This window comes from Lampris incognitus, chromosome 18, assembly GCF_029633865.1.
Source record: "Lampris incognitus isolate fLamInc1 chromosome 18, fLamInc1.hap2, whole genome shotgun sequence".
In the NCBI taxonomy this organism is placed as follows: domain Eukaryota; kingdom Metazoa; phylum Chordata; class Actinopteri; order Lampriformes; family Lampridae; genus Lampris; species Lampris incognitus.
Window position 1 is genome coordinate 26,161,020 of NC_079228.1, and position 71,718 is coordinate 26,232,737.

The 71,718-nt window shown below is 47.2% G+C and overlaps 2 protein-coding genes across 2 annotated transcripts; both read left to right on the forward strand.

The window, feature by feature from the left end:
* The first annotated feature begins 5,479 nt into the window (after positions 1–5,479).
* On the forward strand, positions 5,480–57,765 carry hivep1 (HIVEP zinc finger 1). The gene is made up of 8 exons (XM_056298088.1): positions 5,480–5,526; positions 8,088–8,239; positions 45,159–50,977; positions 51,123–51,256; positions 51,423–51,598; positions 52,956–53,057; positions 55,199–55,731; positions 56,053–57,765. Exons 2-8 carry the CDS (start codon positions 8,200–8,202, stop codon positions 57,157–57,159), a joined length of 7,911 nt encoding a protein of 2,636 aa, XP_056154063.1. The 5' UTR covers positions 5,480–5,526; positions 8,088–8,199; the 3' UTR covers positions 57,160–57,765.
* Positions 57,766–67,339: 9,574 nt separating this feature from the next.
* edn1 (endothelin 1) lies at positions 67,340–70,051 on the forward strand. Its single transcript, XM_056298831.1, has 5 exons — positions 67,340–67,449; positions 67,740–67,878; positions 67,983–68,120; positions 68,360–68,467; positions 69,161–70,051. The coding sequence occupies exons 1-5, from the start codon at positions 67,386–67,388 to the stop codon at positions 69,297–69,299; spliced, it is 588 nt and encodes a 195-aa protein (XP_056154806.1). The 5' UTR covers positions 67,340–67,385; the 3' UTR covers positions 69,300–70,051.
* The last annotated feature ends 1,667 nt before the right edge of the window (positions 70,052–71,718 follow it).

Consider the following 71,718-nt stretch of genomic DNA (forward strand, 5'->3'; position numbering starts at 1 on the left):
TTGCAAGATGTAGTGCAGTCAGTTCCATGTTGACTGCATCATCTACTGACCTGTTTACCTGGTAGGCAAACTGCAGGGGGTCCAGCAAATGTCCTGTGATGTTCTTCAGGTGGGCCAACACCAGTCATTCGAAAGTCTTCATGACCACAGATATCAGAGCAACAGGCCTGTAGTCATTCAGGCCTGTTATGGAGGGTTTCTTTGGGACCAAGATGGTGGTAGAGCATTTGAAGCAGGAGGAAACTTGACACAGCTCCAGGAATCTGTTAAAGAGCTACGTGAAAATTGGAGCCAGTTGGTCAGCACAGGCTTTAAGGCAGGATGGGGTGACACTGTCTGGACCCAGTGCTTTCCTGGTCTTCTGTCTCTGGAAAAGCAGCTCACATCCTTTACATGTATCTTGAGTGCAGCCTGAGTATTGGGGCAGGGAGTAGGGCGATTGCCAGAGGTGTGCTGGGGGCTGTCGTCATTGAGCTGGAGTGGCTGAAGGGTGTGAATTTGTCTCTCTCAAACCTCCAATAGAAGATCCCAGTAAGCTGAATCAGTTCATGTGGACACAACATTCAGTGGGAGTAACATTTCATCATTCATCTAAGTGACTTCACCAGCCTCAGGTGACTGCAGATATCCCCACCCTTATGAACAGCACAGTTGCATAATGACCGAAAACAACCATCGGTTTCATATGCAAATTGCCATGACCATTAATTGGAGCTATAATGGCTATGTGTACTATTCACAGAGGATTGCCTTGAATTGTACATTGGGGAAACCAAACAGACGCTGGTGAAGAGGATGACACAACACAGAAGAGCTACTTCGTCAGGCCAGGACTCCGCAGTCTACATCCATCTACAGGCCAGTAGCCACTATTTCAAGGATGAGGATGTGTACATCCTTGATAGGGAGGAATGCTGGTTTGAACAGGGAGTCAAAGAGGCCATCTATGTGCAGAAGGAACACCCATCCCTGAACTGAGGGGGGTGGCTAAGAGTACATCTGTTGCCATCCAAAGGAGTTGAATCAAGTGCAACTGGACTTGGTATATATCCGTGAAGACGTTTTGCCTCTCATCCAAGAGGCTTCCTCAGTTCGTGCCTTTCTGACTAGACCAAGCTAGTCTGACTGGCTGGTGATGAGACTCAGATATTTAGCCTCTAGGAGTAACTGAGGAAGCCTCTTGGATGAGAGGCGAAACGTCTTCACGTATATATACCAAGTCCAGTTGCACTTGATTCAACTCCTTTGGATAACCATGACCTGGATGAATGAGAGCGTTCACAGACATCTGTTGCCATCTTACAATGCTGTGATTGCAACTATTCCCCAATCCTCTGTGAGTAGTACTCTAACTCTAATTAATGGTCACAGCAATTTGCATATTAAACCGATCGTCGGTTTCAGTCGTTATGCAACTGTGCTGTTTATAAGGCTGGGGACACCTGCAGTCAGCTGGGATTGATGGAGTCGCTTAAATGAGCAATGAAACGTTCTCCTGCAAAACAGTGTGTTCAGATGAACTGATTCAACTTTCTGGGATTTCCTTACCTGGATTATTGAGCACGCATCAAGACTGCAGTTGAAGACATTCAGGTCGTCAGCCAGGTCTTTGTTAGCCTCAGAATGGGGGGATGGTGTTCTGTAGTTTGTAATGTCTTGCGGGCCCTTCCACACTAACAAAATAATTTGCAATTTACAGCCGCACACAGCATGCATGAGTGAAAATGCTGAACTGTTGAATAGGATGGTTCCTCAATGGCTGTTTGCTCTCTGGATTCTGTAGGACACCATCCAAGTAGACAACTGTCTAATTTGATGAGCGCATGTGATAGGGCTTATCTCTGGAGGACAGCCAGGGATGCTAAAACCACTGGGTACATGTCGGTTGTGATTGGTCGGTTCCTCTCATAGCTACAGCAATAAGAAAAGTAAGGCGAAGCGAGATGAAAGCACCTCACTTTATAAATACTTCAACAACATCAATCCTTACCCAAACGCTTATACTTGCCAAGAGAAATAGGACATGGAGAAATTCCCCGGTGAATGCTGTCTTTCTTTGGAAGTTCGCATCCAATATGTCTATTTTTGATAGAACGGAAAACAAAGATGAAGATGGGTAGAAGTGCCCAGTGAACACTGCAAACAGAGGGCCGCGATCAGAAGGTCCTTCCCTTTAACCGAGTCACATAAGAGGCCATTGTTCTGCGGGACGGTTCTGGAGGGCAGCTGTGCTTATTTTCTGAAACCACTCCAGGATATTAATAGCCTTACTGCCATTCGGTAACACTGCTTCGGGGGCAGCTGAGGAAGTCCCCTTCTCCACTCCGACCAAATCAAGATTATACTGCAGCACTGAAAAATGTTTAACTGACATGGCAGAGGTCGGGAATGTAAAGGACCCTGAACAGAGCTGCTTTGTGGTCAAGAGGACCCATCCACTGCCTCACATTGTGTGCGTGTGTGTGTGTGTGGGTGGGTGCGTGTGTGTGAAGGAAACATCCATCTGTAAAATGACACTCACTAGTCGATCTGAAAGGGTGCGAGGCGGTGTTGGAGACATGCAGATTAGATCTCTCTCTCCCTGCTTTGAGACTCTGTCAGACTAAATCTATAAACGCCTCTGAAGCAAGGCCTCATTTAAATCAAATTGTAAAGGCGTAGTGAGTGCAATGGAACATCTTGTCACCCTCACACAGAGCAACCCCCCCCCCAAAAAAACAAACCCAAAAAAACAACGTGATTTGCTTGGTACTGGCATTGACCGCATCGACCATTGCTTGGTTAGTCAGCAAGTCGTCTAGTCTTGGCATTGAATTAGCTCAAACTAAACAAACCCAAACAGCACAAAACAATGTGGTTATGTAAAACCTTTGTTTCATGCACCATACACTGCTTATTCTCACTTTTCAGCATCCCGATCTTTCATCTTGAAAAAAACAAAAACAAACAACCTTAAAATATATCGTCTCGTATACAGACAGTGATGAATGCAAATTAGGGAATGCCTTCAAGAAAATACTGAGAATTGCATTACCATATTTTCCACTGCTGCTTACATTCGTTCTAGCAGCCTTGCAGTTATATATTTGACAGACAGATGAATTTCTCATGATTTCCATCACTATTAGAATATTTCAACGGCACGCCCTCTGAAGTCATCGGCATGTGTTCTCCGTGCATACTGCACCATTCAAGCAAAATCACTTCCCAAAATAAGTAGACCTATGTAGATGTAGAGGCAGTCACAATTCCCCCCCAAAAAAACACAACCTGGGAAAAAGTGCTTCATCCTGTTCTCAGGAAGAAAAACAAAAAAAAAAAAACGTTCCGTTATTCAAATGTGCCGTTTTAAGTTGTTTGATTTGAAACAAGTGAGTCATGGAGCTCAGCCGAGCCAGGAGTCCCACTCTGCAGGCTGCAGGACGGCTGTGATGTGATGGTGGGTGACTGTCACACAATCACTTATTAATAGGTAGATTTGCCTCACTGCAGCAAAGTTGTTCTTTTTCCCTTTGGGCTGACAGTATGTCTCTCTGTACCACTTTGCTGCAACTGCAGCTGCTGATTGAACCTGAGACTCTGCAAACCGGTCGGGTTCCTGTTCACGCCAGCGTATGAAGATATCTGCTATCACACGTTGTAGATTGGAAAAAAAACAAATTGGGATTTGGTGATATCTGTCGCTGCTGTTATACTTATCTCAGAACCAGTTTGCCCTTGTCACTACTGCGGCCTAATGATACGGCTTAAAATAGTTTATTAATGGCACTATGCACTGCTTTGTATCACAGTTTATCCTTTCATATTCTTGGCAACCCCTGCCTACGTATAATTGATCGGCAAGTGGAAAATGGCCATTTTTTCTGCATATCTTTCAGAGTTATATTTAGCCAATCTATATGAAAAAATGTAGTGACCTTTTTCATCAGGTGGTGTGTCATAGCTGAACCCTGTGGCAGTGGCCACGATTCAAGGAATACAGACTCAGGTTAAAAATAACATCATTATTTGGCACCAGACACAGCTCGCTGCTGCTTCGTTACGTGGCAGAGCTTCCTGATGTCGTGAAATTGCAGCTCATTATTTAGCAAGACTACATGCACGTTGAGTTTAAAGCAGGGACTGACTTGTGAACTGAACAGGATTTTTTTCAAGCATGCATTCTTCTACAGCCTTTCTCACCTATACATCTTGATTATGCTGATCTTTCTAAAAAGAATATTGAGACCAACTGAGCTTAAATAGGCCACCCTGCGGTCCTATATGTAGTAGTCGATTTGCAGAACATTTCAAATGGAGACAGTGGGGTCTGGTGGGGACAACTGTCCTGGTGGTCCTGGTGGTGGATGGCAGACGAGGCGGGCTGCTTCAAAGAACCACAGTCAACTTTCACACTGTAGTCACAGACCTACATATTCTCAACCATGAAAGATTTTCTTGCACCAAGTGTATATATATATATATATATATAACTATTTTAAGAGCTCAACCCCCCCCCAAAAAAACGAAAAAACAAAAAACAAAAAAAAACAAAACCAATGTCTCTGGTCTAATGGTCTAGGTTTATGATCAGACTCCATTTTTGTTGCATTATAAGACTACATAATAATTTTCTCAATTCTCTTCTCATTATCCCTGGACTGTGTTGAGAATTTATTTTATTACAATATCCATTCACTACAGTGTCCACAGAGCACGTGGTGTCCAAATCTCTAAAATTCATCTATTTAGATATTAATGATGTATAGTGGAATAGATAATATATTTCTTTATACGTACACACATTTCTTGATTAAGATATAGCACCATTAACCCCAAAAGGAAATAGAAAGGTGGGGCATTGCAGTTTTACAATTTTTTTTTTTTAATCAATTTGTTTAACGGGGGGGGGGGGGGCGCTGGCATCCATTTGCACCCCAGCCCCCAAAACGACCCCTGCATATATATAGCTGCTTGAGAAGTAATCTGTACATGCCTATTTATTTAGGAAATCATTTGCACCATCACTGCAAAAGGCCCAATTTAGGGTAGGTCTCTCAGTCCTGACGGAGAAAGATCCTTAATTATACCCCTACGGCTCGGATCTGCATGGGAAAGCCCAGTCGGTAGTGGTGGAGGGGCACAACGTGACCTGACAACAAGGAACCTCCGGGAAAACCGTCAGTCCTAAACTATGTGCAGGAGGAGGGGCTTAAAGGGGGTTCACGACAAACGACAACACCGCGGGCGCTTTACTGACGGAGGCGCAGCGCGACGGTTTCGCTGCGCGTCGACGGGCGCTGAGCGGGACTCGACGCGCAACAACTCTGCGTGTTTACTTGGGCGTCGGATGGGCGCGTTCATTTCGGTACGGTCGGGTCGCAACGTGCGCGACCGTCGAAAACCTCCCCGGAGTTGACATCCTGTAGCAGGGGGGCGGAGACGGGACCCCCGTTGACGTCAGTGGGCCTGTCTGTTTCCTGCAATAGAAAGTGAGAGAGAGAAGGTGAAGAGAGAAAATGCAGACCTTTCCCCCTAACCTCTGAGGTGCGTAACAGCAGAATTCCGTTGACTTATAGCGCAGATAAGCTGCATTTGTGAGTATTGAATAAATCCAGTTTCGCAGCGTTTTTGTCTCGTCGTGAATGCGCGCCGCCACGTTTGGGCTTGCCCCCCCCCCAAAAAAAATACGTACGTTCAACTCAGTGCACACGGATAGGGCGCTTGGCTCACAACGCCTGTCGGACATGAGAGTTAGCGTTTCTTTTCTTTTTTTTTAATCAGTTGCCCTCACTGCTGTCTTGATAGACGGCCCGGATTTGATCGTTGTGGGCTATGCATTGTACAAAACAACAACCAACCAAGCAAACAAACAAACAGAGAAAGAAACCCCCGCCGCGTTTCAGCTGTGGAAGGGTTGGTGGGCTCGCTGTTTTTAAAGCTCTGCTCGTTGTCTGACAGCACCGTTGTTTTGGTGGAGACTTCTGCAGCGGCGGCGTGCGGCGACTCACTACGCAACGCGTGCGCGAGACGCCGCGCTCTCTTTTGCCCCCGTAGGTAAGCCGGAGTCGGTCTCTTGTGTGTCTTATACGTTTCGACGTGGCCGGTGTACTGGAAAATTGTGCATGTGTAACGGGGGAGGGGGGGGGGATGAGGACGGTGCTGCGGATTTTCGTTGAATTGGGGAAGTGTCCCGTTTCGGGTGCTGTTGCGGAGAGCCGGAGAGGGGTTTTCCCTGGCTCCTCCCTCTGTTACAGGGCGTTCATGTGTTGCAACAGGCACAAAATACGCTATTCCCACGCATTGTTTTCGCTCTGTATTTCCGTGGAGTTGTTGGCACGAATCATTATTGTTTAGTCCGCTCAGTATTGTAACGTGCTGCGTCCGTTCACCCCTCGCTGCAAAGCGGGCAGCGTGTGGTCGCCTTTCACATCACAAGTTATTTCATCACTGCGAAATCGTTAATCTAGGACACGGCAGAAAACCTTTCGCGGTTTTCTAAACGCAGTGTGGTGACGCTTAACCCTCCTTTACGTGAATGTGTGAATCCTAATTCTCAGGTGTGGATGGAAGGCATGACTCAGTCACCTGCCAATGCGCTCCACGGTGACAGCTTTAGGACATTGCGTTACGGCTCAGCGTTTGCACGGGTCACTGTTGTGCTTCCTTGTGTCAGTATCAGGGTGTTTCCTCAAACATTCATCTGCTTGCAGACAGAAACACACACACACACGCACACGCACACGCACAACGCCAGAGAAAACGTGCACGCCTCTTCGCGCCACCTCGCTCGTGCCGTCGGACCTTTCGAGGTCATCCATCGTCGTGCGAGTCCGGGTGAGAAGCTTGTCATGTAAAAGCGTCTGACTGTCCGTCGTCTGTACGTGCTGTGTGTGTGACTCGGTGCATGCGCCGTGCGTATTCTACCGTGTTCCGCTGTGAGATGATGTCATTGCTGTAGCGCCACATGTACTTGTGTATGGTGAAAAATCACCATCCAGTTGTAGTAACTGTTATGTAATATTGGTGGGCGAAACAAAGACTCATCCCAAAGCACCCGCGCTCATTGCACGTGGTTGCATGGGCTTAGGTCTTGTGGATTTCATAAGAAGAATACGGACGATGTGTGGCCAAAGACTAGATGGGACATATCCTTAAACATGGCATTGCTTTTAGACTTGTGTGCTTGTCTCTACGGTGTGCTTATGCAGAGGGAGGCGAGCTTATTCTTCTGCTTGCTGCTCGCTGCTGCTGATGAAGACGATGCATATCAAGCAGCCCACAGAGGCATTCACAGAGCTGTGGGTTTGAAAGGTTGAGGTTTTGCTAACATTTAACTTGAGCGCCCCTGTTTCTCACCCGGTTTATGTTCTCCTCGGCTAAAATTTGCATGAAGCCGGTATTAAACCAGCGCAAAAGGGCATCGAAAAGTATCAACGGTCCCCCTGTCACAATGTGGCCATGCTGCCTTTTTGGTGTTTGCATAGCCATTATATATATATATATATATATATATATATATATATATATATATATATATATATATATATATATGTTGATCTGCAAGTGAGAACTTTCACAAGGAGATTGATCTGATAGCCCCGAGCGTTCATCCCCCCCCGATGCATAGAGGACCTCACTGTTTGCACCTTTCGTCACCCAAACTGGCATTTGTCAAAGTGAAAGGCAGGCAGCTCGAACCAGACTCTGACGCATCAATCAGACATTTCCCCAAAACAACAGCCATTGCTCTCTCTGTCTGTTTAGATTGGAATGGCAGATTAGCTGCTTCTGCATAGGTTACATTGATAGGGAGGAGAACGTAGTCATACCTCCTCCCACTGACGGCAGACAATAGCATGAGCCGCACTGCACATTGTTATGAAACCCCTCAGAGCAGAGGAGGCTTTCTGTTGGACCTGAAACAAGAAGTCAGGCTGGGGCACCTGTTTGAGGGACAAAGTCAATTAGCGCCTGTGTCATGTTCTCCGAAACATCTGCCAAGTGAGTGCGGGAGAGGCTGCACTCTTAATGGGAGCTGTGCAAGGCCCGCTTATTGATCTCAGATTGTGACTAGCCGGTGCTTAGTGTGTGTCTGTGTTCTGTAGATGTACCCAGCCAGAGTGTGTCCCTGACGGCACGGATCAGGAGTCGGAGTTTCTCGAGATCCAACATTAAGACGGCTTCCCCCAAGATGTGCCTGTGAACCGAGGCGAAAAGATGCCACGCACCAAGCAGAACAACCCGAAAAATTTAAAAGGTGAGTTGCACAATCTTAAGTTTTTCCAAATGGCGCTCTTGGTAATCGTGCACAATCCAGCTGCGTTTTCTTGCGAACACGGGGGGCAATCGAACCACCGAATGACTCCTAAAGGAGTGTAGTTACTTTTGCACGTGTCCACAAGTAAACATCAGAGCAAGAAAAGAACCATGAAAAGCAAACTGAGAAGGGGAACGTCTCGGGTTTTAGGTAAGAGTAAGACACTTCAGTGGACGCCAAGCCGTTGGCTGAACAAATGCCTGTTGAACCTGAAAAGGCATTGGTGGATCGTTGGTGTGTCCGTCCTGTTTCATCGTCAGACGTCACACATACATGTCCCATATCGGTACGCTGCTCTGTCGCCCATTCGAACCCCCATGCGTTTATTGAAATAGGCAATAATGGTTTTATTCATGTTTACAAATGAATGGTTATTAATTGCCGGGAGAGATTTTCTCAGGCTGCTGCGACTGTGTTTGATCTCCCTCCGTGGTTGCCATGTGTTAATTATTGTGTGAGTGCAATGGTACAGCAGAGAGGCTGTGGGCTGCACGCCTGGGGAGGAAAAAGGCTTTTGCAGAAATGATTTATTAGACTTCTTCCGGTATGTGGCATGTATGAGTGTATAAATTGCATGAAATGACCAGATGTCTTGCATGAGAAAAAAACCCCAACAACATTTATTTGAAATGAGAGATCTGAGATCGGGGCGGGGGGGGCGAATTCCTGCATTGAAAATAATGCAACAAACGGGGAGTACGGAAGCTACGGCGCCTGTGTCATGCTACTGCATAACTCCTACTGCTTTGGAAGAATTCCTGCCGTGTTGACTGTTTAACGGGCTAACAGATGTTTGCTGGTTACCGATCTACAAATTTATCGCCTATGTGCAGGGCGTGCAAATGTGCATCATCGGCACTACACACACACACACACACACACATTAGATATACAGAGCTGTTTTGCTCTTGTCTGCGAGCAGTGATTTAACTGCTTATTTGTCATAAAAACACTTCCCGGATGCTTATTTCACTGAGCCTATTGAGCCAAACAATATGAATAATTAAGTTTGATAGCAGCCCGTTTGCACAGGAGAGGAAGATGGAAAACCCAGTCAATTTAAACTATTTTATTCCTGATGGTGACTTCAGTGGGTTTTTCTCCAGAACAGGCGGCTGTTGCAGTGTTACGAATATAGATTTTTGTCATTTGAAAGGCAAAAGATCTGTGTTGGGAAAATAATTGGAGATACTTTGAGCTGATGGGATGTTGTTAATCAGCATTTGCTGTATGGCTGACATGTTGAAATGGAAGTGTGACTTGGTCGCTGAAAACGTGCACAGGGACAGGCCGTGATTGCGTATTGAAGTTGGTGAATGAGTGCCTGCATTTTTTTAAAATGTGCATTCAAAAGCTAGAAATAAACAGTCAGATATGTGATTGTGTAGCGGTGTGTGTGTGTGTGTGTGTGTGTGTGTGTGTGTGTGTGAATATGCATTCATATCAGTATACTTGTGTCTTCAAGTGTATGCCAATGTGTTGTTTTCTACCTGCCTAGCCTGCAAACCAGTCAGTTCCCATGTTCCTGCACTTCCAAATCAATGTTCTGCTACTTACGAATTTCCCTTCCCGGCACACTGTGATTTATAAATGTGTGGCACTGTTTGTGAAATGAAATGTGGCCTATTTCTTTGCACCAGGCAGGAAACCAACCAGAGGAAATGGTCAGATTTTTATCTTTCCATAAGCTTAAGCGCTCTCTCTGACCGTTTTCACACCAAACCAAAATCCAATCCATTTTACAAGGGTTGCCTTTGATTTGAAAGGGTCTGTGGCTCAAAAATCTGGGAAATCGGTCCTGGGAACACACAGCGCAGACATTTAGCTACTGGGCATCGGCGGAGTGTTTTGCTGTTATTTCGGGGGTGTGAAAGGGGCCGTTGTGTGGGAATGTGTTGCGAATTTGGGTCATTTTCGGAGGTTGTGCTGCAAGTCCGCAGATTCGGGCGCACACTTACAAATCTCACGACGCTACACATCTGCAGTTTCTCAATGCACATTTTATAAATACGCATTCACCAGTCTGAGGGTGCGTTCATTGATTTCCGTACCGCTGATTTAGTAATGGGCTAGTGCTAGAACAATTCTCAACGTCCCGTCCTCTCACATTTATCCTCAGGTTTTCCACCTTTTTCCTCTGCGTATCCTCTAGCCTACACCTCTCTGAAATTTCCCAATACCGGATCATTGCGCTTACACACTGCAGGAATTCCCTCATCTGCCAATAACTTGTTGAGACGTTGCTTTTGCCCCAGTTCATCGCTCCTGCAGGCCTTAACCGGCGGTGTTTCCTTTATGGGAGGAAATGCTAATTGCACGGCGTGCTATCACATGCTGGCTTTCTGCTGCAGAGAACGTCTTGTTTGGGGAAAATCAAAGCACGGTGCCCCAAGCCATCGCACACTGACGTTAGGGCTGCGGCCTACAATATAGCCTGGCTTTAGAGACGTATTTTATTTAAACTTTAACCTCAACTTTAACCTCAACCGTGAATATTACATTATAGCCATTGTCATTGCTGTTGTCATTGCCGGATTGTCTTGGAAGAAGAATTTCCTAAGGCGTAATCTGAGGCGCTCGTTTTTATGCTGTCTTGGAAAAAGGCCAAGAAAGGGGTGCAGATGAGGAGGATGGTGACGGTGGCGTGCGGGGGCTGAAGGTGGCGGTGTTGTAGTAAAACACCCACATCCCGGCTTCTCCCAAATATACCGCGTAGGCCCACGCCAACATGTTTTCATGTTTTCGGCTCAAAAAAAAAAGGGGGGGGGGGGAAGCAAGTTCGCCGAGAACAAACAGGCGCTGGGGCCGGCTCAGGTGGTGCAGTCTAATTCAGGACGTTGACTCTCAGCTGGTTGAAACTAATGCTGAACTTTCCGCTCGGCTCTGGAGTGCCATGGGCCCTGCCGCGAAGCCACGGCAATAAATAGTCCCATCAAAGGAAATGCCGTAACCACGGCGGCCACCCCCCCCCCCCGTCTTCTGAATGGTGGCTCGACACACTTTGCCCTGTCAAAACACACAAAGACCTGATTGTTTTATTGCCGTCCCAGCCCGACTGCACCGCTGACACTTGTCCAGGTGAACTCGAGGCAAGGTGACACACTTGCTGTTTGTGTGTGTGTGTGTGTGTGTGTGTGTGTGTGTGTGTGTGTGTGTGTGTGTGTGTGTGTGTGTGTGTGTGTGTGTGTGTGCAAGGCCAGATTAAGTAAACCTAGAAGCTGCTCTGTGCCTGTATACTACATGGTTCCCTTTATGTCTGTGTGTGTGTGTATATGTGTGTGTGTGTGTGCACGTGGGTGTGTGTGTGTGTGTATGTGTGTGTGGGTGTGTGTGTGTGTGTGTGTGTGCAAGGCCACGTTAAGCAAACCTAGAAGCTGCTCTGTGCCTGTATATTACATGGTTCCCACTGTGTGTCTGTGTGTGTGTGCGTGTGTGTGCGTGTGTGTGCATGTCGCATCATGAATGATCCTATGACGCAGTTTGCGGGTAATAAGGCAGGAAGTTTGGAACTCCTGCCCCCCTCCTCCTCCTCCTCCTCCTCCTCCTCCTCCGAGTCTCTTGTTTACTTTTCTCAAACAGCTGGTCTCTAAGCAGCTCTGGCGGGGTGTGCGGTAGTTTCCCTCGCCTCTGGTTCCCCTTCACAGAGACACACTCGCACTCCGAGGACCGGCGCATCCGCAGGGACACGCGGCTCCCAGGCAGACTTTGAAAACGATAAATCACTCGGGTTCCCTAAAGTAGTGCGAGGAGAGGAGGCCGTCACACGGTGTAATTTGCGAGGTCAAGTCACTCAGAAGGGAGAAGTTGCAAAAAATCCGCTCATAAAAAACAACAAAGTGCAATGGAAGCATGGCGGGTCTGAACTTATTCCCTGCCGAAGTGGGCTCTCGCTCTCTGTTTACGTTCTTTACTTGTGTCTTGTCGCCCGCAGGAGGCCCTTCGTTTCCTCGCCGGCTCCCGTGAGCGGCTGTCTGGCTTCATCACGCCGGTTCATTTTGTTGACCGCCACCGTGTTTGTCATTTGTTGTTATGCGGCGTCCGGATCTGGCAGCGTGTTCGCCGGAGCGCCCGTTAAAATGCCCAGAAATGTCAGTAATACCGGTGTTTATGGAGCCAGCTCGGCATTCCTCTCGTCTTATAAAAAGGGTTTTCTCACAGGGAGCCCAGGAGGTCTGCTCCCCTGTGTTAGTGGAGAGCAGGCGGTGTGATAAACGGTGAGCGGCCGCTGGGACTGGGGCGGCATTTAACAAGGTGGAAAATGTTGGTCCCATAAAAGCAAAATGCTGGGTGAAAAGGGGGGATTTCTTGTGGGGTTTTTTTTTTGGACCCCCCCCCCCTTTTTTTTCTTCTCCCCAATTGTATCTGGCCAATTAATTACCCCACTCTTTCAAGTCATCCTGGTCACTGCCCCAGCCCCTCTGCTGATACGGGGAGGGCTGCAGACTACCACATGCCCCCTCCGATACTTGTGGAGTCGCCAGTCGCTTCTTTTCACCTGACAGTGAGGAGTTTCGCCAGGAGGATGTAGCACGTGGGAGGATCACACTATTCCCCCCAGTTCCCCCCTAACCCCGAACAGGCGTCTCGACCGACCAGAGGAGGCGCTAGTGCAGCGATCAGGACACACACCCACATCCGGCTTCCCACCCACAGACACGGCCAATTGTGTCCGCAGGCAGTGTTGCCAGATTGGCCTACTTTTTATTTGGTTGGGCGGGTAAAAATGGCTCTGTTAACAGAATTATTATTACATACATACACCGGACGGACAGAGAAACCTTCTACTACACGGCAGTAAAAAAAAAGGGGGGGGGGCTATTTTTTGGCGGGTTCAGGGCTCTGCTATTCAAATCTGGCAGCAGTGTGACCACAGGGACACCCGCCCAAGCCGGAGGCAACACGGGGATTCGAACTGGCGATCCCCGTGTTGGTAGGCAACGGAATAGACCGCTATGCCACCCGGACACCCTGATTTCTTGTGCTTTGACATGAAAAAGGATAGAAATATCTGAGCGACTCAAGTTTTCTGCACGTTATTGCTTTCGCCTGGCTGATAGCGGTTCGCATCTCTAATTTACAAGGATGAAAACTTGCTCAAGTTGCAGAAAAGTGGCTCGGCTTCTTTTCTCGTTTGTCAAGTGCAAAACCGTTCTCGACTCTCTCTGCAAACAAAATGAAGAAATGTCAAATGCTTTTGTGCGAGTATGAATTGCTAGTGGGCTAAAGTGAGCTCATGGCGTGTTTCACCGCCCTCGGTTGTTGCCAGCAAACGGACACCAGTTATCTGGTAATCATCAACCATCGCTCTGACTTCATCACTGACTGTAGATAAGTGTCCAGGGGTCAGAATGAACCGCTCCCGTCCTCCTGTCTGATCAAAGTTACACGGTTATCTGAAAATGCCCTCATCGAGGATGTCGTCATCTGTTGTGTTTCCAAAGATACAGCACGGTTAGGGCTTCGCTGGCTTCGGCCAACCCTCTTATTTGCCTTGTTTCAGGGAAACAAACAGAGCTTTATTTAACCCTCACAAAGCCCATTCAGGGGACGTGGATGGGAGGCGACAGTGTTTCTGCCCTGCTTGTGCCATGTCACCAAGGTCACAGTTGAAGAAAGGGTTCGCAGTGCTTCCTCTGTCTCTTCCTCTGGTTTTGTGCCGTTTCTCTGACCTGCCCCCACCTCCCATTCAATCCCACTTAATCCCAGTCCCAGTCAAGGGTCAGGCCACAGTCAGGGTCTCCATCCAGACACTGTTTGGGTTCATACACCCTGCAGATGGCCGAGATCTGATTACCCATTATCAGGATTTCTATCGCTCTTGAGTTGCGTGCATGTAAAATTGTGCAAAATTGTGTGCATGTGGGATACTGTGTAATGTAATAAGTGCGCTTTATGGTAATTTATATGAGCAAAAATAACGATTTTAAGGTTTTGCATTGAACATTTAGAAGGTTGCAGATGAGGAGTTAACGCGCTGCTTCCAGGGAATGGATTTTTACATGTTGTGTCATGCTTAGGCAGCCAAGCCAGTATATCCGTACTGTACCTTCAAATTACAATGTGTGAATGCAGAGAGATTCACACAAAGGGAACTTCTCTCCCGGAGGCAGGAATAACCCTGGTTTTAGCAACAGTAACTACAACAGACAGGCCGAAACTAGCGCAGGGATGTCTGTTTAACTTAGTGGTAACCTCAGAGAAGCTTTCACGAGGGAGAAGCTTTCACGAGAGAGAGAGAGAGAGAGAGAGAGAGAGAGAGAGAGAGAGAGAGAGAGAGAGAGAGAGAGAGGGAGGGAGAGAGAGAGGCTTTCAAGAAAGAGAGTGAGAGAGAGGTAACCTCACAGAAGCTTTCACGAGAGAGAGAGAAGCTTAAAAGAGAGAGAGGTAACCTCAGAGAAGCTTTCACAGGAGAGAGAGAGAAAGAGAGAGAAACTTTCAAGAGAGAGAGAGAGAGAGAGAGAGAGAGAGAGAGAGAGAGAGAGAGAGAGAGAGAGAGAGAGAGACTGAGGGGGACCAGCGAGGAAGGAATTTTTATGACCATATTTTGTGTGAATGAAATTGAATATGCTTTAAAAATAAAGATGGCTGCTGCTCACTTGGCCCCACTGAAATGTGGGTTAATGTCTATTCCGTCGTCTTAATAGGGAGGGAAAAAGCATATATTTTAGTCCTTACTCACTCTCTGCTGGGTTTTATGGCAGGCAGACAGGCCAATAGTTCAGAAACTGCCGAATATTTTGTTGATGATGGAAAATATGATAACCCGGGACCGGCTTGTGCTCATAGCAATTTCAGTGCATCTCTTGCCATTTTCCACTTGGTGTGAACTGTAATTACTGGGTGTATCTTACAAATGGCTGTTTTTAGTTTTTTTTTAGTTTTTTTTTTAATCACCCCGGGGCCTTTCCTAAGAGGAAGGCGGTCGTTTGCTGACAAATCTGCCGACTCGCGGGGCGGCTCGACGGTGGTGGCAGAGAGGAGAACCTCCCCGACACCTTGAAACATCTGTTTTGGAGGAAACCAATTTGTCTGTCGGCTCATTTGTGAGGCTCTGGGATGGCTCTCGGGTAATGAGACGAATACCTGTTAGTGTTTTCCGTCACAACGTTTCTTGGGGTGATAAATACCCGCACGGGCCGGATTTTGACCCTCTTTTCAGGAAGATCTTTACCGTTTTTTCCACTTTTTGAGAAGGCCCGCTTTTAGTTTTCTTTCGGCCACCTCAGCACCAACCATTCGCTCGACTCAAGACTTTCAGTTTAAATGCCTGTCAAACTCTGACTGTTTATCATATGGTGGTGACTAATACCATAGCTAACACCACCCACCTGCCTGTGCAGAGAAGGTCGTGTGTGTGTGTGTGTGTGTCTGTGTGTGCATGTGTGTGCATGCATACGGGCATGCCTGAGAGGCTTGCGTCTCTATGTGGTAGCAGCGGTGTGTTTCCATGCAAAACAAAATGTTCTGCAAATGCCTTTGTCTGGCTGGTTTAGGAAGTGAATAATCTGCACATCATTTATTAGGGCCCTGCCGCAGGCGTTTACCTGTCAGCTGTCAGCCCTCCTGAGCTGAGGCAGATGCACATGTTCTCTCTCTCTCTCACCTCAAACTCCGATTCCCCCTCTTCCATTTACGCACCGCCCCCTGATGACAGACTGACTTGACTGTTTATAGTGTGTGTGTGTGTGTGTGTGTGTCTGTGTGTGTGCGCGCGTCTGTCAGTGCGCGTTGCTTTTTGAATTCTTGGCCCTCGGCTTTAGCGTGGGTCAGCAATAAGGACAACTGCCCAATCAGTCAAATTATTAGGCTTAATCTCCTCAAATGGAAAAATTAGTGAAGGGCTCAGGCATGCTGAGCTAAATTGGAGCTAACGAACACTGGGCGCCTTCTTTCTCGTTAGCCCGAGACACGCACGCACACACGCACGCACACACGCACACACACACACACACACACACACACACACACACACACACACACACACACACACACACACACACACACACACACACACACACACACACACAGACACACACAGACACACACATCCTAACATACAAGCACACCTCCACAGGTGTGCTTTACAGCCTGGGGTTCCCAGCGCCACTTCCTGGAATCTTAGTTTAGCGGGATCGATGGTGCCAACTTAAAAAGGTGAGCATTGGCATTGGACCGGGAGGGGGGTGAGAGGAAAAACAGGGCAGGGGCCGGCAGGATTTGCTTCTGCTCACGTCAGCGGAGGAACCTGGGACGATGGAAGGCAGTGGCCTGTGGTTTTGAAGGCCTCCAGTGACGGGGCTGGCTGTCACGTTATTTTCTGAGACATGCTCACGACACACGGAGGGGGGGGAGGTGGCGGTGGAGGCGGCGGTGCAGAGCTCCTCTCTCCTAGCCGCTCAGCGTATGTGTCATATGCAGAGAAATGCCCCAACAAAACCTGCCTGTGTTTCAAAATGACTGCTTATTCCTGGGGGCTCCTTTTATGATGGGGAGGGAAAATGTGACGTGAGCTAAGTCGTGGGAGTCGGAATGTTTAGAAAAAAAAAGCCTTTGGAAAAACTGCTGGAATTAAAAAAAGAAGCGGTAAAGCTGGTGTCTGCCAGCCGGAAACCCTTAAAAGGGTGGTTGTGTGGGGGCGCATTTATGTGTGTGTGTGTGTGTGTGTGTGTGTGCATGCAAGTATGTGTGCAGCTGTGTGTGTGTACAGCTGTGTGTGTTTGCATGCAAGTATGTGTGCAGTTGTGTTTGTGTGCAGCTGTGTGTGTTTGTGTGCAAGTATGTGTGCAGTTGTGTGTGTTTGTGTGTGTGTGTGTGTGTGTGTGTGTGTGTGTGTGTGTGTGTGTGTGTGTGTGTGCACAAGTATGTGTGGAGTTGCGTGTTTGTGTGCAGCTCTGTGTGTGTGTGTGTGTGTGTGTGTGTGTGTGTGTGTGTGTGTAAGCTGTGAGTACAGAGCTGGCACTGCTTAATGGTTTGCACAAGCAAAAGCTCAATGTAAGGGTTGCCAGGGAAACAGAGCAGCATGAGTCGAGGTCTGCAGGTGCTGTTCCTTGCGTCCTACTGCTGGAACCTCCCACAAAGAGCGAGGAAGGGGAGAGGGGGGGGGGTAAAATGAGAGACGCTGGCAGGCGAGGGGAGAAAAGAGTTTAGGGGAGAGGAAAAGGCTGGTCAGGGAGTGCTGGCAGGAATAAAACTGTAAGTGTAAGGGAAAGTTTATTATCACCATAACATACGAGAGAGAGAGGGGGAGAGAGAGAGGGAGAGAGTAAAAACAAGCCACAAGGAAAGAAGGAGGGAGGGTAGGGTAGTTTCACACCAAAAGAGTCTCCGACAACATTTCTGGACCTTGGCAGAGTCGTGCCATCGGGGACCGTAACCAAAGTCAAACTCCCCCTGTCGGAGGGGGGACAGCGGGAGAGAGAAAACAGCCGTGAAAGGCACGGAGGCAACAATGGATTCAACGAGAGCAGCTGGTTAAGAAGGGGTGGCGAGCTCTGGTTAGGGAGAGGGAAGGGGTCCCCGCCGTCGAGGGCGGTGGGTCTGAATGTGGAGGTCTCAAACTTGGTGAAGAAAGTTGAGTCGGTTCATCCGGACACAACTGTTATGGACAGAGTCGTGTCGTCACTCATCTGAGTGGCCTTTTCAGCCCCCACCGTGTGCATATGAAACCCATCGTTGGTTTCGGTCATTATGCACGGTCAGTTTAGACTGAAGAGGTCACTTAGTTGGGGGACGACACGTTTCTCCCAGTAAGCGTTGTGTCCAGATGAACTGACTCAACTCTCTGGGATTTTCTGACTTGGGATTATTGAGCGTGCATAAAGACAGTTTCTGTGGCTGGCGGCAGTAATGCGTCTCTCCTCCTCTTGTTTTCTCTCCCCGGCTCTGCTTGGGAGTGAGTAATATGGCTGGAGGAAAATTAAAACATTCCACGATAGTACAAAAGAAGTAGAAAACGAGGTCTCCGAGTCTACGAGTTCCCCTCAGCAAGGCTTTGAAAGCCCCTTTGCTCGTCATCCCAATTCCAGGCAGCGTTTGTCTGGTCCAGTAAGGCCCCTCTCAGATCTCGCATTGATTCATAAGGCGATTTGAGGGCTCGCTGCCTCCTGACCGTTGGTTATTTTCCATACATCTGTTAGTGAGCTGCCATCGGCAGTAATGGCAGCCGTTAGCTGCAGCGACCTAATGGCTTTGTGCATAATTAATTCAAAGTCAATGTCTTCATGGCGCTCTCGGCACACGCTAGATCATGCTGACGTGCTTCCGCCGCATGACGGCAACATGTACCGAGCATGCTGCAAACCTTTCTGTCTGGGCAGCTCGCTTATGATCACATATTTTATGGTTATGTGTTGTCGTAACTCATTTGAAAGCGTAACGGCCTCAGCTTGTCAATCTGACACATGGATACATAGCTTCACAGTTGGTGTCTTAAAGAGCTCCTGACCTTGAGTCAAGGAGACGGGTCTTGCGCCAGCGTCTCCAGGCCACAGTAGGTGGCGTTTGCCCGCCAGATGCTGGAGGGGGACGGGCGGGGTGGCAGGTAGGCAGATGGGCGATAAGGCGGAGGTTGTGGTTCGGCCTCCTTAAGGTCCGGCTGTAGGCTGTTTTTATCAGCACTGACTCTCGGTGTCTGGTTGCTGCTTCGGATGGCTGCCGCCGCCGTGGTTACGCCGCAGCCTATCAGGACGCAGCTGCGCGCGTGCTGGCGAAATGTCACGCGCGTCACAAACGGCGAGCGAGACGCTGTCACGCCCGGCGGGAGCGGACGCTGCTGCTTTGCACAGGCTGCGAAGGGCTCTCCCTCTCTCTCAAACATTCCCCGGTTCAAACCCCGTCTATTGACATGTCAGTTTATCTTTTGAATAAAACCTGCCCACAATTCTCCGCTCTTAAAAGAGCATCCCTGCGCCCGACTTCAACGGTTCTTTCCAACGTTAGCTTTTTTTTTTTCCTCTCTCTCTCTCTCTCTCTCTCTCTCTCGCCTCCTTAAACCCTCCGTGATCTGTGGAGAAGGAGGACGCTTGGAGGGCAGAGTTTTTTTGGAAGCTTTATTTTGGAGTGGCCTCTGTAATTAGTGGCACGAGAAGCAGTTTGATGTGATTGGAGGAAATTGCACTAAGCCTGTTGATTTTGGTCGCTGCGGATATTGTGCAGCGTGTGTTTGTTGGTCCACGGGGATGTTGAGACAATAGCAGCGTCTAGTTCTGCTACCGCTGCTGCAACATCCTTTCTGTTTTTCATTAAAGATGTTGTCACCCGACTAACCAGGTGGCTTTGCTCTCCGTGTCTGGGTTCGTACGGTGTGTGCTTTGCAACAAGGCAGGAATGAAGCGCACACCGAGCACAGGCTCCCCTGGTCGCTGGAGCAGGGCCAGCGAGGTCTGCATACAGTGGAAAGCGGCTTGCTGAAGAAGAAAAAAAAAAAACCCAACTGCTATATAACCCCAGCGTGGAGACCGTGGGCGTCTACGCTGGAAACAGTGGACCCTCCACAGGTCAGCAAACAAGTCTGCTCTCTGTGTGCTCCTCTTGAAAGGGAGGGAGGGCCCGCCTCTTAATGCGACGCCTCGCCTGCCCATTCATAAACACTGCCCTCAGCGTTGAGCTTTCTTCACTCCGCACCTTTGCAGGTGTGTAGGCTCGCTGCCGCCGGGGAACCCGTCCTGTGTGTGTCTGTGTGTGTGTGTGGACCATGTTTAACTATCCTAGTGGGGACCAAATGTCCCCATTAGGATAGAAAAACCAGAAACCACCTAACTTGTGGGGCCATTTTATGGGGCCCCACAAGTAAAAGGGTCGATTTTAGGGTTAGGACTTGGTTTTAGGGTTACGGTTAGAATTAGGGTTAGGTTAAGGTTAGGGTTAGGGTAAGGGTTAAGGTTAGGTTAATGTTAGGGTTAGGTTAAGGTTAGGGTAAGGGTTAGGTTGAGGTTAAGGTTAAGGTTAGGGTAAGGGTTAGGGTTAGGCATGTAGTTTGCGTGGTTAGGTTAGGGTTAAGGGCTAGGAAATGAATGTAGTCAATGAGGGGGCCCCCACAAGTATAGTTTTGCAAGTGTGTGTGTGTGTGTGTGTGTGTGTGTGTGTGTGTGTGTGTGTGCGCGCGCACACATCAAGGGTGTATTGACTTGAGTGTGGAAGTGGACGAATAGGGGGAAACGAACTTGAATATTCTCCGCGGTGTCTGTTTGTGTAAGAGAGAAGGCGTCCTTGGTCTGTCCAGACCCAGCGGATTGCAACGGGTTGATACGGAAAGATTGAGAAACCCTAACAGTGCATAGGGTCAGCAGGATCAGGTCAATATTTTAAGTATACACATGCAAAAAATCACACACACACACACACACACACACACACACACACACACACACACACACACACACACACACACACGTGCGCAGCTAAGCACGTACAGCAGCACGTCAGCAGAAGGTGAAAGGTCAAAGGGTCCCTGGCCTCTCAGCTGCTGTCATCTGCTGCAGAAGTGGAGTGGGCAGTGACAGGTGGCGGTCAGATGCGAGGATTCGCTGCTCTGTCTATCGGAGGTTTTTATGATGGGGCAAACTGATGCTTCGCTCACCCCCGGCAGGTTGAGCGATCACGTCAACAGCCCCGTCCGGCGGTTTCATCCAGTGGCCCATCGGTCACGGAGACCACAGAGACCGCTTGTTCAGACGGAGAGCCAGTCAGCCGCGTAGGGCAGCCGTGTCTCTGTGGGCATGCTTAAAGAGAAACACCCTCCACCTGCGTCAGCGCCGACTGAGAGACTCAGCCGGCCTGTGATGGACTCAGCCGGCCTGTGATAGACTCAGCCGGCCTGTGATGGACTCAGCCGGTCTGTGATAGACTCAGCCGGCATGTGATGGACTCAGCCGGTCTGTGATAGACTCAGCCGGCCTGTGATGGACTCAGCCGGTCTGTGATAGACTCAGCCGGCCTGTGATGGACTCAGCCGGTCTGTGATAGACTCAGCCGGCCTGTGATAGACTCAGCCGGCCTGTGATGGACAGCATGAGTGAAAAAGGAAACGAGCCATGCTGGGGACCAAGAGGAGTGGATGGAGGGAATGTAGGGGGTGAAAGAGAGGTGCGAAAAAGAGTATAAGAAAAGGTGTGTCTGATCAAGAGGGATGCAGAGAAATGCAACTAGGGTACATGACATAAGAACCCCCCCCCTCCAGAGGATGAACTGTTTTAAAGATTTTACTATTTTTTTTTACAATTTACAGAAAGAAGAAACCAGGGAATCAATAGATTTGAATACAACCATCTTCCATGTTGGGAGCCGTATGAAGAGGTTTGAATGCCAGATTAAGGTTGGGATGTTTGAACAGGGCCTACCTTTAAAACCGGGGAGAGCGTGAAAGGGGAGCCTAGGTGTAAATGTTAGGGCGAGGGAGGGGCAGGGCAGGAGGAGGAGGGGGGAGAAAGGAGAGGGGGGCTGACTGCCTGCTGGCAGAGCTTCATCCTCTTGCGTAACGTGGGCCGTCTCTCCCCTCCATCGCTGTTGCCATGGGGAGAGAGATGGTGGGGTGGTTTCTGCGCCCGCAGCGCCTCGCATGGGAGAGACTCTCCAGGGAATCTCTATAAGCCGCGACGACCCCCGACTTCCCTCCCCCACTCCCTCCTGTTTAAAAAAAAGAAAAAAGGAAGAGCGCCTGCTAAAGGAATGGCTGGAGGAAAGGTATTTTTGAAATTGCCTGAGTTCATAATGAGACTCCCCCACGAACCAAATCACCCGTGTGTGTGTGTGTGTGTGTGTGTGTGTGTGTGTGTGTGTGTGTGTGTGTGTGTGTGTGTGTGTGTGTGTGTGTGTGTGTGTGTGTGTGTGTGTGACAGAGAGAGATGGAGAGTGTGGGAACTCACAGGGCCGGTGTGTGACTCAGTGCTCATTCAGGTGTTCTGGGTGAGATAAAATCCAAGGCTTGCGCCTTAACCGTGTGAGTCTTTCCATGAAAGTGCCCGTAAACGGCATGACTAATGCTGAATCCCAGGAGTGTGCGAGTGCTCGCACCCGCGTTTGTTGACGCAGTCAGCCGCCGGGGGCCTTACGCTGTGTGTGTGTGTGTGTGTGTGTGTGTGTGTGTGTGTGTGTGTGTGTGTGTGTGTGTGTGTGTGTGTGTTTTCAATAGCATGGAGAGAGAGAGAGAAAAAACTCAGCTGCTCCCAACAGGTAGACAATGAACAGATGCCTACGAACAGCCGGAGCCCGCTGTGTTCAGGTCCTCGGCTCTTCCTCTTCTGTTTACAGCCCCTGCGTGTGTATGTGGGTCTGTGTGTGCAGTGGTGTGTGTGCATGAAACCACGCACTGTGTACGTACTGTACATATTTGTCCGTGGGGACGGGGCTCCGTGCAAGCCGATTTGTGTTTTCTTTTTTCAGCTGTGTGTGTGTGTCAACTAGCATGTCTTCATCTCTAATAAGCGGAGTAGCGTGTGTTACTACGCCTATTAACGCCTCCTATTAGTCCTACTGTGTGTCTTCTTATGGCCGTCCATGACGCCAGCACGCTTGCTGTACACAGATAGGATCAAGAGACGGACTGGATGGAGGAGTATTTATAGCTGCTGTGGGGGTGTGGGTGGTTGTGCACCACAAGTTGCTTAGTGGCTAATCTGATGTTGACAGTGTTGTACTGTGTGTGTGTGTGTGTGTGTTATGTTGTGTTTGCATGTTTGCATGTGTGTGTGTGTGTGTGTTATGTTGTGTTTGCATGTTTGCATTGTGTGTGTGTGTATGTTATGTTGTGTTTGCATGTTTGCATTTTGTGTGTGTGTGTGTGTGTTATGTTGTGTTTGCATGTTTGCATTGTGTGTGTGTGTGTGTGTGTGTTTGGATTTATTGCAGAATTAAAACCTGTGCTGTTTTTAGACCAGCTACTTTGTTTTCTTGGTTTTTGTTTGTTGTTTTGTTGTTGTTTTTAAGAGCGGCAGAGCAGCAGCTCAGCCCCGGGGAAATTGGCACACTAGCAGGCAGGGCTTTCCCTGATTTAGAGTAGGGATTAAAAAAAAAAGAAGGAGAAAAGGACGAGCAGGGAGAGGAGGTGGGAAAAGGAATGCGCAGGCAGGGAGGAGAAGCGTGGTTGCTGCGCTGACAGAGGAGAGACAGAAGTGAGAAGTGAAAGCTCGTCTCGGCACAGAGTAGACCGATACAGTTGTGTGTGTGTGTGTGTGTGTGTGTGTGTGTGTGTGTGTGTGTGTGTGTGTGTGTGTGAGGCTGAGTAAGCTTTGAGACAGACGGCGGCCAGACACTCAGCTTTCCGATCTACTGTGGCATTTCAGAGTTCGGGGGGCCAGGAATGTCAGCGGTTATTGCTCGGGAGTGTGTTAGTGTGTGTATGTGAAAGTGTGTGCGTGTGCGTACGCGTGAGAGTGTGTGAGAGAGCGCGCGCGAGCGCGAGAGCGAGTCAGGAATGTCAGGTGTTCCCCAGTAGGAGCGTCTGGTTGTGGGGAAGCCAGCCGCTCTTGAAAAAGTCTCGACGTGAAAACGCAGCAGACTTCTACAGGTATCGTGCAGCGCTGAATGAGAGCTTGTCTTTCTGGTGTGTGTGTCCGTTTGTCTTTTTGTCTTTTTGTTTTTTGTTCCGCTGTGTTTTGTTTCGGTGTGGTCTTTTTGGCGAACGCGTTTCCTTTTGTGTCCTGACTCGCTCTTTCCTTCCTTCTCTCTTCTCTCTTTGCCGCTCGTGCCTCTGCAGCGCCTTTTCTCCCTCGCTCCGCTCGGCTCGTGCCCTCGCTCTGTTTTGGATCTGCAGTTTGTGTTACTGCTCATGAAGTCACGGCGGATAAAGAATTAAAAAAAATGTAAAGGTTTCACTTTGCTGTCGTAATTTTCAATCTTGTTGTTGTTTTTTTTGTTTTGTTTTTTTCTCCCCAGTTTTAGAACTTGTCAACAGTTTTTAAAAAAGGCGTTGGAGTGCGGGAGGGGAGTGTTTCCATGCTGGGAATGACAGTGATAATTAGCTACGTTATAGTTGTTGTTTAAGTGCACTCCCGGCTAGTGGTGCCACTGTCTGTGCCCTTGCGTATTTTGCCTCGGTTTCGCAGTCGGCCGGGTAATGACTATGTCGGTCAAGGGGTTAACTGGCTCCAGCAGCTCACTAACCCCAGCCCCCCCCCCCGACCCCGCTCACCAACTCCTTGTGCTGCCTCAGGGGGAACACATGTCCGTGGCGTGTTCATCCCCGGCCGAGGAGCTGACGCGCGTCATGACGAGGAGAAGAAGGGCAAGATGAGCCCGCGTGCTGCCGCCGTGATGAGCGCGGAGGTGTTACGCAACAGCTCGGTCCAGAGATGGAGCAGAGAGAGCTAAGCTTAGGTACTCCTCTGACTTCTTCCACGCTCCATGATCTCATCGCGGCTGGTTCTCCTTCGCTCGCTGCTCCCCCGCTGGGTGGCTCCGTGTAAGAATAGACACCCCCTATCATATCGTAGGGGAGAAATATGGCGGGGTCAAGCCACGAATACCGCGCCCGTGCTGCTCTTGGGACGTCTATTTATTTGCAACGCCCTTTTTGATGTTGGCTTAGCGCGTTGTCCCTCTCCTGTAACCTCATCGTGGCCCGTTAATTGCGTAATGATCTCATTAGCTCCCCCCGGAAGCGTCCACCTCAGCGCCATCCATGGTTAATCCCCCGTTGTGCTGGATTTTCCCGCAGACGCAGAGCTGTCATGGGCATGGGTGTGAGTGTGGGCCGCGGTGGTTTCAGATGAGGTGGACAGGTGAACACGGGTGCAGTCTCTGCGGGATCATTTGGGGGATTTGTAAGAATGGGGGGGGGGCCTGTTTTCGTTACATTGTTTCTTTTTTCCCTGTCTGTTGTGATGTGATGTGATGTGATGGAGGCAGAGGAGAGAAGAGTGGGCAGCAGCTGAGGACTGTAAACAGAAGGAAAACGGAGTGAGAGAGAAAGTAGGGGCGGGGGTGTAAGGAGAGAGAGAGAGAGAGAGAGAGAGAGAGAGAGAGAGAGAGAGAGAGAGAGAGAGAGAGATGGGAAGATAGAAGGACTATTGAAAGACTATTGGAAAAAAAACCAGAGGAGGGGAGGAAAGTGAAATGAAAGGAGAGTGAGGGAACGCCACGTCTTTCCACTCCCATTCTCAGCGGTGTTCTGCTCAGCGTGGTTATGTAACCTTACCTCCTCCCTATTGGCGATGGCAGAGGAACGCACAGGGGAGCAACTGGGAATGCACGACATGGCAACAAGCGGGCAACGGCAGCAGATCTCATCCTTCCTGAGGTACCCATCAGGACTCCTCACCGTGGGTCAAAGGGGCTTTGGTCATCGCCCATTAACTACCGGTAAAGCGCAAACTTTAACTTGCACAGGATGAGATGGAGACGCAGTCTAATGTGCCGTTTGGTAGGATGCTTTTATCCCATCTGCTTTACAGTGCTGTAATTATATACAAGTTTTGCCCAGGTGGCCTCAATGGAAATTCATGCCCCCACCCCCAACCCAAACACGAGCCGAGGTTTGCACCGGGGCTACAGTCCTCCCCTTGAAGTGTCACAGGAATGTCTGTCACGGCCACCATCACGGCGTTGAAGCAGTGTTTATGCATCGGACCAGCCACCGATGTGTGAATGTATGCATGCGCTAAATGTGGTGTAAAAGCAGATGGCCGCCTGGCGGTATCCGGAGACCGAAATAAGAGAGCGAGGCGAGAAAGAGCCACGGAGCAGCTGCGGGAAAGCCCAGAGGGAGTCTACTGAGCCGGCCACCCGTCTCTCTGGGCATGCCCACTGCACACTGCAAAGCATGCTACACATGAGTAGAGGGACAAAATGGGTTTTATTGGGGGGGGGGGGGACTCTTGTTGTATTCTGACACTCAGTCTGTCCACGTTTTTGCGAGTTACGAGAGTTCGTCTTTTGCATGCCTGCAAAATGTAGTCTGTGAAAGTGTAATGAATATTTTGTCGAAAAACATGGAAAACAAAAACAACAGACTGCGCTGAACTGCATTACAACGTACCCCAACTGGTTTCAAGCCGTGGCCGTGTTGTTGATTATCAAATCGCTTTCGTGTACACGTACATGGAGCACACCAGTACTCGGTAACATCCCAGCTCCCCCCCTGTGGCTGTGCAGTGGGAGACACTCGGTGGAGGAGATCACAGCGGTTGAGGCAAGACTGTTGAGAGAGAGAGAGAGACTTGTTTTGTAATCTTACGAGTAGAAAGGAGGGATAGAGCTGAGTGTGTGTGTGTGTGAGAAGAAGAAGACAAGGTGAGAGAGAGAGAGAGACACGGTGCAGCAGCTAACACAGACAAGCACTTGATCAGCCCGTCCTCATGTAGTCTCAGATTGGCACTCTATTTAGGCTCTGCCTTTACTGTCCTTGGAGCCACTACCCAGAAGACCCAGATCTAATTAAGGGTTGTCTCTTTCGTCAAACGCCTGGCAGTTGTGATAGTCTCTCCTCCCTGGAGCGAGGATGCCAAAGACGTCCCACTATGATTAAATTCAGAAACACAAGAGCAACATCTGTCAGCCGGATGAAAGTTATTGGCCTGAACGGTGTTAAATTCCTCTGATTGGACATGCGTTGGCATCACTCGCCCCGAGTAAGGCTTGTTGTTGTTGTTGTTATTTGTGTTGAGGGTAGGCCGTAATAAACGCAGCCTTTTCTGCCCGAGAGTTTGTCAGAGCGCGCTGCTGTTAGCGAGAAGCGAAGGTTTTCTTTTAGACGGCTCTACTTTTAGATGGCGCTTCGCCGCTCCGGCCCAGAGAGAGAGAGCAGCAAAGCCAAGGAGGGAGCAGCTCATCTCAAATGCATTAAAGGAACAGTTCTCACCGCGGCTGTAGCTACGAAGGTGCTGAGAGGTTGCCGAGAGAAAAGGAGGTTGTGATGGGATATGTCTCTGTATAGAGACCGCGATAAACGAACTCCCGAGTCCCCGAATGAGCTGTGTAATCCACTGGTCCTTCTTACGTGGGTTTGGACCGGTTTCCGATCGGTATTTGGAGCGATTCCTCCAATGAGAGCTGTGTGTAAAGGGGTCAGAGTGGGCTGCAGAGTGTTTGCAGGCAGAGATGATGGGAGATGGTTGACATTCTGGCAACATTGATAAGTCATCGTTTCATACCTTTTGTAAGTGAGAGGGCTTATGTGTGTGTGTGTGTGTGTGTGTGTGTGTGTGTGTGTGTGTGTGTGTGTGTGTGTGTTAACCTGATTACGTGTGTTTGTCGACATCTTCAACCTAATGGATGTCCAGCACACATAAGGCAGGGTATTAGAGGTTACTAGCTGGATTAGTTCATTCAGGCTGCTGCATTATCACCAGCTCAGCTGTCATTAACTCAGATGTTCCCACCGGGATGAGGCGGTGGCCTCCTCTGCTCTGTCCATTTTCTGCTTTCACTTCACATGAAGACACACACACACACACACACACACACACACACACACACACACACACACACACACACACACACACACACACACAGACACAGCATGCCTGCTCCCACAGACAAAAGGGCACACACACACACACACACACATTGTACATACATAGGCACACAGACACACACACAGCGTACATTGTTTACGGAGTGAGACTTCCCTTAGCCAATATATTTTTAAGAGGAGAGGTTTTGCACAGGGCCATCAAACTTGAGTCAATGCTTATTTTTTTTCCTTAACATAGCCAAGACCAACTTTAGGCCTGTTGGTTTAGCTACTATAATCACAGGCCATAATGTTGATCCTGGACTTTTTGTGTTTATTTAAAGCACCCTGGCAGTGACATTGCAGAAAGTGCTTGGTCACCCTGTTTGTTGTCCCTGGCCTCTATAAATATTTATCTGATTTTGTGAACCCATTTTGTGGCCATACTGTAAACCCCCCCCCCTCACGTCGCTCTCGGTTCCTAATAATGACCAATCCAAAAATAAAGCCGAAGGAGCTCCCCCCCCCCTTTTGAGGTGGAGTCGGCGAGGCTGGATGTGCCAGTCGGTGTCATTTAGCGAGATGATCTCACCCTTTAAAGCTTCTGCTTCACAGCTCGGCTAACTGTGTTTATATAATGTAACAGGGTTGAGCTTTCCTCCGGCCACACCGCAGCGTTGTGATGTCCCTCTCGCGCACCCGTGTACTTGGACTACAATACCCCGCGTCTGCCGAGGGCATATAAAACGAGTCTACTGAGTGTGACTTTGCCAAGTGCTCATACTTGCTTGAACTCAGTAGCAATGCTTTGCATCTGTGACACTGTGCGTCCTCCTTGACTTTGCTCCTGGTTTTTGTATTCCACAGGCGACCTTGCGACTATCTCCTCTCCTGGCTGAAAACAGTTTATCCAATTAATCCAATTTATTGCCCTCCCGAAACACAAGATGAACAGCAACTATTTTTTTTGAACAAGAGGGAGAGAGAGAGAGGGGAAGGGGGGGGGGCAGAGCCAGAGAGAGAGCTTTATTTAACGAGAAAACAAACTTTAACGATGAACAATGACATCATCAACATGCACTAAGAGTTCAACTTCCATCATCGAGGAGAGAGACTGAGAGAGAGAGACGGGGGGGAGATGGAGAGAGGGGGGGGCAGAGGGGGGAGGGGAGAGAGAGAGAGAGAGAGAGAGAGAGAGAGCATACATACGCAACAGAAACGGGATTAAAAAAAAGAAAGAATTCCCTGAATGTAACGTGTAATGAATTTAAAAGCGACTCGTCTACCTTTACAACACTGTTCTTACTAATATCGTCTGTACTGATATTATTTTACCCAATCGTTGTTTTCATCGATGATTTTTAACTCCTTGTTATTCTTCTGTTAGCAGTTATGTATTGTATGTTGACCGTGCCTTGGTGACACAGGCATATCATTTTTGGCATGCCATTGAAGTGAATTGGATTGATTTAAGAGAGAGAGAGAGAGAGAGAGAGAGAGAGAGAGAGAGAGAGAGAGAGAGAGAGAGAGAGAGAGAGAGAGAGAGAGAGAGAGAGAGAGAGAGAGAGAGAGAGAGAGAGAGAGAGAGAGAGAGAGAGAGAGAGAGAGAGAGAGAGAAGGATCCCTGCAGGGCGCCGGAGCCTGTTTGGGTGACGTCATTCACCCAGTCCCGTTCAGGCAGGCTCGCCCCGCCCCTGTTCCTGTGCTTTACAGGAATTCCCCTCCTTGTCACATTATTCTGAGAAAACCGCTGGCAACGCCCCAAACACCGCTTGCCCACAGCTGATAGGACGGAAGCAGGGACTTCCATTGCGGCACTCAACTGCTAGTGTTGACAAACGAGTACTCTGCTGTTGGCTGTCGCAAGTCGTTCCTGAAAAAAACAAAAAGGGGGCTCGCTCGACTGTCTGTCTGTTCCATTAGAGATCACGATGATCCGGGGCGAGAAGTGAACAATCTGTTCTACACAAACTCTGTTGAGACACAGACACACACACACACACACAAACACACACACACGCAGTCCGATCTAGCTTCCTTTTGTCGATCCACGAGGAAGTTCAGAGTTTAAAGAGATAGCTGGATGTCAAAGGTCGGTTTTAGGTCAGTGTTGTGTACACACAGCATGCGGGTCCCCCTCAGGTCTAAAGGGACGGAGGGGCCAGGAGGACACAAAGATGACTATGGCTGCTGCTGCGCGCCACAATCCAAAGCAGTGCGTTTGACGAGACCTGAACTGACAGGAAACGGTCAATGTGCTGTCGCTCAGCCTCCACGCCACGGTTTAACAGGAGGGCAACAAGTCGGGGGTGGGGGGGGGGGGGAGCCGAGGGGGGGCCACCGTGTTTTTAAACGGTCTGGCCTCGTTGCTGTGAGTGGAGTTTCTGGCTTCCAGTTTTGATTTGACCGGGCCTGTGTGGAAGTAGGCTTGCCGTTTGGGGAACCGTGACGGACAGCTGTCATGTAACTCCTGATCGAGTTTTCCATTTTCTGATTTCTGTGGCAGCGTTTGATGAGTGGTTATGGTAGGGCACCCCGCGCTGTTCCCTCCCGGAGTCTACCGATGCAAATGGCAGACTTCGCCGCACTAATTGCCCTGGCTAATGACTGCATCGATGAAGCGCTTAGCTTTTGTGTGCAAAGGCATCGCAACCTCAGGCAGAGCATTTATAGTTAATTAACAAGATTACAGAATGCATTAAGGCTCTTATTTCTGTGTGAGCTGTGCATGACAACCCTCCGCCACCAGCCGACAACCACAAGCCCTCTTCCCCTTTTCCTTGGCTGGTGCAAAGAACTGTGTGTGTGTCTGTGTGTGTGTGTGTGTGTGTGTGTGTGTGTGTGTGTGTGTGTGTGTGTGTGTGTGTGTGTGTGTGCGCACGCACACACATGAAGTTTGTTTCATAGTGAAACTGATGAAACGCACATCCTGGGGGCCTGGCCCTCTTCGGATGACGCGCCGGCCTTCACTGGCTCGGCTCAGTTAAGTGGAAGTGCTGGTTCACGGTTCCCCTTGTGTCACGGCCCTCAGGACCCGGGGGAACTCGAGATGCTGACTCGATGTAGTGTGACATGCAGCCTGTTTCTAGTTTCCGGGGTGTTTTTTCTTTTTTTTCTTTCGTTTTGTTCTTGCCATCGCTTCACATCTTACGTGAATTAGTTATCCTCAAAGAGTGCCGAAAATCAAAATGGACAACTTCTATTAAATCTTCATCCTTGTTTTTTTATCTTTTGATTTTTATTTCACAGTTGCTGTCTGCAGAGTGTTGCATTCCTTTAAATGTAAATACGTTAATTTCTTTCTTAATTCTCGCAGACTACTTTCTTGTTATGAGCGGCATAATGCATCTTGTGATTTACTTTGCTGAAGGCTAAAACAGGCTTTACTGGCTTCACACTCTCTGTGATCTGTGACCGAAAGGGAGGTGCACGATTAGTCTGCCTGGGCCGTGTGCGTCTGTGCTGCCTTGGAAGTCGGCATTTTGCCGCAGGCCAAATTTCTGGGAGGGAGGGAAAATACGCCTGGTCTAACAAAGATGGAAGTGGTAATATTCACATTCACCTTCTCTCCCACCATTAAACCCCCTCGCACACAAACACACACAGACCCCCCCCACACACACACACACACTCTTCTACCCGCCCATTGGATTTCTCGTTATATCAATTTTTCACAAGGGTGCCCACGCAGTCCCAACAATCACTGGCCTCCCGTCTGCTGCTTCTTCCACCTACAGTTTCCTGCGGGGGAAGCAGCTCTGTACAGATACCACAGCCAACCACTGTCTGCGTCTGTATGGGAGAGAGAGCCTTTATGATCACTATGTAATACCGTGTGCATGCGGGTATACTGTATGTGTGTGTGTGTGTGTGTGTGTGTATATGTGTGTGTGTGTGTGTGTGTGTGTTTATATGTATATCAGAGATGTACAGTATACATACATACACACATATATGTAATGTTATTGGGCGGTCACGATTCACGATTTGCAGAACGAAGCAATAACGACGCCTCCTGAAGAGCATGTGTTCACTAATAATTGTGGGCGGTGGGATGAGGCAACTTGGAGCAGCTAAATCTCTGCCCTCTGCGTGACTTTTGTGCACGTGACTTGCGTCCAGAGGTGTACCGATGCTCGCATGGGACGCGCTTCCCTCTTTTCAACCATACATTGACTAACAAGGCCTGCCTGAAACGGCGGATTGTGCTGGTTTCATATCTGCCCTCATGGCAACACTTCACAGTGCCGCACCCTACTAGGGTTATGTATTGGCTAGAATTTGAATATTATTGGTATCACGTTACAAGTGTCATGAGTGAATATATATATCATGATACTACAAACTTTGTGATGTATTGCAATTTTTTCCAAAATGTTGGAATAAAATAAACAAAACAATATGCATGAAGTCAGAGAAATCAGAGCCGGAGCGAGTGTGGAACTGGCAACGCCTGCTGCTGCTGCTGCTGCTGCTGTTGCTGCTGTTCTGTGCAGCCTTGTGTTAATACTGCACCTGCCACCTAGTGGTCTGATATGGGAACAACACAATGAAGTCGTTGCAATGCCTTTGTCTCTTTTGTGTGTAAACTTGAGAATCCATGCAGTGTTTTTGAAAATCTACAAAATCTACAGTATGGTGAAAGATAGTGTCATAATACTCAAGCGGATAAATATTTTCTTATACTGCTACTCCCTACCCCAACGCAAGCAAGCGTTGCCCTCGGTCGAGGGTAAAAGCCAGCATGTCTCATTCAGATGGAGGGCTCCCTCCCTGTCCCTCTCCACCTCTGTTTACATCTTCTCTTTGCCAGTTATGGGATGCTTTGCAGTCAGAAGATGACCCCTGGGCAGTACAGGGAGAACAGGATCGGATAAAGTGTGTCGTTTACGTGGTGCCAAGCGAATATTTGCGAGCTCCGAACCCCGTCTGACACAGGTCACAACTTTTCCCTTGTCTTTGTCTTTCCCCCGTCTGTCTCATTTGTTCCTTCATTCTCTCTGACTCTGTCTCTCCACCTCCCGTCTCTCTGGTTCTTGCTCCATGTCTGCCCTGCCGTGTCTATTAGGTTTTCATAAAACACGAGTCACATCAGTGCTCAGGCCGGCTAATGGATGAAAGGGCAGAGTCACTTCGTGCTCCCCTCTCATCCTGCTGATGATGATAGATTGCAGGGTAATGGGACACTCTCTCCACGGCAGGGGAATCCTCCACTCCCATAGAACGCTCCTGACTGGCTCACCCTCTGCTCGCTGTAACACACCCCACTTCCTGTAGCTCCCCCCATCCTCTCCCTTGTATATGTATGCAAGTGCGTTTCGTAGGGCTGAACAGTGTGCAGTCTCAGAATAAATCCACCGTACACACACGGGCAATAGTCACGTTGCAAAGGATGCAGTGCAACATGGGGTAAAATGGGCCCATCAGCCATGTTAGGCTAAAACTTTTATTGCTTGATGGAAAACAAAATGAAGACTTATGAATAAAATATTCCAGTGCAGCTGACAAATAATATAATTAAGAGTGATTTAATGACCCCTCAGACAACTGCCTTATTTCCCCCTCTCATTGCTGGCGTGATAAATCATTTGAAAATGGAGTTTTGAAAGTCAAAAGCTGCACATATCGGGGGAAATTATATAACCAGTTTTAATTTTTTTTTATATTGCAATACGTATTGCAAAATGGTAAAAGTATCACAATGTTATTTTTTTTCCAATATCGTTCAGTCCTGGTGTTTTGGTTCTGTAGTATCTCTGCTCTGTGATTGGTTCATCATCTCTAAGACGTGTACAGGCGTGTTCATTAAAGATGATCTGTGTGTCAGATGAAGACAGTAGTCCTTATGGTCAGTTATTGTATGGATTACATGCTGAGTGCTGCAAAAATGCTACGTATCACTCACAGCCCTGGGGGAGGGGAGGGGGGGGGTCCGACATGATGGACGGGCTCTCCACAAGTCAGTGGGATTTGTTCAGTACTCGTGTTGCCTGTGTGCCAGCTTTTACCATCTCGACAGAAGGAAAAATCCACGTGTGACAACTTTGCATAAATAAACATGTGGCTCTGATATTTTGCGGAGTGAGGGATGCTAATATGGATTTCATTTTCTCCCTTTTCCTTGTGTGATACTTAAAACTGTTTGTGTATGAGTTGACATCATTTATGATGTCATTCATCAAAACTAGCATGAAGCGATGCCTGGTTGTGCAGCTGTGAACGCTACAGAAAATGACCGCTCCTCATGAAAGCCCGCAGTAAAACCAGCTGCAGGGATGCAAAGACTAACGGGTGTCTCTGCTTGTTTATTCACATAGGAAGCGAAGTTAAGACAATAACAGAAAACCTATAAAGAGCCACCCAGAGCTCTCGCTTTTAGCACCGGCGTTACCGTGTCTGTTGTGTGTTGGCTTTTTTTTCGAGTCCGACAGTCTTTCTTGTGTGTCACTGTTTTACATATGCATCGGTCTTATGTGAGGGTGCTGTCCTCCATGTGTGTGCGTGTGTGTCTGTACATGGGCGGGCGTGTACAGCAGGGCTGGTGGAGGTGCTCAAGTTACGTAATCTCCATCTCCCTCCCGCGCAGTGACGGGGAAGAGGGGGAAGGCTGCCGACTACTATCTCATCTCCAACCTGCTGGTGCATCTCTCCTCCTCATCGCTCCTTTCCTCTTCTCCCCTCTTATCTTTTCTCTCCTCTCCTCTCCTCTTCTCCCCTCTTCTCTTTTCTCTCCTCTCCTCTCCTCTTCTCTTCTCCCCTCTTCTCTTTTCTCTCCTCTCCTCTTTTGTCTTCTCTTCTCCTCTCTTCTCTCTTTGTGCTGGTGTGTATTGATGAAGCATAGCTATAGAATGCTTTGCTCACACACACACACACACACACACACACACACACACACACACACACACACACACACACACACACACACACACACACACACCATCACCCAGCAACCTTGACCATCCAAGCCTAATCTAGCGATTGCTTCTTTCTCTACTGTGTGTGTGTGTGTGTGTGTGTGTGTGTGTGTGTGTGTGAGTGAGGGGGGGGGGTGTCTGTTTGTGTGTATGCATTATTTCAAGCGACATCACAAGATAAGATACATATCATCATTTCATATCATTTCCCAGGGTGTCAGGGCTCACTACACACTATCATGCAAACGACTTTAACCTTGTGTGACCTGCAGCGCTGTTTGTCATAACACAATATAGGGCTACATTAACATGGCATGATTAAGTGACTCGAATCGGTAACGGGGGATCCTCTCAGCACCCCGCTGCAATGTGATTTACCGCAGTGCTTGACTTAATGTTGGTAGTAGATGCCCATCTGCCAGCAAGCTGTGGTCCGCTGGCATTGTGTTAGTTTGTTGTCGGTGCAATGTTGTTGTTGTGTCGACGCACACTGATCACGCTGTAACCTCACAGACGCTGGTTTTTTCTCGAACGCTCAACTCCGGTGTCAGGAGAGAAAAGCAGCCTGGCACTGGAGCCAAACCATCAGGGCCATTTGAAACACATGAGCACCCTGCATATGGACCATGTGCAGTGCCATAAGAAGCTGACACGCCGCCGCCGCCGCCGGACACCATTTGGCATGGGCTGGCTCAGCAGGGCGGGCTGTTGAGCAAAATGTGAGTGTGTTATGGGCTGGCTGTGAGGGTAGATGGCCGTGTGGAGCTTGGTGGTTATCTGATACAGCAGGCAGACGGGACCACTGGCTCTCTTATGGAGGAAGCGGTGCCAGGGCCATGCAGATATGACCCCATTCCAAGAGCTTTAGAGTCCCCACTTGACTGTGATATAATATTAGTACCATCATACAGGCGGGGGCCTTGTCTCATACAGGAAATTGACTAGATGAGGCCCATTTTCTAGAGGCGAGTCATCTGCGTGCTCCTCGTTTACAACGTGTTAAGTCCGCAGCTGTTGCCGCCACGCTTTCGGTGGCTATTGTCTGTCAAATGCCCAAATGGAGTTTAGATGGTTTTCCCACCTACCGGGAAACCCAGATTCATCGACAATGGATTGTAAATTTACATCAGGGGGCGTTGGAATTTGAAAGCGTGCACGTTTCCTGTGGGAAGATGCCGCTAAAACACCACTTTGACCTTATGGGGGCTCATGCTTACACCCCCCCCCCACACACACACAGAGATATAGAGTTGGAGGCCGTTGGGGTAGATTAAAGGTTCCTGGTTGTCATGACAGCACCTACAAGGGAGACTGACTGCCTGCCCACGAACCCCTGCCTAATTGACATGCACCCCACCCACAGCGGTCCCCTCCCACTCTGATCCCCGCATATCCGTAGGCGTCACATTGCACAGATCAAAGATAACACGAGCGCTACACGTTTGAGACCCAGGGCTTACACCGACCTCGGGTTTACCTTTCGCTCTCCTCCCGTTGGCTTTGTCTGCTCCACTTGCTGCGACTGCTGCACCGTTGTTCAGGAGGTGCAGAGAGGAAGTTAAGGAAAGGAGGCAAGGTGGGGGGGGCGGATCAGGTAGTGTAAGAGACAGAGCGAGAGAGCGAGAGAGAGAGAGAGAGAGAGAGAGAGAGAGAGAGAGAGAGACAGAGAGAGAGAGAGAGAGAGAGAGAGAGAGAGAGAGAGAGAGAGAGAGAGAGAGAGAGAGAGAGAGAGAGAGAGAGAGGTAAATAGAGAGAAAGATTACTGAAGACAAAAGAGGGATTGCTCCTGAGGAACCGCGGCCATCAATCACCCCTCTGCAGCTGGGTTGTCTCTCCTCAGCATCGCCCAGCGAGCACACCTGGTTTGGGGGAGAAACGGCACGTACGGGCGATGTCTGATAGCGAATGCTGCTGCTGCAGCATGGCTTTGTTTTATTGGCCACGTTTACGCGTGCTTATTGAAACCCCTGCGTGTAATCGTTACCACAATGCAGGTGCATTTCTGCCACTATCTGAAGCAAGTCTGTTGATGCAGTTCCTCTTCAGTTGGGGTATTTATGACACATTAGTAGAGTGTGTTGATTTGTAGTCTATCAAATCATTTATTTTTGGGCGTCCGGGTAGCGTAGCGGTCTATTCCGTTGGCTACCAACACAGGGCTCGCCAGTTCGAATCCCCGTGTTGCCTCCGGCTTGGTTGGGCATCCCTACAGACACAATTGGCCGTGTCTGCGGGTGGGAAGTCGGATGTGGGTATGTGTCCTAGTCGCTGCACCAGCGCCTCCTCTGGTCGGTCGGGGCGCCTGTTCGGGGGGGGGGATAGTGTGATCCTCCCGCGCGCTACGTCCCCCTGGTGAAACTCCTCACTGTCAGGTGAAAAGAAGCGGCTGGTGACTCCACATGTATCGGAGGAGGCTTGTGGTAGTCTGCAGCCCTCCCCGAATCAGCAGAGCGGGTGGAGCAGCGACCAGGACGGCTCGGAAAGAGTGGGGGGTAATTGGCCAGTTACAAATGAGGAGAAAATGGGGGGGGGGGGTCATTTATTGTCCTACTTAAAATCGGTCAGATACCCTTCTTCGCTTTTCCACAGCCAAACAGCCCATCTCAGCATTTCGAACAATTCAAGCGTTTTCTTTTCAGATGTGGTTCGTTTGGTGAAAAGCGGCTTTAGCCTCCGCGGTTATAAAGTGATCCGGTTCGGGCTTTCTTACGGGCCAGTGTGCTCCATGTGCAGTAAGAGCCCTTGACGTGTTATGATATCCGATGACGTCAGGGTTTTCTGTTGTGTTTAAGGCCGCGCCGGTGAGCGGTGGCGTTATTGGGAGCGGTTTAAGGAGTTCAGGAGTTCAGCGCTCTCAGGCATCGCGCTCCTCTCCCGGACCAGACTCACCCTCACGCTCTGCTCTGCTTTCCATCACCGGCGACGCGCATGGCTTGTTTACATTCCTCTTTATTGTTTCGCCGGGGCCGGCGACAATACCACGTCAATTTAGGCCGTGTGCGTGAAGTCTCCCTGAGCCCGTGGTGGAGTGTGTAGCTGTTGCCCTGACCACCTCCGACATCCCGGTATAATAAATAAATGCCCGAGCTAAACGCCGGCCAGGTCCCCTTCCATAATGGCGGTACAGTAATAACAACAACAGTACCACCAGCTGTAATGAGGGGAAACATGCATAACCCTGTAATCATTCCCGGCTGTCTTCAAGAGACACCGGCACCCTGACGGAATATTTTTTTGGACTTTGGCGATGCAAAGGACAACCCCCATCCTGCCCCCCCCCTCATCCCTCCCCCTCCTTTTCCAGTCAGTTGGTCTGATGGTTCCTGTTGTTCCATGTAGTTTTCCATGGTTCAGAGCTCGCTGTGCATCCAGTTCTGGGCGAGGCGCTCCTGACTCAGTGGTTGTCTTTCAGCGTGTGTGTGTGTGTGTGTGTGTGTGTGTGTGTGTGTGTGTATTGGGGGGGGGGGTTCTTGTTTGTGGTTGATTATGTAATAGGTGCAATCTGATCTATAGCTTGTACTTTGGTCTCCTACCATACACAACCGCTAATAAGATTTCTGTTGGGTGGTAATTACTTATGCCCAGGTTTGCCAGTGTGGTCTAGTATAAGATATTCGGACCGAGCTTTGCAAACAATAACGCACACACCAGCTACAATCTACTGCGAAATTTCTTAACCACTAAAGTAAGCGTTTATTTCTCCAAATTGGATTGCAATAACCATCTCCTTTGACTAGGGGAAGCCGTGGCGTTGGCTTGCAGAGAGAGAGAGAGAGAGAGAGAGAGAGAGAGAGAGAGAGATAGAGAGAGAGTGGTTGATATCACCCTCTGTTGAGAAGTGGAGCGAGAGGGCAGGGTGCCGGCTCTGATGTGCACTCTCTAAGGTTACTGATCGCTTCCCTTTTGGACACGGACCAAGCCATTCCCTCTGCCAGGAAAACACAGCCTGGCCCATACGTCTGTCAGAGGGCGAGAGCAAATCATATGGTCATTTATGTGCAAACACACATAACACCAGACACACTTATACACATGCACCGTCTTGATGACATGCAGCCAGAGGATGTCTGCAGATATGACTGTCTCCCTCCCTCCCTCCCTCCCTCCCTCTTTCTCTCTCTCTCTCTCTCTCTCTAGTCTCGCGGTGTGCCTTGCTTGATGTGCTTCTTCTGCTCGTACGGTGCCTTTGTTTTCCTCCATGACAGTGCAGGGGTGTGGACACATTATGTAATCTATGCCGTGCGCCAGGAATATAGAGAGGGCGATGAAGATTAGGGTGTGACTAGGCTATACATACACTCACAATGACATAATCCACTGACCTTGTCCGTGGCTTGACACCCCCCCCCCCACACCACCACCCTCACCAATTACACACACACACACACACACACACACTCGGAACACACCTCCCCCACCCCTCCTCAGAGTATTCCCGGCAGTACATTGCGATTTGGAAACCGCAGAGGAACATCCTCTTTCACCCCCAATTTGTATTTGTGCAATCCAGGGCAAAATTGTTACCATGGGTCCCCTTGGCTGTATTTTGTATTTTGCTATGATGTGCAGGGCACAGAATTTGGTTTGTTTTTCCATCTAGTTTCCATGGGCAGAGACACGTTACAATTCTGCCGTTCCTCTTTGGCAAACACTCTTATGCCTCTGTGCTTGTGCTTGTGTGTGTGTGTGTGTGTGTGTGTGTGTGTGTGTGTGTGTGTGTGTGTGTGTGTGTGTGTGTGTGTGTGTGTGTGTGTGTGTGTGTGTGTGTGTGTGAATGTGTGTGTGAATGTGAATGTGTGTGCATGCATGCATGTGTGTGCCTTTATGCATGCATGTGTGTTTGCATGTGTGTGTGTGTGTGTGTGTGTGTGTGTGTACGCAAACACACAAACGCATGTGCCCTCTCACTTCCTCTCATGGCCAGCCTGTGGCAGGAGCTCTGCAGGAGCAGGGAAACAGGCATTTATTCATCCACATCCCTCTGTATCGCCCTCACTCCTTCTCTTTTCTGTTCCACTGCGTGTGCCACATGCAGGCCGCATTATGCCTGCTTATATAATTAGAACTGATTACAGTCATATACACATCTTAGCGCTCATACGTCGCCGCCCATATGTCCATACGGCCCGTGGTGAAAACAGGTTCCTCACCTGCTGGATTGTAGGTGATGGTTGCGACGTACGGAAGGCCCCGGGTGAAATGAATCTGTGTTTCCCGAGGGGTGTAAACAGCATTTAAATATGTAAATTGATCTGTCAGTAAGTGCTGGATTGCTCGGTGATAATGAGAGTGAACCCATTATATTGCCTTGTTTGTGCAGTTGACCCGTGTGTTCATCATCCATATTCAAATTATGGTGTTACGGTGTGTGTGTGTGTGTGTGTGTGTGTGTGTGTGTGTGTTTGTACACGTGCACGCACGCGCTTGCACTATGAAATGCCCTGTTCGTGATTATGGTAGTTTCCATAGTACTCTGGTGAACTCCCTCTGCCATGGAAGAATGTCTGCTTTTCATTAGAAAGACCTTCATCCTGCTGCAGCCGTGTGGGAAGCATCCCCAGTATCATCGGTTACTTTCTGCACAGACTTCAGCGCAGCGTGTTGGTCTCCTCGCATCTGTAGTGCTCTGTGCGCTGAAAATGGTATCTATCCTTGTGTTGCAGATAAAATCGAAGAGGCACAGAAAGAGCTCAAAGACCCGAAAAGCTCAGAGAAAGGTAAGAGAACTCCTATCGGGGACGCTGTGTGAGAGTCGATGAGTAACATAAAAAAAAAAAAAAAAGGGAACGGCAACGACTTTGTTTTCAGTGAGACTGAAATATGTAAGGGAGTTTCTCTTCCTCCTCATCACCTAGTAGTTTGCAAGGAATGCACTGTGCTCCGTAACCCAAAATATCTCTTTTACGAAACGCACACAGGGAGACGATTTCAATTGTCCGAATTGGTGGAAAATGTGACACTTTTCCAGCAATCACGGAGAAAAGCCAGGTTAAAAATACCTGAGTGAGCTTGCCTTTGCGTCAGTGGTTGGTCCGAGTAGCTCAGGGAGCGTTTTGATTCCTTTATTTGGTTTCTTATCTCACATTTGCTCATTCAACCCCATCGTCTTGTTTGTTCGATTAATTGCAGTATCAAGGGTTTATGTATATTTGTGTGAAACGGTATTTAAAGGCAGGGGATTTAATCACCGGCTCCGCAAATAAATGACAGATCAATGATCTCATTGCTGTGTTGGGTTGAGATTTTCCTGGACCATCCCCCAGACTCAACCATCTGCACTGCTTCCTGTTTCAGCATCAACCACAGGCACAAATGCATGACAACTATTTCTGATATATTGGCTTCTATTCTGTCGCTGCAATCGTCGGTCGACATTTTACAATAGCAGGATTTTAGGTGTCTGATGCAACAGTCACCTACGTCTTGGCACAAGTGTTTCATCACACAATACTCAATATTCGCTTGTGTTTTACAGCTTTTTGGTGCAGCGACATCTGCTGTCACTGAAATTAGAAGGGTTGTTGTTGCATGATTGTCACATTACATGACATACCTTAATCTTAAATTAAATATCATATGCACCATGGAAGTTTTTGAAAAGTGAAACTTTGATTAGATTCGTTTTATACCGGGGCGCGGGATTCATTTTATTAGATTTATTATCTATCTATCTATCTATCTATCTATCTATCTATCTATCTATCTATCTATCTATCTATCTATCTATCTATCTATCTATCTATCTATCTATCTATCTATCTATCTATCTATCTATCTGACTAATCCAGTGAGTCAAGTAAATTCTTTATGAGACAGTACAAGCCTGTTTTGTGCCATAAGCAATCAGCATGAAACAGGTTTGTACTGTCTCATAAAGAATTTACTTGACTCACTGGATTATTTTGCTCCTTATTTGTTGAGCACTTTCCCTACCATTGAGTATTTCTTTAAACAAAGTTATATATCCATCCATTATCCAAGCCACTTATCTGAATTCGGGTCGCAGGATGCTGGCGCCTATCCCAGCAGTCATTGGGCAGCAGATGGGGAGACGCACTGGACAGGCCGCCAGTCCATCACAGGGCCTATGTAATATATATATATATATATATATATATATATATATATATATATATATATATATATATATATATGTGTGTGTGTGTGTGTGTGTGTGTATATATATATATATATATATATATATATATATATGTATGTGTGTGTGTGTGTGTGTGTGTGTGTATATATATATATATATCCATCCATCCATTATCCAAACTGCTTAGCCTGCTCTCAGGGTCATACATATATATATATAATTATTATAATTAATATTATAGTATATCATCATAATATATTATAATATAATAATATAATATAATATTATAATTATATAAAATACAATATATATTTATTTTGCCCTGTGATGGCCTGTCGGACTGTCCAGGGTGTCTCCCCGCCTGCCGCCTAATGACTGCTGGGATAGACTCCAGCATCCCCGCAACCCTGACAGCAGGATAAGCAGTTTTGATAATGGATGGATATATTTATTTTATTTTATTAATTTATTATTATCATTTAGTTATTCATGATTATTCTATTATTATTTTAGTAACAGATTAATTTTATTCCTGCATAAATTGAATACATTGCAAAAACACCAAAGGGACAGCATTGCTTTAAGATGGATGAAGCACAACTTGTTTCCTATGTAACTACAACGTCAAAATAGAAAATCAAGGTAGGCTGATCTAAGGTAGTTTTATGTTGCTGGTATAAACCGTGCATGAAAATGAACCAGCCAAGATAAGCTTATCTCATCTGTACAATGTTTGTCTCTAACAAAAACAACACCAAAAAAAAAAAGTATTTTTAGAACTTGCCAGCTTGTACCACATCCTTTTGAAATAACATTGGGTGTGGATGTGTGGAACAGAACGGATTCGAACCTAATGAACCTAAGAATACCTAAGTCCCCTTCTCAAAATACTGCATGAGGTGATGTCAAATCCAGCAAATCAGGGGTAATCTCTACTGGTTCATTCCATCAATAGATCTGCTGTTCTAGGCCACGATGACAGCATGTTTTTCTATCACAAAATGAAGGGTCCTTACAATTCATGGGGAAAACCCATAGGAGGTTTTGTTTTCCAGGCTTGCAAAGTGTATGGAAAATTAAAAACTATGTCATGATCAACTGTAGTTACAAAACAAAAGATAATTGTCATGCAGTGTTTGCAGATAACTTGAAAAGAGAAGTGAAATCCTAAATTAGCAAATTTCACAGTTAAATCGGTGTCTATCAAAATATGACATCGAACATCTATCGACGGCAGCCATACCAACATGTACCCTGGCTCTGCAGAAAGACAGAAGCTAAGCAGGTGCGGGCTTGACTAGTACTTGGGTGGGAGACCTCCCGGGAAAACTGAGTTGCTGCTAGAAGTGGTTTTGGTGAGCCAGTAGGGGCAGTCTTCCCTCTGGTCCCAATAAAAACAACAAGTATGCCCCAGTGCAGTGACATGGACACTGTGCTGTAGGAGATGCCGTTCTTCTGATGAGATGGTAAACCGAGGTCCTGACTCACTGTGGTCATTAAAGAGCCTATGGCACTTATCACAAAGAGTAGTGGGTTCCCCCGGTGTCCTGGCAAAATTCCCAACCTGGCTGTCTACATCTGGCCACCTAATCACCCCCCCCCCCCCGTGTATTTTGCTGAATGATTTCTCCCTCTCCACCTCAAGCTGATGTGTGGTGAGCTTTCTGGTGTAAAATGGCTGCCTTGCATCACCCAAGTGGGAGCTACACATTGGTGGTGGTTGAAGTGGGTTACCCCCTTCAATGTGAAGCACTTTGGGTGTCTAGATAAAGAACGAAAAAAAGTAATCCATTATTAACAGGAAAAAAGATCGAATTTGAACCTGTATATTCAATTGGATTTACACTGATAATGTTGTTCAATTATTTTAAGTATAACAGAATTGTCCTGTATAATCATGGGATTCCAACAACAGAAATTATGAGCTACCCCTAGAGTATTTCCTTCTCCTTTGTTGATACAAAAGTACATTCTTTGTAATGCATAACTTAGAAAAGTTTATTTCAGAGATCTCACTTCATGTTATTCTCATGTTATGGTGGTTGCATGCAGTTTTAAAAGACCTTTGGTTGCATGTTTGTTTGGAGAATGGCTCTACTTATGTAAAGGCTTAGGCTTTCCTCAATCTAATTATGCTGGAGACCAGAAGGAATCCTGACCTCATCTTGGGAAATACCCGCACAGGCCAGGAAACTGTGACAGAGCAATGCTAGACTTATGCAACAAGTCCTGAAAACCACATGATTAAACCACCATCGGAAGGCCAACTTGACAAATTTTGGGACACCCTGGTTTGGGTGTGCCGGTTTAAAAACTCAGAAGGGTTTCATTGCCAGACCGCTATTTTGACATTATTCAGATGTTTTTTTACTGATGTATGATGGGAGCAGAGACTAAAGGAAGGTTGATGTTTGAATTATATCTGTATAAAGAATGTATTCTCACCAGCTATTTGTGAACGTGAGTTCTTGATAAAACACCAATGTGGCGAAGTGGACAGACATTCATCCTGTAGGTGAAAGGATTTCAGATAACCGATGTAAGAAGGCACTCTTTATCCGAGTTATGGCACTTTAATTGATAAACACAGTACAGCTATATAGAAACTGCAGATATACCATATTTTTGTATTGCACGATTGTTAAACTGTGTTGTTATTGTGCATCCATGTATTTGAAAAATGTTTTCATGTGTAACAAAACAATTGGAGAGAAAATGGTACTCCAAATAGCAGCGTGGAAAAGGCTGTTTGATTTCATTTTGCAAAGATGGAGCTTCCATCCACGCTGTATTTTGTTGTATCTTAATCTAACTGAAGTGTAGGTAAACCAGAAAAACTGATGCATGCAGTGTTTTAATTAAAGTGTCAGAGAAGATGCAAATTGAGTCTACATTTAGAAATGCTAATTAACAAACTTTACTTTTGTTTGGTCAAAGGAATTATATTTGATGCAGTAGTCCATAGCTTGTGGGGTTGCCTCATTAAAATGAACTGAATGGCATGCAAGAAATGCATCTGAATAAATGAAATAACTAAAGTAAAACCTTACACCTTCCAAATGGGAACATGCTATAGAATGGTTGGGGAAAAATGTTTGGAAAAGTAAAATTTTTGTGGACCAATGTTTATTCAACAAATGAGAATGGAAACAAACACAAAGCGAATAAATTCTAAAATTATCCATGCAATGCAATTTTTCAGAGTAAATGGTTTTAGTTTCAATCGCTAACAAGGAGATTCCATCAATTCCTCATGGTAAATAGAATGCATTTTTTCTTTCTTCTGCTTTTCGCTCATTTAGTGTTTGATGCAGAGATTTGACAAAAAAATTTGAACTGTGGCAACACCACTTGTCTTTGTTTAAATGAAAGTAAGAGCTGAGAATTTTGTGTTTATTCAAAACAAATCCTTGCTAGATATGGCATCAAACACTCATATTTTTGTGTCTTCATCCACAGGGATATCTGAGGGCAGTCGAAGAAATGCAGACAACTTAAAAGGCCTGAAAAGGAAAAAGGTTGTAGCAGAGAACCAGCTTAAGAAAATTCCCAAATCTCCAGTGAAGAAACCCCTTCAAGCCAAAGTATCTGAAACTATTCTCCAAGAAGCATTGTCCAAGGAAACCACACCCTCTTGCTCGTCCTACCCTAACAGCCCTTCCCACAATACGCCAAGGTCATCCAGTGGGAATAGGGAACCTGAATATGCCCAAACATTTGCGGGATCCCCTGAGGAAGGGACTTCCTCCACTGACCATGGAAGGCTAAAGCAGGGACAAACATCTTCCTCATCACAGTTTAAAATTCCTGTTAGGAATGAAGACGTGTCTTTGACTGCCTTTAACGTGTCCCAGCTTAAAGACAGCAAGAGCAGTGACCCCAGCTTTAAAGGAGAATCTTACCACACTAGTGCTCCCCTTGAGGTGTTACTAAAGGCCATGGAGCCTGACTTTAGTACTTTGGCTGAGAAGAAAAATTCCTTCCAGGTCACAGCCATTAAGAAACCAGCTCCAGTTCTCACTGCTCAGTCCAGTAATGAAATAAACACAATACCGGCTGTCAATTTTAGTCTTCAAACTCAACCTGCACACATGCAAACTTATTATGTGGACAAACAAGGTAACGTCATAGGCATTGCAGCCCCTCTACATGGTAATATGCAGACCTCAACCCAGGCTACTCCACTACATTCGTCCCAGCATGCTATGCCACATTTTATACCTGTTGTTTCCAGTCAGGAAAAGCGGGGCTTGCACATGAACTTTAGTAGTAGCCCTTCCACCATAACACATGCCCCTGTTCCCTCCCCTGCCTTGCCACAAAGCCAGCCACCAGTGGTGCACACATGCCAGTCACTCTCAGCCAGTGTTCCCAGCACTATTCAAGTTCCTGTTACCCCTGGCTGCAACCAAGTCCAGATGGCGACAGTTATGAACTTTGGTCATGACCAGGCAGTCAAGGAACAGAAGCCAAAGAAGCAGGGCAAGCACGTTTGTGAATACTGCAATCGGGCATGTGCAAAACCTAGTGTGCTACTCAAACATATCAGGTCTCACACAGGAGAAAGACCATACCCATGTGTTACCTGTGGCTTCTCATTCAAGACCAAGAGCAACTTGTACAAGCACAAAAAGTCACATGCTCATGCCATAAAGCTGGGTCTTGTCGCACGCTCTGAATCTGGAAGTGGATCCCTCTCCCAAGAATCTGACAAAGCCACCGGAACACACTCAGAGGCAGAGGAGAGTGGGGATAGTGACGAGGAAAGTAGCACTGCAGACTTGGACCCTGACTCTTCACAAAGTAGTGTGGCAGCTTTGTCTGAAAGTAGTTTTCAGAGTGCAAGTATGGCCCAAGCAAGCCACAGGGATGGAGACTCCTTGGGTGTCTTGGAGTCCATGAAAGCAGCCTCTAGTCAGAGGGGCTATGAGCCCAAAGTGACAGCTGCTCTTCCAAAAGTGGTTGTTTATCCAGTTAACGTCTCTCCCCTGAGGGCAGACAGCCCAAGGGTTATAGATGCAGCACCTGAGCAAGCTGCTACACAGCAGCAACGAGAGTTCCAGACAGCCAACCTGAGGTCCAGCGTCACTGTCCTTTCATCTTTGAAGGAAGTGGACTGTACAAATCCCTCATTAGACACAGTGAGTGAAGATGAGGACCAGCAGTGTAAGTCTCCACTTCTGGGTGGACATGCTCAACTTCAGAGACAACAAGCAACAGACTTCTCTCAGCAACAGCAGGCTAAATGCTTGCTTAGTCCTCGCAGTTTGGGAAGCACAGATTCTGGCTACTTTTCACGCTCTGAAAGTGCTGATCAGGCCATGAGCCCCCCTAGTCCATTTGTAAAGATAACTCCACCAGCAGACATGGACATTTCCAAAAGCATTGTTCCTAGTGCCCCTCCAGTATGCCCCACCATAATGCATGTAACAGCTGAGGAAAAGCCAAGAATAACACAGGGACAGATGCATCCACCACTGGATACAAAAGAACTCTCTCTAGAAGAGCGAATCTCAAAGTTGATATCTGATAACGAGGCAGTGGTTGACAACAAGCAGTTGGATAGTGTCAAGCCAAGGAGAACATCTCTCTCTAGGAGAGGTAGCATTGACTCTCCTAAATCCTACATATTTAAAGACTCTTTTCAGTTTGACCTGAAACCAATGGTAAGAAGGTCAAGTTCCAGCTCAGATATACCCAAGTCCCCATTCACCCCCACAGATAAATCAAAGCCAGTATTCCTTCTCCCTGTACCTCCCCAATATCCACCAATGGATTGTTTGCCAATAACAAGGAGTAACTCTATGCCTACTACACCAGGACACTTGGCTCTTCCCCTCAGTGTTGCCCCTCAGCCCCACCCTTTGCGAATCTGTCAGTCATTTGATGAAAAAATTAGTTCTCTGAATGATGATGTTTTTTCATCAGCTCCATCCACCCCAAATCCAGCTTTCCATTCTCGTACCTTAGTGAGGCAAGTAGCAGTGGAGGACTTCTCCACAAACGAGGGCCATGGCCTCCCCTCAGTTCGTTCCATGGATGAGAGCTATCATGGTTCTAGTATTTCTACTGACATGATCCAGCGAAGTAGATCTTTTGAACACAGTCAGGACAGAAACAGGAAGTTGCAGCAGAGTAAAGGAACAATGTATGAGTGTGAAACATGCCGTAACCGGTACAGAAAACTAGAAAATTTTGAAAATCACAAGAAATTCTATTGTTCTGAGCTCCATGGGCCAAAAAACAAGCCAGCTGCTGCTAAAGAGGCTGAGCAAGATGTTTTTCAGGTTAACATACAGCCACCATTAGTCCCCAGGTCAACAAACATCTCAGGAATACTGGATCAACAGACATCAATTCGAAAGAGAAGGAAAATGAAAAGTGTTGGAGATGATGATGACCAGTCCCCAACAGACACGACCCCCCCCTGCTCAGTCAGTTTTGATTCATGTCAGCTACCAGCAGCTACGGGAGTGCGGACCTTTTCTCAGCATGCTGTCAGGGTGGACATACAGCCGAAAGGCAGCCAAACACAACTACCTCATATCCAGCTTGTAGCACGAGGTATCGATTCTTCAGATTCCAGACTGTCACCAATAAGGGAGGCCCAGATAAGCACCTCCTCTAAAGACAGAGGAGACCTACAGAGGCAAGGCAGTGGTACCTCAGTCATAAGGCACACCAACTCTCTCAGCAGACCCAGCTCATTCGAGACAACAGAATCTTTTGACAGGACCTCGCCTGTTGATAGTATGGAAAAAGATGCCCAGAGCAAGGCCAAACAGGATGCAATTGTGAATATTTCAACTGACAGCTACCATGAAAAAATGTCATTACCAAAAGGTGTTGACTATAGGAAACAAGGGGTTGAACATCGTGCTGATGGCAAATTAACATCAGTTGGGGAGATCACTTCCCCTATACATCAGTCTCGACTGGTCCGTCAAAACAATATCCAGGTCCCTGAAATTCTGGTAACGGAGGAGCCTGACAGAGAACATGAGACACAGACAACTGAACCAGCAGATAAGCCTGCAGATCCATTCAACTGGCCTCAGAGGAGTGAAAGTTTGTCAAAGCTGCCAGCTGAGAAACTCCCACCTAAAAAGAAAAGAATTCGCCTTGCTCAAATGGACCACTCCTCAGGAGAATCCAGTTTTGAGTCCAGCCTCTCACGGAGCCTCAGCAGGGACAGTAGTCTCTCTCGTTGCTCCAGTGTTTCAGCCTCTTTTGATAGAGATGAGCCATCTAGATCAGAGAGTCCTTCTAGAGGAGAGTGTCCCAACAAAATCCCAGAGCCTCAAGGGTTACCAACAGCTTTCAATACCCTTGGGGTGCCTGGTATGATGAGACGTGCAGCCTCCGAACAGATCAGTTATTCTCAGCCCTCTGTGGAGATTTCATGTGACTACCGTAGCAAGTCGTTTGACTGTGGTAATGTATCCCCCAGCAGGTCCTTATCTCCAGCAGGACAGTCAAAAAATGTACAGACCTCCCAAGCTGCCCAGGTACCACTCATTGAAAGGCGACGGGGACCATTAGTTCGCCAGATGTCTCTGAAGATAGGTCCAGAGAGTCAGCAACATGTCAGGAAACATAACATACCACCGGAGAAACTTTCCATCACAAATGTAAGCTCTTTAACTCAGCAGAGACCCCAACAGATTTATGTTGCCAACAAGTCCCCAATGGCTCAACCTTTTATTCTGCATTCTGGGGAACAACCCTTACAGAGGAATGAGCAAATGGTACAAAGCATTAATTTGGGCAGCCCAACTCAACAGCCTCAGGTCCATGGCCTTCCACACCCTTGGCATCAAAAATCAAGGGTTCAAATATGCCAAAATGTACAGCAACCTCCAAGCCAGGTCTTGTTGAGTCATGAAAAGACACAAAATAAGTTGGCTGACTCTGAGGAAAAGAATGTGTTTGTGCCCAAGTACCAACTACAGTGCCCAGCTATGAGAGCTAGCCAAACATTTTCATCCTCTAGTGTACATGGAACTCAGATAGCCATGCCAATTTTAACAATACCTATTGCCAATCAAATTTTGAATGTTTCAAAGTCCTCAGATGTGCTTCAAAATATCTTCATCACACATCAAGGTCATCAGACCTCTGAGATAAAGACACAACCCCTTGTTTTGCCTGGTGGAAAACCAAGGGACCCATTCAACCAGGGCCACGCAGATACTGCCCAATTGCCACAGATACTGATAACCCATGAGCAGATGAATGCTGCTCCCTCTGTATCCAATAAAACCAGCCTCTCATCCATTCACAGTGTAGATAGTGACATTCACACTGCACCAGTTGTATACAAGAACAGATCTCAAACTCACATGGTCATCACTCAGAGCCATACTGGCGAAAGAGCTCCTTCTCTTGGATCCTTACATTGCAAACAGAAACTGGCATCTGTGACCCTCTGCCCACAGCAGGAGCCCACTGCCTCCAGTAAACGAATGCTTTCCCCTGCCAATAGCTTGGACATCTACATGGAAAAACACCAAAAGCGGGCAAAGGATGAACATGGTGTTGCCTGTCTCACTGATGGTAGATCAGTCAACTATCTAAACTCCAAGATGGCAGAGGTAACACGCCAGCGGAAACTAACACTGGTCAGGCAGGTTTGTACCACTGAACCAGTGGACAGTCCCATTGAAACCGAGGCCCCACCTTTGACCAGGGACAAACCAGAAGAAAAGGACTCAGAGGCTGCTGATGACTGCAAGCCTATGTCTCCTGACAGTACTGGGCTGGAAAAAGATACAGCTACTACAGTTGCTCAGGAGCCAGGTGTTGCAGTGAACATCACTCCAGATATTCATAGAACATCCAGCCCAACTAATAACAATCTAAGGACTCAAGAGAAGGCTGAGGAACAGAGGTGGACACCAGCCAAATCTCCTATAAGGCCCTCCAGTTTCCTAAGCGGTCAGGTGAAACTGACTTCATCTGTGTCTGTGGTCAATACCAAAGACAGCCATCGCCTGTCTTTTCCCAGCCTGAAGACAGCCACCACCTTCACATGGTGTTTCTTAATGAAGAGGAAACCTCTCCATGTTGCACAGACTGACCTGAAGATCTCTGCATATGCTGCCTGGGCAGTCAACCCCAACAACCCTAACCCACTTGGCCTGCCAACAAAGGTGGTTATGTCTCTCTTTGACTCAAAGCAGAGCTCAAAGAAAATACACTACACTTCGGCTATAAGGACAAGTGGGAAATCTGACATCTTGTCATACTCGGGCAAGCTGAAGGACATAATGTCTAGGGTAAGAAAAAATATTTCCAAAAAGTTTTTACATCTTTGGATAGTTTTCATTGATGCAATTTTTGAATCAAATATATTGTTGACTGGTTGTTAGAGATTGGTGAATAAATGACATAACTAGAGTAGATCTTTTTTGCTCTTTACAGGTGCTAATAACTCAGAAATCTACAATGGCTGAAAGCAAGAGTAAAGTGCAACCAGAGACTCAGCCAATCAGTGAGTCAGACAAGGATCTGTCAGCCAAAACAGAGCCGAGGCGGGTCAAAATATTTGATGGAGGGTATGGAATTAAAGCAATACGTGTATATTATTAACGCTCAGGAGCTTATTTAGTTGTTCCCTTTCTTACCTATTAATTCCTGCACTATTGCTATTACAAATAGTTATTTTGTTTTGCTTATCTTTCCAAATGTTTGTCCCTAATGATTCTATCTCCAACCCTGTAGATATAAATCTAATGAGGAGTATGTGTATGTACGTGGGCGCGGGCGTGGTAAATACATCTGTGAGGAGTGTGGGATCCGATGCAAGAAACCCAGCATGTTGCGCAAACACATACGCACACATTCAGACGTCCGCCCATACCACTGCGTCCACTGCAACTTCTCCTTCAAGACAAAAGGTTAGAGCTCAATGTAGTACCGGTGTGTCTTCAGTGTCTAAGACGTCATTGTTCTTATACACTATATTTGGTTGGTTGACTCAGTGCTTTTACTGAGCAATCCATCATTTTTGGCACCTTCAGTAAAGATGAGCCAAAATGGCTTGAAAAGATAAGCAAGTGTGGCAGATGTGTTCTTTTGTAACTTGCATAGTTCATATAGGTAAAATATGACAGTGCAAGGGTTAGGGGCTTGATGCCACTCATTGCACAAATGTGGAAATGAATGCACCCATAGCACTGAGCATTATTTTGGATAAAAGCATCCCTTAAATGCCAAATGTTATATTAGCTATGTTCTGTGATCTGCAAATTAAAAATTTGAATTGCATTTGAATCTTTCTCAATGGGTTTTCTTGTATGGATCTTGTATGGATCCAGGTTGGCTTTTATTTCACCTTGGTTTAGTTAGGACTGCAATGTTAACACGAGAATCTGCTGGCTTCATTTTACTACACTATACCACACTATACTGTACTGTACTATACTACACCATACTGTACTACACTATACTGTACTATATTATACTATACTATACTACACCATACTATGCTATGCTATAATATACTATACTATACTATACTATACTATACTATAATGTTGCCATGCATAATTCAAGAGATGGCTTTTTGTACTGTAGCTGTCAACTGTTGACTTATTGAAAAAATTAGAAGCTTTCTGTTAATCAACTTTATTTACAGAGACCAAATATTTATTCTGACATTCACATTTGTTGATCATGGGCCACACTTTGCCACAATAAAACATGTTATATGTGGGTGCATAGCCCACTGTGATATAGTCAAATGCAAATAGGTAAATGAACATAAATGAAACATCTTGGTTAGAATAGCTGGACTTTTACAAGACAATAAACTTCATCAGAAAAATTAATTTTGAACAGAAGAAAACAAGAACCATGTGGTTTAATTAAGATGTATGATGACAGATGTCACACACACTGATTTCTCATTAGATCACATGGTTATTTAAATGGCCATCATTGCAAATTACATTTTCAGACCATTTTTTTTTTTAGAATACATAAAATGTTTTGGAAGATAGGAATAAAAGAATTTGTTTCTCCCTCTTAAACGAAGCCAGTATGATTCACCAGTCGTTCTCAAACTTGCCTACCCACGCGACACTGCACAACAGCACTCGGTGTCAGAGCATCCCACGTTCCTTTAAAAATGTCTTTATCAGTTACTCATTCTATACTGCCTGCCGAAAGACAGCAATGTCTTACATAAACTCCCTCTGTCCTTTTGTTCAAGCTCCACCCACCTATAAGACCTTGTTGCCTCTGTTGTTGCAGGAAATCTGACCAAGCACATGAAGTCCAAGGCCCACAGCAAAAAGTGCATGGAGATGGGGGTGCCTGAGGGTCTCATTGAGGATCAGGATGCAGAGGATTCGGGTACAGTGTTTCACTCCTTTACACTGACATACAGCAAAATACACAGGGCACATTGTGTGCTGTGAAGCTGTAGCCTGCCATTGAAGACAAAATTTGCTTAGGATGTTAAGCTATAGACTGAGGGCAAAAGAACAAGCGCTTTTTTTCCTTTTGGTTCAAGGGTTTAGCACCAGTAGATTGCTACATAGTATGTATAATTACATTCAAAGCAAACTGGTTCATTTACACTGTTTTCCTGTGGATTCCAACAACAGGATTGCCCTTCTTCAAATAGTTTTCCTCATAATGACTGCAGCTATGAAATGTGGATTGTCCCTGCCAGTGCTGTGTAGCTATGCTGATCAATAGCTGTACCATGGTCTAATTAGAAATTCTAAATGCAGCTTCTTCCCCTGTTAACTCGGAGCGCATGTGGGCGGCATGCATAGCGTTTACAGAGGAAATTGCTGCGTCTAATTTTAGAAAAAAAAAAGAGAGAGAGAAGCTGCCTGAAAACATTCTATGGTCCCCAGTCTCTAAGAGAGCATATTTGTTTTCTTTCCTATGCCTGTGATGAGACTTAGGAGCTCCTGGTGATCGAGGGTGTAAAACGCCAATGCCGCAGCAGCACAATATGTCACCTAATAGAATTCCTCTTTTCTCGCTGTATGAGAGACTTGGAGATAAGAATATTGGATATTTAATGAATGATAGTTGGTCTAAATGCTGCCTAATAGCTTATCTTTTGTGCATTAGCTCTGATGACTAATATCCATCCATTATCCAAGCCGCTTATCCCAACCGGGGTCACGGGTTGCTGGGGCCTATCCCAGCAGTCATTGTGCGGCGGGGAGACACCCTGTACAGGTCGCCAGTCCATCACAGGGCCAACACACACATACACACACACACACACACACACACACACACACACACACACACACACACACACACACACACACACACAGACACATTCACACCGAGGGACAATTTAGTATGGCCAATTCACCTGACCTACATGTCTTTGGACTGTGGGAGGAAACTGGAGCACCTGGAGGAAACCCACGCAGACATGGGGAGAACATCCAAACTCCACACAGAGGACGACCTGGGATGACCCCCAAGGTTGGACTACCCTGGGGTTCAAACCCAGGACCTTCTTGCTGTGAGGCGACCGTGCTAACCTACGGTGTAATTTATGGGGGGGTCAGGGGGGACATGTCCCCCTCAATATTTAGAAAAGGTGAATTTGTCCCCCCAAAAAATATATCAGGAATGATAATGTTAACTCCCTCGCCAAAAAAGGTAAAATAACAACACAGACAGTCGAACTACTTAAAATGTCATTCATACTTGTTTTCCAACGATTTCATACACCCCTATGCTTGGACCATACCATTTTAACCTTGCCACTGGGATTGCCAACCTCGTTGCTGTCTTGCGGTTGCTCCTGACAACCAGCTAGCCAGTTTGCTTGTCTAGCCCAGTACACCACCCTTTCTTACCTTTGGGGTTTCTGAGTTAGATTTTCTTACGTATTTCCGGATGAATTATAGCCTTATCTAGTTTATAACTTGTGTTTGGGGTTATCAGTTCAGACACCCTCACGAACTAGCTAGCTAGCTAGCTAGCGCTTGCTAACAGTAGCCTCTAGACGTTTATGTTAGCTTAAATGAACTTGAACTGATAATTTCGGGCACATGAGATAACATAAGGTACATCTACGAACCAATTTGTGCCAAGGGTATTGTATTAGTTCAAATGCATCTACTACTTTCATTCACAGAGTCAACATGAGCAAGAGGAGCAATAGTTGAAGGAGAATAAATATTTGAAATACATCATGACAGTCTACTTCATTATTTTCCTTTTTGTGTCACTATAGGCTAGCCTATCTGAAAGTTGTTTTTCTTTTACATAAATAAGACATTTCCACAATAAATTGATATAGAAAAAGAGCAAATTGGTGCATACAAATTCACCAGAATGCAGGAAATTAAATTTGTGATGCTGACCCCCACACTAAATGTGTCCCCCCCAATGTTCAACTGAAACTTACTTCCCTGGTGCTAACCACTGCTCCACCGTGCCATCCCTGATGACTAATATGCTCTAGAGAACACAAATATGACTTTTCCTCTCATTTATTCTCTCAACTGCAGGTGACCGCAGTCAGGTAGGCAGCACTGATCGTCCAGATTCAGAGGTCGAGGACTCTGAGGGTCCTGATGATGAGGAGAACGACGACAATGAGGAGGAAGAAGAGGACAGCCAGGCAGAATCTGGCCTGTCCACCAACCCTTCTGTGTCTGCAAGCCCCCAACACATCCCCTCCAACCAGGCTGAGGTCCCTCCTAGTGCCCTCCTAGCCCAGATGTCCATCAGTTCAGCACCCCAGCTCCCATCCCAGCTTCCGTCCTCTGACACACACATCTCAGACTCGGAGTCTATCTCCATGATGAGTCCTGTGTCCTTGTCCAAGCAGATGTCCATTTCTGGGTACTGTTCCAGCCCAGCTCCCTTCCCTAACTCTCTTCCTCCCCTTGCCTTGACCTCAGACTCCTACACTTCCGATACAGAGTCGGTACACATGATGAGCCCTGTGTCACCCTGCAGGCAGATGTCCATCGACTACCCTGACTTTGATGTGCCCCCTAGTCCCCCAGTGCCAGGCAAGGGCTCCAAGCTTGGCCAGGTGAGACCCACACATTACCATCGTGTCTCTCTCCACCCCTCCCTGCCCATCTACCTTCGCCTCTTTTCTTATCCATACCCTTACCTTGAACCCCGCATGCGAGACACTTCTGCAAAGCTCCTGTGAATGCTTGGAGAAGGTGAATAGTTTTCTTAACACTGATTGATTGGCCTTTTTTCAACCTTGTTGATTTGAATGCAGTGCTGATTCAGACAACATTGCATTTCACAAGGTCCTCATTCTCTTACATCTTCACCTTGCTTTTGCCACGACAGTCTACAAATGCGATTAAATTTATTCTCTCTGTCTATGTTTTCACAGGATGGCTCCTTTGCTCCTCGCTCTATATCATCAAGTGAGTCCGGCATCCCAGTGGACCGCAGCACTCAGACCTCTTCTGATGCCCCACAAGGGTCCCTGCACTTTCCCCCTCAGGGCCCTGCTCATGCATCAGGAGCAGGGACCCAGACCCACCTATTCAGCCATCTGCCCCTGCACTCCCAGCAGCCCTCTCGCTCCTCATATAGTATGGTCCCAGTTGGGGGGATTCAGCTGGTGCCAGCCGGCTTGGCAGCTTACTCCACCTTCGTTCCCATCCAGGCCGGCCCTGTGCAGCTCACTATCCCAGCAGTCAGTGTTATCCACCGGAACAGCAGCCCGTTGCCAGCCCCGAACACTTCACCTCAGTCAGAGGGTTCTCCCACTCAGCCCCTGGTGGTGCAGGAGCCCATCAGCAGTGTCTGCTTTCCCCTGGGCCAGGTCACCGGCCTACAGGCTCAGACTCTACAGCCGGTAAGTCTGGAAACTCTTAACCTGATGGGGTTGACCAACACGGGCCTGGCTTCCACCCAGCTGCTCCCCCAACAAGGGCTCACCCTTAATGCCACCCTCGGTCTGCAGGTTCTAGCTGCCAGCCCAACCTCGCAGCCCAGTTCTGGGCCCCCGACACAAATCCCTGGCTTGCAGATTGTAAACATCGCCCTGCCTGCCCTCATTCCCTCCCTGAGCCCTCTCTCCACCCTTAGTCCTCTTCCCGGGCCCCACGAGAGACAGGGGAGCCCAGAGGCTCCCAGGAACTGGCCATCTCAAATAGATCACGGACAAGGTCCTTTGAAGAGCTGCCTCTCTGCCTCACCGCCGGCCCCTCAAGTGCTCAACAGCACTCCAGAAGTGACCTCAGACAGCAGGAGCAGACAAGGAGCAGAGCCGGCACAGACTTTGGAGAAAGGGGAGAGGGGCAAATCACCACAGCAGCATCCATCACCAGCTCCTGAGATGGGAGCGGACAATACAAAGAAGTCGCCAGCTGGGGGAACCAGTGATTCAACATCTCGGCGGCCGCCGCTGGCACTTTCCCGGCAGAAGGTGACGAATGACTATGACGAGGCGTCCAGCGATGACGAAGGCAAGCTGGTCATTGCCACCTGAAAAGCCCCAATCGGAAAGTGCTTGTTATAGTCCTCTTTTTCGTAATGCTTGTCACTTTGTAAGACTGATAACACTTCTTCAGGGGTTTGTTTCTTTACAAATCGCCTTTCAAAGCACAGATTCTGACATTCATATTATACGTGCAATCATATGATGACCATGATTATAATGATGACCAATTGTTTTCTTTTTACTTTTCGTCAGCTCCAGACAATTTCTTTCTTCTTTTTTTTTGTACATGTTGTATAGACAATTGTGCCTTTTTGGAGTTTCTTGTTTAGGAACCTGTACATAATTCCTTATAAATTCTGTAGTTGCTCGTGTTGATTAAAAAAAATAGAAGTAGAGGCAAAGAACAATAGAGGTTATCAGTTTTATTTTCGAAAATTTGTTATTCGTAAATTTATGGAAATATAAATGTTGTATTGGTATATGTACATTTCTATGGATTTTGGGGCAATGTTTCTGTGTACAGATGTTGTGTTCAACTATTTATTATATTCCATCTAGTGCCCATTACAATTCATAAGTCCATAGGTATGTGCAATATGGTAGCTTTACATTGCGGTATCAATATTATCAACTGTATCAGTAAAACTTTGTTTACAAACACTCAAGCTGTGTCTGTGTATTTTGTGTTTCAAACACCTGAAATAAATGTTCACTGTTCATTCTTAAGGTAGACATTGGGCTCTGGTCCAGATCACGTCAAGATGACGGGTATTAATTTATACTTTGTAGCTTTGTAAACAATCAGTGAATGATTTATTTTTCAATTTTTTTTACACCCCCCCCCCCCGTTTTTCTCCCCAATTGTACTCCGCGAATTACCCCACTCTTCCGAGCTGTCCCGGTCGCTGCTCCACCCCCTCTGCCGATCCGGGGAGGGCTGCAAACTACCACATGCCTCCTCCGATACATGTGGAGTCGCCAGCCGCTTCTTTTCACCTGACAGTGAGAAGTTTCACCAGGGGGACGTAGCGCGTGGGAGGATCACACTATTCCCACCAGTTCCCCCTCCCCTCCGAACAGGCGTCCCGACCGACCAGAGGAGGCGCTAGTGCAGCGACCAGGACACATGCCCACTTCCGACTTCCCACCCGCAGACACGGCCAATTGCAGTCACGTGATTCTGATGACGCGCGAGATTCAGATGGAGGGCAGGAAGTGAAAAGCAGAATGGACGAGGTGGAGCTAGTTTAGCCCGAACTGTGCTAGTTTAGACGATATTCTGAGAGAAAGTAAGATATCTCGGGCAGGAAGTGATTTTCTACATAGGAAGCACTATCAAAACTTTCGAAATGCCTATGTTTGGCGTCATTAACTGGGAAACCACAAGGAATTTTTATTGCGTACCAAAAGTTGTTGTTCATGGGGTGTGTGTGCAAGAAACTGACCGAAAACGCCGGAAGAAATGACTTGCGAACCGTCGTCTGCGGTCGGGAGGAGCGGAGTCGGATAACGCGCGTGTGTGCAGTGACCACTTCGTCAAAAAAAAAAATCACTCTTCATAACATAAGGATCATGTCCAACATATCTTACTTTGTGTTTATACTGTAGCGAATTCGGAGGGGCAACCACTGGAACTGCCGCGGCCGAGACGCGAACCCGTATCTTCAACTCCGCAAGCTACATCGTTAATCTCTCGACTAAAGGATCAGACCTGTCAGCCAGCGGCCAACGTGTCTACTTATCCATGCACGTTACGATACCGTTACCGCCGGCCGGAGATGGTGTCCTGAATAAACAGCAGCCTGCCTTCCTGGCCAACGCTCAGGGCGACTACTGTTTTTTCCCGCCCTGCTGAGTCCTGCTGCCGACGGGAAACTGCTGCCGCGGCGGCGCCCGCAGCCTCAACAGGCGGTGGTGCAAGAGTGTGGGCAGGCAGCAGAGCGGCCGCAAACTGCTGTCGGCTGGCGAGAAAAATCCCGTCAGCCTCCGCGGCCAACTCCCGAAAGTTGCTGGTGGTGGACAACTTGGAGCTGGCCAAGGCAGCACGGACGTGCGAGGGGAGCTGACGGAGGAACAGCTGGCCGAAAAGGAAGGCGGGGTCGCACGAACCCAGCATACTCAGCATCTTGCCCATTAGCTCCGATGGCTTGCCGTCTCCCAAGCCTCGCAGCAAAAACAACCAGTCCGCCCGCTCCTCCTCTGCTAGCTCAGAAGCCTGCAGCAAGTGTCCCTTAATCGTACCGTACTTATCCACGGGCGGCGGAGCTTGCAGCAGGCCCAATATCCGTGACGCCGTACATGTTCCGAGAGCCGCCACGACGTAGTGGTACTTGATCTCATCCACGGTGATGTTCCGAATCGCGAACTGGGCTTCGATGGGAGCGAGCCATGCTGCCGCAGCCGTTTTCCAGAAGTCGGGCAGTTTGAGCGTGACAGCGTTAACCACTGCCGCTGCACTGCTAGCTTCGTTCTCCATGGCTCACGTCGGGGTCACCAATGTGGAGGATGAAAGAAAGGAGACGAGATCACTTCTCCTTTTGACCACACAGCCGTGAGGTCGTTTATTTCCTCCAACAAACTCTTAAGTCAGCAGTTCATTCTGCTAAAAACCTCAGCCTCGTGTCTACCCATAATGCCCTTTGCTAACCCCCGCCCACTGTCTTAAAGGGACCGTCTCTGGCCCGCATGGTGACTATTTAACCTGCAAGTAGGCCACTACACAATGTTGTAGCGAATTGGGGGGGGGGGGCAACCGAGGACCGCCACAGCCGGGATGCGAACCTGTATTTTCTGCACCGCGGGCGACAACGTTAACCAGTCGACTAAAGGGTCCGACCCGTTAGCCAAGGGCCAACGTGTCTACTTTTCCATGCACGTTACAATATATATTGTAGCGAATTCGGGGGACAGGGCAACCACAGGAACTGCCGCGGCCGGGACGCGAACCCGTATCGGCCGCACCGCAGGAGACATCGCTAACCGCTAGACTAAAGGGTCAGACCCGAGAGCCAGCGGCCTGACTGTCAGTGTGTCAGGCCCATTTGACACGCTGTCTTATGTCCAAATACATTAGACCTGCTGTTGCCTGCTTACTTGTCGCAGTTAAATAGTTCATTTCTAGACAGTTATATCCCAGAATGCACCGTTATACAATTTCTACACCCATTTTGACAAGGGAACTGAAAGAATAAAGGTAGCTATAAAGGAACTGAAAGAATAAAGGTAGCTATTGATGGATAGCGGATAAATAAGTCCTACATAGACAGAATAACACAAACTGGGTCAAGTATACTTTAGATACATATTCTAATTTATTTCTGGTCATTTTGTTTTCCTTTTCAAAAGTGATACATTTCAGAACAGAACTTGCTGAAATTGCTTCTAAGTAAATCCTCATTGTTTAACGTTCCTGCAGCATACACATCAACCAGTATCCTCTCAGCCGCGCCTCAGACGGAGGTCCTTATGTAACGCTGAATCTCATTATGTTCTCAGCTGAGCAGGATATGTCACTTAATGGATGACTCCTTATAATAGTATGCTGAACAATAGCCCTGGCGAAGATTACGCAGCATCATACTTAAGAATGCGATTTTCCTGGCAATGTTTTGCATTTGCTGAGTTCAATGAGAATATTACCTTGGGAAGCAATAATCGAGATGACTGACTGGAACAGATGTAATTTTATTAATTGAAAAATAATGATAATAGAAACTCGGGTCTGTAAGCACAGTAGAAGCCTGCTCTATTTTCAAGGGGGGCTGCATAGCTTTGTGAAGTTTAGTTTTCCTTTAACAAGATATATGGGTTCAACACCCGGGTGGCTGACATGCCTACCAGTCCAAGTGCCATTGAGCAAGGCACTTAAGTTCTCCCTGTTCCAGGGTTGCCATTCTTGCAACTCCTGCACAACAAGTAGTAGGTAAAGAGGTGAACGTCTCTTGTGTGTGTGTGTGTGTGTGGGGGGGGGGGCGTGATTAAGCATATCCAAATGCAATACAGTTTTATAATTACAATCAAATCTGAAAAAACCAAAATGCAGAATTTTCGATCGTCCACTTACTTCCTTTTTTCTCTTGTGGCCAGATTGAACATTTCAAACAATACATAAAAGATGCAGTTTCAAATTCATTCTTTTCATATTCACCTCTGTTTACGTCACTTCTCAGCGGCCAGTCAGTACTGTATATTATCTCCACATGACGATCATGTAGTTTCTTTTCCAGTCAAATGAATGATGCTTACTTGACCGGAAAAGGTTTTGTTTGCTCGGCATTTCATTCTATGGTGAGTGGAGGAGTCATGATGGAGAGCTCTCAGTGGACTGTGACCAAATATAGCCATTCGCCCCTGTACGAGGGAAACTCTGCTCTCTTCTCAATGAGGGAATTGAACTCTCGTCTCCAGAGGCTTACAGTGAAAACCTCCTCATTCTACAGGAGGGTGAGTCATCCATCTGTTAGAGTACAGCGGTGTCTTCCCCATCGGCGCCGAGAGCTGTTGGAGAGGCTATGCTGAACTAACAGCGACACCTAGAGGTCACTACTCACCACTGCTGAAAATGGGACGCCGAGCCAGCAGTGGATTAGAAGAAGGAAGGTTAACTAGTTTACAGCACGGAGAGGTGCTGATGAATTGTAGCGTTCGCACAAAGAAAATAACCGTCATGAAAAACCACATCTGCTGGTTGTATCGCCGAATGAACGTTTCTGATTAGGATATAGATTTCAAGCACCACAGTCGAGAGATCACGTAGGGTCCAAATTTCACTTTCCTTCCGACTCTTTTGTGACACCTAGACCAACTCTTTTTGTGTAACCACGATGTCGCCGCATGTTTTTTTTTTAACCAAGCTGCAGAGATAGATCCTCTATCTAGTGTGTGATGGGAAGTTGCCACGAATCTTCCTTCAAGAGGTCTCTGGGCCACACCAGTTGGTTCCCGCTGTGCTGAAAGAGAGGGCGGGTTGAGTCTCTCGGCAGCAGCGCACCCTGTTCTCTACCCAGTGGAAATGCTTAACACCGGCCTGGGATTAGGGACCTCACAGCTATGTCAGGATACTTCACCCAACATGTTTCCTCTTAAAACTTGCAGGAATGAGCATACACACCCACCGGCATGTGTGCATACAGAAAACACAAACACACATTCACAGTAAATGCATGCTTTAAAGCCATGATCTCCCGGTACCCTTCCGCGGTTTATGATTGACAGTCTGTGCCTACCATGATCAGAAGCAGAATCACTATGTGCCGGTAGCCATGCCAACATGTACCCTAGCTCTGCAAGAATGACAGAAGCTAAGCAGGAGTGGGCTTGGCTAGTACTCGGATGGGAGACCTCCCAGGAAAATGGGTCGCTGCTAGAAGTGACGTTGGTGGGCCCGTAGGGGGCAGTCTTCCCTCTGGTCCTAATAAAAACAACAAAATATCAAACTTGATATAGAGCTTTTCTAGCTGCAATCCCAATGCCCTAGAGCAGTGACGGGGACACTGTGCTGTGGGAGATGCCGTCCTTCGGATGAGATGTTAAACCGAGGTTCTGACTCACTGTGGTCATTAAAGATCCCATGGCACTTATCACAAAGAGTAGGGGGTTCCCCGGTGTCCTGGCAAAATTCCCAACCTACTCTCTCCATCTGGCCACCTAATCACCCCCCCCCCATGTAATTGGCTCAATGATTCCTCCCTCTCCACCTCAAGCTGATGTGTGATGAGCGTTCTGGTGCAAAATGGTTCCCTTGCGTCACTCCGGTGGGTGTTGCACATTGCTGGTGGTTAAGTGAGTTACCCCCTTCAATGTGTAATGCTTTGGCTGTCTAGAAAAGCGCTATATAAATTGAATTATTATTATTATTATTATTATTATTATTATTATTTGACTGGGACACAACAAATGTACAGGTGTTTTCTGGGTGACATTGGTGCAGAGACATATCAGCAGCTCATAGAGTAGCACAATGCAAGCTCAAATGAAAAAAGGTGCTAAAGGAGCTCAGATCCAGTGCAAGGCAATATGTGTTATCAGGCAGATTTTAAATTTTATCCCACCAATAGGTGATCACTATTCATTATATGCATTCAGGTTGCTGTAACAATATGTACCCTGCAAATATGACTCTGAGATGATCATTAATTAACTGTTGCCAAGATTAGCCTGCAGATAACATTGTTTGTCCTTGTTATTTAATATGGGTGCAGAGACCAGTTTACATTTCAACACTATTCTACATATTAAGAGGATGCAAATAAAGTGCATCAGAGTCTGAACTTGTTCTGATCCATGTTGCTGGATGGGTTGGTGCAAACTATAAACTACCCACTACACTTGACCCTTAGAATAAAGAAGTTAGCTTCAGTATACATCCGGAGGGCCTCCTTTTAACTAAACATAAAAAATGTGTTGTACTTACAAAAGGTAAACTTGTGAGTAATATACTAACATTTTATTTGTACTTTTAGACTTACCTTGAGAAAGATCATTTCACCGTCCTTGTTTTTTCTTCTTCTTCTTCATATTTACTTACTATTACTTAACATCGAATAACAACACTACAACACAACAATCTTCCGATATATACACAAGGATTGACTTTACACAGGTGAAATAAGAGGTGACAAAGTGCAGTGGTGCAGAGAATATATCAGAGATGCTGAAATAGACGTTAGCAGGTTACATACATGCCTGAGGTAGATGGACATGACAGAGCGTTCCAGTATATGTACAGTACAGTACAGTATATACAAGATGGTTGGATGTATTTGTCAGTGTTATGTGTTCAGTTGAATGACAGCCAACAGAAAGAAACCATATCTGGTTGCTTTTGGGTACAGTGCTCTGTAGCGCCTGCCAGAGGGGAGGAGTTGGAACAGGTTGTGACCAGGGTGTGATGGGTCTGCAGTGATGTTGCCTGCCCCTTTCCTGAGTCTGGAGGTGTACAAGTCCTGAATAGAGGGCAGGTTGGCGCCAATGATTTTCTCTGCAGACTGAACTGTCCATTGTAGTCTGTCCCTGTCCTGTTTGGTGGCCGAACCAAAGCGGACAGTGATGGATGTGCAGAGGACAGACTGGATTATTGCAGTGTAGAAGTGAATCAGCAGCTCCGGAGGCAGGTTGAACTTCTTGAGCTGCTGGAGAAAGTACATCTTCTGCTAGGAACTTTTGCACCATGTATCTGTAATTCTATTCAGTTACATGTTTGTGCTTAACTGAAGTACATGAAGTGTAATTAATGTTAGGATTTAAATCTACTGAGCAGTACACAGAGCTCCAAAGAGTTGCAGAATGCTTTAAGAAATATTCAATACACTTTTTATATTTTTGGGTCAACTTCAAGTATACTGAAAGTATAACTACGCGCTGCATACAATAAGTACACATAACAGTCTACTTCAAAGTGTCTTTTTATAAACTGTTGTACAACGTTTGTGTAAATCTACTGAAAGTATACAGTGCCCGTCAAAAGTTTGGCTTTCCTTTTGTTGTTTTCCTTTTGTTTTGCTAAATTTCAAGTACAAAATGAAACGGGTGGGTGGGGGGGGGGCATTTCAAAATGTGCATCTTTTGAATTGAGACATTCAAGAAATACAGAGATGAGCAAGGATTTCAAGATTTTGAAAACCAAACATTCAATCCTGTACATTTCAGTCCCAGCAGCTTCACTAGCCGTGTACTTCAAGCTAGCTTTAGTATACTTATAAGTGTACTTTTATCAAGTCAAAAGTGAACCAATTTAGTCCCAAAAGAGTAACGTAAGGGTTGTCTCGAGCAGTTCGTTTACTGAAATACAGGAAATATCATCGGGGTGATCATATGGGAGTTTACGTGATATTGATAAATATCACGAGAACTGAGGGATTGAATTGAAATCGTCGATTTGAACTGTATGGTAATATAAAGTACGTTTTTTTAAATTTATTAATAGATTGACATTATCATCGATCTAGGCACCAAAATTGTGTATCACAATATGATAACATCCAAATTTCATCCAGAAACAATATTGTAACGAATTCGGGGGGCAACCCGGGATACCGTCGCCACAGCCAGGACGCGACCCCGGATCTCCTGCACCGCAAGCGACAACGTTAACCAGTCGACTAAAGGGTCCGACCCGTTAGTTAAGGACCAACGTGTCTACTTATCCATGCACGTTACAATATCATGGAAAGATGACAAATGAAGATGTTGAATTACTGCTCAGGCTTAACTGAAAGGGCTGATCCGGATCCTCTGACAGTGAACAGAAAAACGAGACTGGAACAGTTCTCTGAACAGACCGCCCATGTTGCCCAAGATGTACGGCCTCGTCTGTTCCTTCTGCAATCCATTTGCTAAACACAAAATGATCATTTCGCAAAATGCTGGTGATTTACGATGTGTACTTGGTTCGTAACATGTGCTCAGGTTTTATGTTTTATGTTGTGCATTTAGATTTGTTGTTTATGTGTCTGTGGTTGTTGTCTATGGTTGTAGTTTCCCAGCAGGGACAATAAATATTGACTGATTGATTGACTGTGAGGAATCTGGGTGTGATCCTGGACAACCAACTGTCGTTTGCTGAAAACGTTGCATCGGTTGCTCGCTCCCGCAGATTTCTCCTCTAGGAGGATTCGCCCATTCCTCACCGACGAGACGGCACAGGTGCTCATCCAGGCTCTGGTCATCTCCCGGCTGGACTACGGCAACTTCCTCCTTGCTGGCGCCCCGGCGTCGGCCATCAGACCTCTGGAGCTTGTTCAGAAAGCTGCAGCTCGTCTGGTGTTCAACCGCCCTAAGTTCTCCCACACAACTTCCCTTCTCATGTCCCTACACTGGCTCCCAGTAGCTGCTCGCATCCAGTTTAAGACTCCGGTGCTAGCCTACAGGGCAGTGAAAGGAACAGCTCCTTCCTATCTCCAGGCCATCGTCAAGCCCTACACCCCCGCCCGACCACTTCACTCTGCTGCCTTGGGACGCCTGGTTGCCCCGTCGCTCAGAAGCCCCTGCTGCAGGTCGACCCGGTCACGGCTCTTTTCTGTCCTGGCCCCCCAGTGGTGGAATGAACTCCCCACTGATGTCAGGACAGCGGAGTCGCTGCCCATCTTTCGGCGCAGGTTGAAAACTCACCTCTTCAAGAACTACTACCCTGTTACTTGCTCTTAGCACTTATTGTATTCACTCATTTAAAAAAAACCTCTTTCTTTCACTTTTACTTTAGCACTGGTTTTGCTCTTGGATTCTTGTTTAGATGCACTTATGACCTCTGATGACTAGTAGTTCTCCTGATTTCCTATATTAAATGCACTTATTGGAAGTCGCTCTGGATAAAAGCGTCGGCTAAATGACTGTATTGTAATGTACTGTGATGTACTTTATTGTAATGTAAAGTGAAGTAATGTAATGTAATGTAATGTCATTGACAGTTGGTTGCCCAGTGATGATCAAACAAAACAAAAAACATCGTAGTTTTTCCACCTTTTTAGTTACCACCACATCACCGCTGGAAGCCGAAAGACTTGATGTAACCAAACCACCTTTGGACAAAAATGTTGTTCATAGACATGCCATGCAAAAGTTATGCCAATTTTTCAAGAAAGTACGAGCCCCCCCCCCCCACCACCACCACCAAGACCATTAGAAATGTCCACAATCCGCTGAATGAAATCAAAACGAGGCCATCCAGAACAGTCCACGTATCCCTCTCGCCGCTACTGTCTCTCGCTGAAAGTGTCGTTTGACTGCCACCTGCTGTATCAGCAGTGCAACTGCGCGGTCCGCGGAGCCCGTTTCCAAAGCTGGCACACGGTCACAGCAAGTCCCCCGGCGTCTCCTTCTCTATTGGAAACCGCGGAGGCATTTCAGCCTCCTTATCTCGGCTCGCACGTTGCTTATCAGTGACTATTAACAAACAGCATTGTCTGCGAATGAGCCGAAAGGACAAAACTGTATACACGCGACTGCGGGGGAGGAGGAGGAGGAGGAGGAGGAGGAGGAGGAGGAGGAGGTGGGGAGGTGTGGGTGGCGGGATGGGATGGGGGGTGGGTGGAGGTGGGGAGTACTTGTATAAAGAAGGGTTGCCCAATGTGGTTCCACACTGTCAGAGAGACTTCACAAGAGATGCTTCTGACGCTCGTCTGTCTCGAAGGACGCAAGCCAGCCTGCTCTTTTATTTATTTTCAACCTTGGAGTTCTCCGTCGGATTTTCCTGACAGAGTTTCCTCATTTTCGTGAAACGACGATTGTTTTTTGGAGGACCCAAACAGTTTGAAATCTATATAAAAAAAGAAGAAAAGATGGATTTACGCGTTGTGGTTTCCGTCGTATCCATGATGATGTGCGCCGGGACTTGGCACACAGGTAAGCTGAGCGCTGACCAGGTAGACCGCAGATCGCCTCGGAGGAGGTCCCTACCTCCATTAATTCAACCCAGCATTAATTATATCTTCATTTCGAATAGTCTCGATGTTCCAGAATAACTTCAGAAAGTAATCTAACAGCTACCCAAACGTATCGGCTCTGTTCCAGATCCTCTGAGCGAGGGTGTGAATACACTATATCAGCAGGCTTTAATCCGCCTGATACACAGCAGGTGAAAGTGCAAGTGTGATTTACTCATGATGCTAAATTAGTCCCTTTTTCCCTTGCAGCCGTGTCGGCTCCTGCAGGAGGACCAACCGCTCCCCCCGCGCGCCACGTGAGGACCAAGCGATGCTCTTGCGCCACCTTCCTGGACAAGGAGTGCGTCTACTTCTGTCACCTGGACATCATATGGGTCAACACACCAGAGTGAGTGTCCTTTACAGCCTAGACAAGATGTTGTTGTTGCTGTTGTTGTTGTTTCTCCTCGGTTTTCGGTACCAACGTGTTAACAGTTTGGATGTTCCGCTCAGGCGCATTGTCTCATACGGACTGGGAAACGCTCCGAGGAGGAGGCGCGCCGTGGGGGACTCCGCTTCTACAGACGAGGGACCTCGGTGCAAGTGCCTCCGCGAGAATGACAACACTTGCACCAACTTCTGCCAGCTCAGGTAAAACTTGTGCAATACTGCGATTTACCACAGTTCGAACTTGTTCAACTCCCCCTTAGGCAACCTGAAGCCTTTCCCAAAAACAAGTGTCTCTTTTTATGTCACCCACACCGGCGGTTACTGTGGCCCGTATGTGCACGCGCTCTCCCTCCCCTAACTCTCGGTGTGTTTAAAGCCATGGGGAGGAACAGTCGGTTGTGGTTCCACTCTGACCGAGTCGTGTGCACTTTTCCTCACAGGCGTGAGACATCGCCAGACAAGGTGATCCTTTCTGCCGGAGGCGACGGCTGTGCTGAGAGACGGTGCAAACACAAGCTGGCAGCCAACAAGGCAGGCGGGATTAAAAGGTAAGACAACCCGCTCTGACTGAAAAGAGCGAATACCACAAGTCTATTTGCAAAATAAATGGACACGGTAATTATAACCTCACGCAACGCGGAGCCAAATATCTCACGGCGCATAATTTCCTCGCGCGTAAAAGTGCGGCGCGCCTGCAGGATAGCTGCAGATGACGGCGCATGATCCTGTCACAGAAGCAGGAATTTCGACATTTCCATCCCTCAAGCATGAAATTCCAAATATAGTACGATGGATAGGCTTCTTTCTTTTTTCTCGAAGGAGGCAGAGGAGGCAAAGCTTTTACAGAGATTTTACGGAATTTCCCAAAAGTAAATTGTATTACTTTCCCTCACAAAACTGTCAGGCTGAGGGGTAATGGAGCTCCTCTCCGGCACAACTCTGCGCATGTACCGTCATGTTTCAAAATCAAAGATGGTTTTCTTTTTTCTTTCTTTTTTTAACAGTTTGCGGCGCCACGCGTCATAATTTGACACACTAATAGAGGAGAAACATGAAATTCGATCCGCCCTATTCAGTGAAAACTGTGTTGTGCATCTTGTTGCGTGCTTAGTGGTTTGACTGTAAGGGGATTAGCGGCCTGTTCCCCCTAGTTATGGTAACCTCTGGCATAACATAGATCGATGACCTGTTTTCTTTTCTGACTGACTGAACTGACCTCCCTTTTTGCTCTTGTCTAACAGGATGAGGGACGGCATCAGGAAAGTTGCATCACCTCTGGCTCTCAGGGCTCTCCTTCAGACCCGCCTGCTGCTGGAGAGGTGGCGGGCGAGACAGAGATACAGGGCAAGAGCCTGGGAGGGGGAAAACACTGCCCCCTAAACGAGACGGGAGGACCTCCAGGGGGACTTGATAGCCATCAAACCAATTCTCCAACCATCAGGGAGCCTGTTGCAGTGGCCCCTCCAGGTGGCATTGGATACCCTGCAAGCTGAATCCATGGTGGCTCAGTGGCTGCGGGGGGTCGTCTGAGCGGGGGGGCTACCGCAGCTTGGTTGCACTTCATACTGGAGATGGACAAGGTCAGAGATAGTGGGAGCTCAGGTGAAGAGAGATAAAGTGAATCGAGGGCATGGTCCTTACAGACTCAAGGACCCTTCAGTGATCATCTCAGGTGTCATGGTCACAGCGTAGACCCTGGTATCACTCCTTTGTACTCAGAACGATATAAAATCAGCTGAAGTTGTTATCCAGAGCAACTTTCAGTGGGTCAGCAGGTTTCATGCCTTCCTCAGAGGACACTTCAACTGGATATCGGGATCAAACATGAGACCTTGTGGTCTCGGGACAGTCTCAAACACCTACTGACTGCACACCTTAAACTTCAGCAGGAGTTATTGTGTGTACCTCATGGCACACCGCACTCACATAACAGACCATCCCATTAGGACAAAGTTCACTGTACTGTAGCTACGCAATAGAATTGGGAGTTTTGTACACCAATAGCAGTTACAGCTGCTGTTGTTACCCCGCTGTATCATAATTTAATTTTCCCCCAGATATTTTTGTGTACATTTTCACAGGAATGTACTTATTTATTCTTGTTGTACAATGTACTATAATGGCCATATTGGTTGCTCAAATCCTGTTTTGGTATTTGTAATTTCTATGAAATGTGTTATAAAATGCCATATTTTGGCAAAACTCTGAGAAATAAATTGCTAAACAGTTATTTAAATCACTTGATCAACTGCGTCGTCCTCACTGTTGCTCCTATCTACATGTAAACCACGCAGTACTTCATTCACATTGACAGTATAGGGTCTGCGGAGCTGAAATGGGACCTTTTGTGAACTCATCGATATACCATAGACAAGTCGAGAGAGGGAGAGAGAGGGGGGGGGGGGGGGTAGAGTCATCATGAAATATGATGACTGAAATTCAACTAGAAACTCAACAAAGTAAACAAGGCAGAGTGCAATAAAAGCCCAGTCTTTCATCTGTGTGCCGAACATGTGTACACGATACAATTTATCAAGCGACTCAAAAGCGGAAGTGAACTTTCTTTCCATCTGGGTTTTTACATTTTCAGATCTCAAAGGACCTTCCACAGCAAAGTCCCTTCTCACCCCTGAGCTACGTTTAGAGATCGGCAGGCTACCTTTTGGTCTCCTCCAGCGTGATTCTCTACAACTTTTGATGAAAAAAGTGACTTAGCAAAAGGTCATGTTTACCCAGTGAAGTAGTCACTCTGAGGCCATTCTCTTAACTGACTGCCTTGGCCTTTACAGACTCACCTCTGCTCTCTGTGGACCATAGAGAGATAACGGCCATTATTTGCAGTTGGCTGTTCCTTAATCACACTTAACCTTGGCTCAGGGGCCGTGTGTGTCTCTGTGTGTGTGTGTGTGTGTGTGTGTGTGTGTGTGCGCGTGTGTCTGTGCCCTAGTTTTTCTCCCCACAATGCAATATAACCACGTGGCACTTCCGCAGAGATCTTTAATTCAGTCTCGTTTCATTCCAGTGTGGTTACTGTTCACCTGTTTTATAATGACTTGGAGAGCCAGAGATAAAACTTGAGTTTTGGACCTGAAAGTTTGTCCCCTTGTCACAAAACTTTTTATTCATTTATTTATTTCATTTGTGCAAGCCTTTTGACTCCTTTGGCAAAACTCAGCCGATGAATAGCTGAATGGACTTATACTGGACTTAACACCATCAAATTCCGAGTAGCAGGCATCACTTGGCTCGCACTGCTGTAAATAACAGATGCTGGATTTTAAATTACATCAGCAAACATCATTTTCATACCAATACACCCAGGAGAAAGACAGCGGCGGATTGGGGCTGAACTCACTGACTCACGCTGGGTTTATTACACCGACTTCAAAGTGACTAGTCCTCAAATGACATCTTCACCACATCAGGCACCGAGGTGCATCTTTTTGCATCATAGAGATTATTGCTCTGTGAAAACCTTGCTTTAAACTGTAATTTGTGCCCGCTCTAAACATCAGCTTCGCTGGAGATTCATGTTGCACAAGTTGTTCTCGTCTCAAACTCGTGTGCATCTCAAGCTTGCTCTTGTCGGCGAGTCATCAGAGGCCTGCTTGAACTGGCAACGCAGAGCGATCCAATGCTAATTCGCTGAACAGTGTTATCTAACCAGCCCATTTAGCAAACAAATCCACGGTGAATGTTGCGCCGCTTAGTGTGTCGGGTGACAGTATGCTGTCACTCGATATGTGTGTTTTCCAGACACAACCATCGTTGTTATTGTTTTATGTATGAAAAATCTTTA

Bases quoted from the DNA above. Each gene is read 5' to 3' on its own strand.
- edn1 (XM_056298831.1), top strand. From the start codon at position 67,386: ATGGATTTACGCGTTGTGGTTTCCGTCGTATCCATGATGATGTGCGCC. The intron at 67,450-67,739 runs GTAAGCTGAGCG...TTTCCCTTGCAG, and splicing joins CGCCGGGACTTGGCACACAG to CCGTGTCGGCTCCTGCAGGA. The intron at 68,468-69,160 runs GTAAGACAACCC...CTTGTCTAACAG, and splicing joins AAGGCAGGCGGGATTAAAAG to GATGAGGGACGGCATCAGGA.
- hivep1 (XM_056298088.1), top strand. From the start codon at position 8,200: ATGCCACGCACCAAGCAGAACAACCCGAAAAATTTAAAAG. The intron at 50,978-51,122 runs GTAAGAAAAAAT...TGCTCTTTACAG, and splicing joins TGAAGGACATAATGTCTAGG to GTGCTAATAACTCAGAAATC. The intron at 53,058-55,198 runs GTACAGTGTTTC...TCTCAACTGCAG, and splicing joins TCAGGATGCAGAGGATTCGG to GTGACCGCAGTCAGGTAGGC.